The sequence below is a fragment of the Rhipicephalus sanguineus genome, chromosome 3 (assembly GCF_013339695.2).
Source record: "Rhipicephalus sanguineus isolate Rsan-2018 chromosome 3, BIME_Rsan_1.4, whole genome shotgun sequence".
Lineage (NCBI taxonomy): Eukaryota > Metazoa > Arthropoda > Arachnida > Ixodida > Ixodidae > Rhipicephalus > Rhipicephalus sanguineus.
The window spans coordinates 52,270,420-52,342,508 of NC_051178.1; the positions used below are offsets into that span (position 1 = coordinate 52,270,420).

General features: G+C 45.8%; 1 protein-coding gene across 1 annotated transcript; it reads right to left on the reverse strand.

Annotated features, from left to right (window-relative positions):
• Nucleotides 1-2,422: 2,422 nt before the first annotated feature.
• Nucleotides 2,423-57,681, reverse strand: LOC119385465 (glucose dehydrogenase [FAD, quinone]). The gene is made up of 8 exons (XM_037652893.1): nucleotides 57,451-57,681; nucleotides 39,203-39,389; nucleotides 37,466-37,597; nucleotides 35,573-35,727; nucleotides 23,242-23,419; nucleotides 17,484-17,491; nucleotides 13,655-13,932; nucleotides 2,423-2,561 (listed from the first exon to the last, which is right to left on the reverse strand). Exons 1-8 carry the CDS (start codon nucleotides 57,679-57,681, stop codon nucleotides 2,423-2,425), a joined length of 1,308 nt encoding a protein of 435 aa, XP_037508821.1.
• Between the last annotated feature and the right edge of the window lie 14,408 nt (nucleotides 57,682-72,089).

Sequence of the window (72,089 nt, forward strand, 5' to 3'; positions counted from 1 at the left end):
GGTTTGTTGCGATGCAATTTGATCCGGCAGCGCGAAAACGTCAAGCGATGATCATCTGTAAGAATATCAGGCTTGCATTTAGACGGGATCCACCCACGCCAACCGCTACCGCTGCTGCCCGAGTTATCTTCGACCACACTTTCTCATATTGCTAGGGACAGCACTTTCGAGATACAAGGAGTGTACTTGCCTGTTGAGCACGCACACACAATCGGGGGGGGGGGGGGGGTTTAAGTGACACAAACGCCTTAGAGTGAGGTCATCGTTGAGGCACAGTTTTCACGGTGGGTGAACACGACGCCGAAAATTCAATACTTATCTTCCGTTTCGTCTTGCAGTTAGAGAGACGGCCGCGTCTCCACAATCGCCGCCTCAGCCGTCATTGTATGGCAAGGCTAAGCTCAGTCCGACAGCGTCCGCAACGAGCCTCTGCCACCAGTACGCGTTCATTGTACCATATGCGCTCCTCTCAGTCTTTTCTTCTCCATGGCATCCCTTTGGCGGCGAGCCCCACACGGTACAGGACGGGTTGAATGCCTTCTTCCAAGGGCTCGTCACCTCATGCGGACTGCAGCTCAGTGCCCCCTCTTTATCGCTCTTGATGTATTTCCTGGCTTCCTCGAAGCAACGCCAGCGGTTGAACAGGAACAGGACGGTGCCTCATGAGGTTGAACACCATTACCGCTATGTACAGGGCGGTAGATTGCACGACTGCGGTAAGATATCAAGAAAAGTACAGACAAGGGTAAGATGTGTTCTACGAAAAGCATCAAAGTGCCCTTCGTTCGCTAAAACTGTCTCCTCAGTGGGCCATAAAAGTTCTTGATAAATTGGTAGTAATGCCCAATGCCCACATAACCTGCAGTCCTTAACACTGGGGACTTCATTCTGTTTGACTTTCGCTCCATTTTTGAACCTTGCAGTAACAGGTTTCAGTGTTACCAAGTACAACTCTATGCGCACCTGAATATTGCCTACAGTGTTTGTTTGCTGCAGTTATTATGTTCACGAAGTACTTAGTAGCGTTTATGAGGAGTCTCCGCACCACGTATTTGGTCACAGAGCCCGAGATGGCAAAGCGTGATCTTCTTGATCGTACATTAAAGGCGCCAACGACGCGTGAAGTTTCTATATGCCGTTTCGAACAGTCCCTGCGCGATATGCTTCGTCATTAAATCCGAGACGAAGATATCCAATATTTTATCTGCAGGCACCAGGAGTCCACGTGCGATTGTTTTGATTCACCAGGTTAAGGCACTAATACGGGACAATGCGCGCCATTGCTGGACCCAAATCAGGACTGTCATCGTGTGATGTACTTGGTTAAACTATTCTAGAAGTCTGTGTTTAGTGCGCCTGGTTGTGAAGACAGAGCTGCTGACGCGGGAAATGTATAACTGCTTCTTCGATGAGTCAGGAAACGATGTGTTTGACAGTCAGAGACAGCAATTGAATGATCGATCACGCTTCTACGATGTTTGTGACGGACACAGATGCATTCCTAGGCAAGACAAACGAAGTTAAATTGGAGCAGTAGGAGGCACAGCTCGCCAGCGCAGACCCGGAGGACCAGTTCGCACTTTTGGGCCATGCCCGGCGAGCCACCGTAGCCAGCGATGGCCTGCATTGCGGCCGCACCGATAATGTTAAACGCCTTCATGGAAGTTATGCTAAGCGAATGAAACAGAACCTGTAACACGAAAGAATGGACAGATACTAAGTAAAGGCGACTGTAATTCGTCTTCTATTGCAAGAAATCGCAGGCATGAGCGATTAGGCAATATCGGCATGGGTCAGCGCCTATACGCACTCGTCAGGTGCGTTAGTACTTTTAGTAATTACTTTAGAGTCGTTATGGGAAAGGAATACCTGTGAGACTTGTGATCTGCGAGACATCGGACATCGTCGAGCGCGTCCCCAAGAAACTACAGGCCATGGCCAGTGATGATATAAGGCAGCCCATATCACGAGATGACATGCTCTTTTCACCTGCGTGTATTAGGTGCAACAATAGAGCAAGGCTGTGAAAATTGTGGTGAAAATAGCCCAGACAGTATATATGCATGTTTTATCTTTCCTGTGGCACTCAAAGCCAAGTGAAAGAGGATGCCACTGCACCAGCAACCGGCCTTTATTTATATACATTTACATGACGCGTGAGTGGTTGGTATATACGTTTACGCTATTAGGAGGTCATGTTCGAAATTGTTGACCCGCAAGTATGCACCGGTAACAACTTTGCAGTCGTGTAATCGTGGTACGCCATTCGAACACTAGGAACATCAAGGAAGGCAACGAAAGGCGTAAAGTGGTACATAAATGAATGATGTGTATTTCCGTAATCCTGCAAATGTCCGGGCGCTTGCAAAATGAGCACTGTGCGCAATTTTTGATAGCAATTTTTATTTATTTTTGTTTAAGCTCACTGCGAGTTGTCTTCCATAATCATGGCAGCAGCTCGGTGACCCATCATCATTAGTGGTGAATTAAGGTTTCCTGCTGTAAGGTAAGGCATCGATGAAGCATCCACAACCCGTAGCTTTTTCACGCCGCCAAGTACCCTGAAAGATATATCGAAATGCCGAACGTTAGATGCAATACTCCGGTGCGTTTAACATTAAAAGTTACGAGTCCTTGGGACATGCACTTACAATACATTAGCATTTTTCATGTGAAAACTTCAGAATCCTTACCAGGAACATGTCCTTACACTACATCAGCATTTTACACGAGAAGAAGTGAACATCAAAGGCATATCTGTGTTATGGGTGTGTGAAAAATTACTGTTCTTCAAAAGCTTTATTTAAAAGCATCCGCTATTTCTTGCGCTTCGCCATCTTGAATCTGTACCAACATGCCCAACTGAGGGTCATAATAAAAAATTAGCTGCTTAAAAAATTACAGCACTCCAGATGTTCCCAGAGAAAAAAACTGCCAGGCCTGCGCGGAAAGCGCAGCACAGTCACAGCGAAAGCTGGAAGAGCGGAATTTCTAAGCCCGTTTTAAACTCTCTTGTGGCTACTTATACAAGTTCACTAGCAACGTACCCACTATGCCACAAATCATAATTTTTGTGAAGTTGGGAAGCACACACCATGACATTATTCGTCACTCTGTGGAGAAGCGAGGTATCATCTGTAAGGCATTAAGTGCACTTTCTTGATGCGACGGTTCATGACGATGATGAATTGTAGCTGAGCCCTTTGTAATGGGTTGGAAGCTTTAAACAGCGCACTAGTTACGTAATTTGCATTGTGTGACGCCCGGTTGTTATTTAACTCTCCCACCACGCTTTATAACATAAGTTAACGTGAGAAAGAGAAAGAGAGAGAGAGAGGAAACTAAGTTTATTGAGAACCTAAGGAAATCGATCATGGGAGCCTTTGGGCTTCCTTGGCAACCAATATAAGTGCACTTGCGAGAAACCCAATACGCTATAAATCGCCATAATTTTTGTGAAGTAGGGAAGCAGCCCCTATGCAATTTTTCGTCCTTCTGCGGAGACCCGTGGTACCCGCTAAACACCTGCAATGCATAATATGCACTTTGTTGATGCTGTGCCTGATGACGAATAAGAATTATTGGAGGGGCATTTGTAATAGGTTGGAAGCATTCAACAACCCCATCGTTCCGCAAATCGCATTGTGTGACGCGAGGTTACAGAATGTGCGTTGTGCGATGCCTGGTTCTTATATTACTCTTGTGCCACACTACATTATATATGTTGATGTGGTTCCTTCCTGGTATGAAGGTCGTTTTGCCAAGCGGTTTCAAGCACTGGCATGGCTATCAATAAATAAAAATAAAAGCACCGGCATGGCTCTGAGGTAGAACACTGGGCTTCCACACAGAGGGCCCAGGTTCGAGCCTCGTTTCATCCTGGAATTTTTTTCTTATTTAGGTTTTTTCTTATTTTGAGCGATAGTGGTTACGGCCACCGGCGGCCACGGCGGCGGACAACTACGGCGCCAAAAACGGCCCTTGTGATCTCATAACAGCTTTCGCTGTAAAACTCTTCTGAGTGACATCCGCAAGTTTCATTGCTTACTGACGTCGCCTGACGAGTGTCAGCGCTGGGGCGATCATTTTATTAGTCACAGAGGGAATTTAAGTGGTGAAATGACTGCGTGAGCAAAGTTGGTAAAATCTGCAAGCATGTGAATGTGTCAAAGCAGGGCAGGCTACCAATGCTCGACTGCGCACATCACGCCTACATAAATATAGCTTTGCTGCAGTGGTATATAGAGAGAGATAATAAAATGAGAGAAAGGCTGGGACGTCAATCAGAATTGTAGCATCCTGTTTGCTACCTTACACTAAGAGGAAGAAAAAGGGAATAAAAGGTGGAAAGGGAAGCGGAGAGGGCTCCACCCTTCAGTTTCCTTTCTTTCATATTATGTTTTTTTCGCGCGCCTGCAGTGGTATAAGACCTCCTACAAATAAAGATCTGGCGATGACGCGCCGCTCAAGTTTGGTCCCCGCCATCTGTACTTGCGTAAAGCTACCAGCAGCGTGACCACACAAAACCAGCTCAGACACAGCATCTTTCTTTCGACACAATAGTGCACATGGGCAGTGAAGCAGACTTACCACCCAGTGCCCGAGGTGGTGGCGGCCACTCTTTTGCCTATTTTTCAGCGCAGGGAAACGAGGATGAAAAAGATGACGTCAAGACACAGCGATACTAACAACTGAGATTTATTGCACACGGTAGCAGCATAAATGGGTGTGAAGTCAACATCGCACTGCGTATCGCTTTACGGCAACAGCGCCGCCGTCACCGCGACAAGAGCACTCTCTCTTTTTTAGACGACGAAGCAGACCGGCAGCTCGCACAACATTTGCTTTTGTTGATTTCGCATGCCTGAACAATTCCTCCGGTAATGTTATCTGAATTTCTTGCGACCACTTTAGTTCTAATAAAAGTCGGCTTAAATCCACAGCGCATGCGGTGTGCGGCAAGATGACCATTCGTTGCCAGTTTACTCACATTGTTAGAACTTTCTCGCATGCGGTCATTCAGGCATCTGCCTGGTTGTCCAATGCACTCTTTTTGACATGACAATGTGATACAGTAGACAACTTCTGCGTATGACACAAACTGTTTGCGATGTTTTTTACTGCAGTTATTGCGCTTCTGTGCCGGATCGTTTACACGTGCTCAAAGCCCAGAAAGCTTTAATGGGGCGGAAGAAACGACGTCCACTCTAACTCTTTAGCAAATCTTATTTAGATTGTGCCACATGTATGCAGACATGGCACAACAACTATTTTGTTTCTGCATGTCTGCGAAGCGGCATTAGGACTTGGAGTAGTCCATTTTAACACCAAAGTGTCTTATGCCGGGGTCCACCAGGACTTCAGTGACGTATTTCCGTCACGGAAATGACGTCGAAGAAATGCACGCGATCAGATGGCAAAAAAAAGTTCCGTCAACGGGCACCAAACCCACGACCACTCGGTCCGCAATAACAGATGCCGGGCGCGCTATCCACTGCGCCATGCTCACAGACTGTGGAGGCTTTACAAACTTGCCTTTTATATCTACCACTCTCCCGGTCGGCGGCGTGGTGGTGTCCTCTGAGAGCGGCAAAGTAGAATAATTCGTCATTAATGTGGCTTCCGCGATTAGTACCTACAACGCGTTACACGTTCGTCCCATTCGGCGCGTTTTCAACAGAAGCGCAATTTTGTCAATGCCTTAACACACCGCTAGGTGGAGACCTTAACGCAAGCGTCGTAAAAGCGTCGGCCTCGCTCATAGCATCACGCTAATCAAACCAAAAATAGCCCTGCGACGCGCGCCTGCCTCGCCTGGCTGTAACACGGCGTTCCCCACCTGCGCGCTCGCCCGAGAAAAATTGCAACCAGGCGACCGCGCTGCACGACGCGCTTTGCGTTTCCCTCTAGTGCAGCCGTGGTGTTCAATCAAATTTTAACATGCCGCAGGATGGCGACCAAGTTCTGCGTCCAATGTGCGACGCTCTTCTGGCTATCACAACTCGTTCTCTGATTACGCTTTCACCGTTGACTACTATAGCTACCACAAGGGTTTGTTTAATCATGGAACAAGGACGTTAGTCGTTGGCATGGAGATGTACCACCAAGCATCAAAGTGGGTGAATCCATGTTGAACGGCGCTATAGCTGACCGACATCAATATACATTGTGCAGACTCTCTTATATCAATATACAGAAAGCATTCAGTTACTTCTGTAAGGGCACGTTTTACTTTCGTGTTATTCCGATTCCTATGACGGAGGGACCAACCATGTTTTTTTAACAAGCTGCCAGCCCGCGGAGTGAGCAGCTGCATGGGGTCGCTAGCTGTGCAGAGGCGCGAAACTTCACTGGGAAGGCTTATCTGCTGAGCTGCTGGCATGTTTTTTAGAAAATAATTTCTAAAACATACATTGATGATGTTCTGTTTGACTATTCATTTTTTCACTCGGGGACAGCGCAACACACGAGGACAAAAGAGAAGGAAAAGGAAAACACGGCGCTGTTTGACTAATTTGGAATGCGCTGAGGAGTGCGGAAGAAGGGGCTCTTTTTGTCGGGGCTCGTAGCACCAGCTAAAAACATGAAGGGTGAGGTCTAAGAACATAATGCGTCCATTGACTGGCCCTTCACATGTTATGGTTATTGGTTTGAGACAGTCGCGAAAAACTGAGCACATAGTCAATGTAGCAACCACCAAGCAATCACTGCCACAGTGTAAAAACGCCGCATAGTTATCTCGTATTTGAGTACCTTAGCAACCATCGTTGCTTCCAAGCGAGTGCGCGGAAGCCTGTCATAATGTGGGAGAAAGAGGTCCCTTAAAAGAAGCTGTGCAAGTGCCTTCTCTCTGTAAAAACATTGAGTCAACCCCAGCGACGAACGTGGACGACAAATAAAACTTTAAAAGTTCTAAAAACTGGTTAGCGGTTAGATTGACTTCATTCTGGAAGCTCACTGTGCTGTGGTTGTCAATAACGTTTCCTTGCGCTGAAACGTTAGCCATGCAGAACCTAGTAGCCCACGAGTCGCTTGTATCGCTCTCTGTCTAGCTTAAAACAGAGAGTACTTGAAATAAACTTCTAGAAAATTATTTTACATTGTTTCAAACAACTATTTTTCCACCAAATACACACCATGAAGACGAACGGTGCAGTGAAGTGTTTGACAATGGCTTCTTTAGAAGGTAATTGGGGGCGGTTGAGCGAGCATCTTTCGGTTCATCCGATAGAAAGGTGCGATCCTGGCAGCATTTCGATAAATACGAAGCGCTGGAGGCCGTGCACTAAGATTTAGGCGCACGCTAATGAACTCCACGTGATCGAAATGCACGGAGCCTTTTAACTTGGCTCATAATCATATTGTAGTTTCGGCACGTAAAACAAGCGAAATTATTAGCTGTCATTATTAGCTTCTTCAATATTGATCTAGTAACGAGCTGCACAAACTAGAAAAGGGTAAGAGAGAGGGCGGAGCGCCGCTACAAGCTACCAACCTCCCTGGCCATTTAGGTTGCCAGGGTAGACGCTGTTGCTTCATATAATAGTGTTACTAACAGCGCAAAAAAAGGACGAAGGACCAGGAAGAAACACAGACAAGCGCTGACTTACAACTGAAGTTTATTTCCGAAACGAGACAGAATATAAGGAAACGGCACGTGGACAAAAAAGATTGCAAAGCACTTATTTGCAAGAAAACAAAACAGGAACAGGAAATAAACAGGAAATAAACTTCAGTTGTAAGTCAGCGCTTGTCTGTGTTTCTTCCTGGTCCTTCGTCCTTTTTTTGCGCTGTTAGTAACATTATGGATCACCAACTTGCCCAACGAATCGCTCTCTTAATTCATATAATAGCTCGATAAAACAGGACTCATGGCCACTGCGGGACGCAAGCCCAAATGTTGCTCTGGCCCAGGAATTGATGGTAGGTTTTTTGGATAAAGAAGAAAGGTGACTTGTGTGTAAGTGACACATCAGTGGTTTTGCGCATGTCTGAGTTCCAATTTTGCTCGTCGTTGCTTGATTAGACATGCTTTTCTATTGACCTCGTGTACTAGCTGATGACTAGCTGTTGATGCGTGTACTAGCTGATGCCTCGTGTACTAGCTGATGACTAGTGACTAGCTGATGCAGTGCGCTGTGCGCATGTGTGGTGCGGCATATATATTTTCTGCGTTTCTTCTGAGAGTAAATCAGTTCCGAGTGATGCTCTTTCCCTGTGCTTCTTCGTCCTTCCCTCGGCGTTTTAGGCGCCTAGTTTTTTTTTCCCTCACTGAAGGGGCCAGTTGTCACCTTAACATTTCCTGTTGAACAATTTTTCTTAAGAATATGCGTTTGTCACCAAGGGACCTTCGAAAATACGGCAAGATGGAGTTATATATGCCGGACAATTACAGCCGCTCAATTCGTTTGTTCCACGTTTTGCAAACTGCACCTAAAGCAACAACTATAAAGTCCAGCAAAGGGTTTGATGAGACAGCGTTCGTATGTCTATTTCTCTGGTAATCTCTACAGATTCAGTGTTGCGATTTGTCGCAGTACTGTAACAAGCGCGATATGGCTGAAAAACGTTTGAGCGACGACCAGCTTAAAATACTCCATTTCGAGCGATGTCTTCTTCATCGCAGACGCAGAGGCAGCTCTGTTTTGAACTAAAAAGTAACAAAATGCTAAGGATTTTTCGAAATTTACATGAAGTGTTCCTTCACCGTACAAGCGCGTTACGAATGCCCAAAATGGCTTGTAAATGAATCATGGAATCAGAGCTTCAAAGAACAGTATGGCATTCTGGCTCGCTTTGGTTTATTGGCTGCCCTTTAGTATTTGGGCTTTTAAAGGATATTTCTTGTTTGATTATTTTTTACCTAATAGCTTTACTGTTTTACGTTTTATCTTTATTCGTATTATCTTTATTTATTATTTCGTTTGTTAATGTTTTACGCAGTTCTTGTGTCTTGTTTTGGTTTCCTTTTTTCAGGAAACCGAACATTGCGCGCCAACCTAGTTAAAGAATGTCTGTGGCAGCGGCTACTATTCTTCACAAAAAAATGTTTTCGGAAAATTTTCCGATCAACGAGCGGCCATACCTAACGTCGACGGAATTAGCAAGGCACTTTCGCACGTATTTTCAAAATACGATTTGCGGATTGCTCACGTCCCGGCCAAAAGATAGACTGCCAAGTGAATCGTTCGCAGGAGTCGTGTATAAGATACCGTGCGCTGATTGCCGTCAAGGGGATAGGCGAAACAGGAAAGTTTCCCCAACGCCTCAAGAAACACCGACGTGACGTGGCTAATAACAGTCACACGACAAACACCACTGCTTAGCATGCGCATGAACATAATCATGTCATTGCTTAGGATAATGCCACTATATTCGCCAAGGAAAATAACGTCTCATCCCGCCGGCTTCTAGAATAACTAATTATTCAGTCGACGCCAGCTACAAATAAAAAAGTCAGTTTCGCCGCAACGGCGAAGCAGTGAATGCGATACCAACAAATTAGAATGTCACACGAACAACGGCAAGCACCTGGATACTTGCAGCGCGCCGCTCGAGCGCAAAGGACTGACGAAAAGAACACACACAGGATGACCGCGAACTAACAATGGTCGCAGCTCGACACTCGCAGCGCGCTGCTCAAACGCAAGGAAGGACACTCTAAAAGAACGCAAAGGTGCCCACATAACGAGCGCGAACAGTTACGGTTGTTATTTTGTGTTTGAGCAGCGCGCTACAACCCAACGCTCTTAGACTTCTTATTGTTTAAAACTGCGACAGGTGGAGTGACCCTTCGCGTCTACTGCCTGGTGCAGTGGCGTTCGACGCATTGTTTACTCGGTGTTCCACATCGTCAGTGGCTACAGAAATGGGCCACTTTTTAGTGCGCGTCTCAAGGGCAGCTTTCAAAAGTTAACGGAAGGAAAAGGTAGGAGCGTTGCTTTAAAGGGACACTAAAGAGAAACAATAAATTGGTTTAGATTGATAAAGTGTGCTCGGAGAACTCTTGTGCACATTATTTCACCACCATAGGTTTACTATTAGAGCAGAAAACCAAGTTCAACGTTTAATTTTTTATTTCCCGCCGAACTTTGTAATTCGTGACGTAAAAGGTTGCAAAGAGCATTTAACGTATTTTGGCCCCCCTGGCTCCACGAAATTTCCACAAACTCGTTATGTCAAGTCTCTGCCCCCCTCAGACGACAATGTTCTTCGATTTAACCGGTTAGGAACTACGTAGGCCCAAGCAGGCGCCGTCAAAATTATGTTACGTCACTGCAAATGGTGCGGGATTTCCAAGGTGGCGTCGCCACCTGTATTTTCTTTTGCGCGTTTTCTCGCCTATTAAGCGTCTTCTCGCAGCAAGCGTGGTGTTTTTGGTATCGTGGAAGACTACTTTACTAATGCGAGAAAAATCGTTTTGCTCTTTAGTGTCCCTTTAAAGCACGCCCTTCGGGCAATCTTGTGGGTGATACTACACCGCTCTGCGCGCCGTTAGCGTTAAATGGTTTATATAAATAGTTCGCCATTGCTATTCTCAAAAAGCGGTAGCGCGTGGCCGAGTTGTTTAAAGGAGCGCGCTGCGGAGCGAAGGGTCGAAGGCTCGAATCCCAGTGCTACGCTTCGAAAATTTTTTTCCTATATTTCTTTTTCATTGTGGCTTTTATTTATAGATACATACATACACATATCCTAGCCATGACAGCAACGGCGACGACAAAAACCAGCCGAGAGTGTACATATATTTGCTATCGCACTAATAGGACAACAGGGATTATGCCTGCCGTTTACGTACGCTCGTTGCGTCACCTACTGGCTACATAACTGGCATCGAGTTCCGGTCCAGGTAAGTGAACACGGAACCCAAATACGGTTCCGAAACGTCAGATAATTCCATCAGACTTGGTCAGTGACCGTATTTCATCTAAAGCATGAAGAAGCGTAACTACTGCGTCCTTCAGGGAATTCTCCAATGGTCGGGACACTCATGCAAAAATGGAGATTGGCCGGTCGGCGTAATTAGAGATATTTGTACATGAAAATTGTGGATAAGTGGGCTTGCTGGTACACGCACTTAGTACAGGCAGGTGCAAGGCAGGGGCCGATGCACACTCCTTCACTTTGGAGGCTCATGCCTTCCATCGGTACTAAGCGACCGTTGCTCGGCCGCCACGATCGTGTCATCGAAAAAAAATCACAGCTTTTCCCGCTAAAAGGGACCATGAGGCAATGCGAAGCAGCGTTTCGGCGTGTCGAGCCCACGTTTCAGAGGGGAAGTGGAGAGAGGAGGTGGAGAGGGGAGCGGTGAGGGGAAGTGGAGAGGGGAATCGAGAGAGGGAGGGGAAAGGGGAAGTGGAGATGGGGAATGGATAGAGGGAGGTGAGAGAGGAAGTGGAGAGGGGAGTGGCGAGGGGGAGGGGAGGTGTGTGGAGATGGTTTGCGCATGCGCATTAAGGGTGGTCACGCCGTACACTACCGGTTTGAACTCCGCCATAAGATGCTTCGCATCTAAAAACTTCCAAAGGGCCATGCCAAGAACCTGCTCAGGTACGTAGACAATTACCTAGTGTTTATTGACGCAGTTAAAAAAGAGTGATACAGCGGTACAGATCGTCTACGGTATCTTTGAGAAATCGGTGCATGGCCCCACGCTCCCCAGTGAGCTACCGAAGGATGGAACATTGAGGTTTGTCGACCGATTGAGGTTGCTCCTCTTGTTCAAAAATGAACATATATGCTGGGGATATGCACCTCGCTCTACGAAAAGCTTCTTGTCATTCTCACCAGCCCACTCAAGGCTTGTGAAGAGGGAATGCCAAATCTGCCCTCCGCAATGCACTGCAAAGATCATGTACACACGAGACTGAAGTGGCTTTTGAAGGACAAGTACAACGGCTGGTGCGAGCGGGTTTCCCGAGATCTCTCCTGGTTGAGCTAGCAGAGGACATGCCAGTCGAGATTTGAAAAGGAAAAAAGACCCGTATAAGCACTAAGATCGACAAATGGAAGCTAGCTGTCATTCCGTATGTGCATAGAGTGTCTCACCGATCGCCATCACGGTGCGGGGTTCACCCCTTATAGTCTGCGGTGCGCAGTTCCCTTGTGGAGCTGCCTTAGCACCAGGGGATGACATACCGGGGGGCGTAAACGAAGGGTAGGCCCCCCGCGTCAGGCATGGCGTTATCCAGACCATGGATGAATCTGATGCGATTTTTCGGGCCCAGCTGAGCCTATGCCGCCAGGAGTGCTCTCCCCATAAACCGTTCCGAGGAGCGGCGCAGCAAGACTGACATGATATAGCCACAGGGCACGTCAGTGTCGCCACTCGCGGTAGCGTAGAGCAGACAGGCCCTTTAACACCACCGCTGTGCAGACTTAGGCCAAATAGGCCTGTGGGGCACATCCCCCGCACCGCATGCAGGAGTGGGGTAGGCAACCCGCGCTATCTAGCCGGGAGCCAAGGTAAACATAGGTTTCCATATTCTTCCCCCTCACTGCGGCCACGGACCCTCCGACTCCAGGTCCCGCAGCCTGAGTCCCCCCTCTTAGCCGTACGGGCGTCCAAGCCCGCACGTTGCCCGTGACGCACCACGTGGAGGTGGAGGAGACTCAATGAATCAAAGGCCGCGGCTCCAATTAAGCTGGATTACATGGGCACGCAACCACCCACGCCGTTCCGACGCCGATGAATCAAGAATGGAGCTGGATAATTCCCGAACCAGCAGCGAGATCCTCATCCCGCATCGCGGCCTCCTAATTGGCTGGATTATAGGGGCTCGCAAGTTCCCCCGGCCTTAGCGGCACGAAACTTGAACTCTCTCACAAGGAATGCAATCCCATACTGAGGCCTCCAAGAAGTTGGATTACAGGTGCTTACCAAAGTCACCCAGCCAGATCAGCATAGTTCCTATCGCGACTCGCTGCTCAACGAGTGCGATAATGTTGGTACCCTTCCTTGGATGCTTGCCGGTTGTAATCGGTTCATGTCCGGCATCCACTCGTGTGGACTATGATCAAAGAGCCTCTCCGCCCCCAGGCAATAGGTTACAAGGGCCCGCCACAGGCCCCCGGCGTGGCATTGTCTTGGTTGGTGTACAAGGACACAGAGCCACTGTGCGACCCTCAATCCCCAATCAAGCCCCCTGGCAATGGGTTACAGAGGTCCGCCGTAGACCTCCGGCGAGAAACACCGAGACAATGTACATAGCCACACAGCGCCAAAAGAAGGCGGCAGGCAGAGCGGGGCTTTTAGTTGTATTCTAGGCCCCAGGAAAGCTCACAGTTATCAAGCGGGGCCCTTGCGTTAATTCACCGTCCATCCAGTTACTTGACAAGGAGATCACATATCAGCAATATTAACATCTTCAAAAGCCTATAAGCCCTATTCATCACTTTTATAATGTTTATAAAGTGTATTCCCTTTATCTGACTATATATTTCGCGGTAGTGCAATAAAACCTTGAGGAAGTGAGCGCCTGTGTTTTGTGGTCTATTCTCGGCGTCCTGTCTGTGTGCTGTTTCAAAAACTAGAATATTTCTACCATTTTTCTTATATTCGCTTACTCTTTCATTCGCATAATTTTATCCACGTTGCACGGTCTTCGTGCGCACACTGTCTTATAAATATGCGCATAAATACACTTGTTATATGCACCTGAGTCTTGGATCCAGCACAGCCTGAGAGTGCGTCCCCATCGGGGCAGTGCAACAAGGGTGCCAACCGCTGAGTGATGTGTGCTGCACAAAGCAACGCAGGTATGGTTCGCTCCACAAGGGTCCTGCCGACTCGCACGCAGGCAGGGCGACATCCCAAATGGTGACGTTGCCATTCTTCATGGCCTGCGTAGTCAGCGTCTGCGCGGCAATCTTGGAGCCTGAAAGTATGAGCGTACACAATAATTGTATGCCGAAATATTTGCAACATGACGGCTCCTAGCTTAGGCACGTCGCTGTTATTTAGTTGTTTATGTTGATACGTAAACGCTTACAAAAAAGTACGTTTTTGCAGTATCACCAATGCTGAGATGTACACCGTCCCAGTGGCGTAGCCAGTGGGGGGGGGGGGGCACACCGGGCCCGTGCCCCTCCCTCCCCCCCCGAAATTTTTTTTATCTCATAGGATACTCCGCACTAGCGGCACTAGACCACACTTCCCTGCCCGGCCTCCACTTCAGATCAAGCATGTGCCCCCCCAACCCCCCCCGAATGAAATTTATGCCTACGCCCCTGCACCGTCCAGCAGTCAGGAATATTTCATATTCAAGTATTTGTTGTACGTAACCTGCTTCTTGGCTCCTATATTTGATTTCATCGTGGACAGTGTTCGACAGACGTGTGTCCTTTCCATACCCTACTCGCGGTGGGTACGACCTAGGGCAAGGAACAGTGAGGCGACCGCACTTGTTTCTCCTTCATTCCTTCACACTTTCTTATAGCATTCTGTGAACACCTAGTTTACGAGAGCGGAAATCTGGGCGAGTTTGTAAGAATTCATCATGGAGCAGTTAGCGCAAAAAATACTTGGACACAAGCCAGGAACGTGTTCTAACCAGTTTACGTTCTAACGTACTTTTCTCGAATCCCGCCATTCTTTCAACATTAATTGCAATCTACATTTGCCGCGCAAGAACGACATCTTGGTATGCGAAAGCATTGTTATGTCTGCCTGAAGTGTAAGTTTTGTGTGGTGTATTGCGTCCGTCTGCAGGCCACTGTAAAAGATTCTGCCGTCTTTTGAAAGCAGATTTGTGGCACGAAGTCCGTTTCTTCAAGGACTTGTTGCCTGCAAACATCATGACCAGGATACGAGGAAACAAAAACAACGCTCGTCTCGTGTTTATGCTCCTGGCTTGTGTCCTCGTATTTTTTGCACTACGTGATCTATGATGAACCAGCGAAAGCTGGAAGAGCGGCGTTTCTAGATCCCGTTGTGAGCTCTCTTGGGGCTACAATACAAGTAGACTAGAAAGGTACCCATACGCCATAAATCACAATTTTTGTGAAGTTGGGAAGCACCTATTAAGCCATTATTCGTCATTCTGCGGAGAAGCGAGGCACCAGCTACACGTCTTAAGGCATTATGTGCACTTTGTTGACGCGACGACTCATGACGATGAAGAATTATGGCTCAGCCCTTTGTAATGGGTTGGAAGCTTTAAACGGCCCACCAGTTATGTAATTTGCATTGGGTGACGCCCGCTCACTATTTCCCTCTCCCGTCATGCTGTATAACATACGTTGACGTGGGAGAGAGACGGGCGGGGGGGCGAAGAACTTTACCGAGACCCCGAGGAAATGGATCATGCGCTCATGGGCTTCCTTGGCAACCAGTCCAAGTGCACTTGCGAGGAACCCACTACGCTATAAAGCATTGTAATTTTACTGAGACCCCGAGGAAATGGATGTGCGCTTATATGCTTCCTTGGCAAGCAACACGAGTGCACTTGCGAGGAACCCACTACGCTCTAAATCATTCTAATTTTTGAGAAGTAGGGCAGCAGGCACTGTGCCATTTTTCGTCATTTTACGCAGATCCGTGGTGCCTGATAAACGCATGTAAGCCATTATGCGCACTTTGTTGATGCTGTGCCTGATGACGACGAAGAAGTATGGCAGATATCTTTGTAATGGGTTGGAAGCATTTCACAACCTACTCGTTGCGCAATTCGCATTGTGTGACGCCTGGTTACAGAATTCGCGTTGTGCGACTCTCGGTGCTTATTTTACTCTTCTACCACGCTATATTGCATATGCTAATGTTTTTCCTTCCCGACATGAAGCCTGTATAGGACCTTTTTGCAAAGCAGTTTCAAGCACCATGAATTAAAGAAAAAAAAAAAAACCGGCAATAAAGAAAAAAAAAACCGGCATGGCTCAGAGGTCGAATACTGGGCTCCCACGCAGAGGGCCCCGGTTCGAACCTCGTTCCATCCTGTAATTTTTTTCTTATTTCGTTTTTTTTTCTTATTTCGATCGATACTGGTTACGGACACCGGCGGCGGCGGCGGACAACTACGGCGCCAAAAACGGCCGGTGAAATGACCTCATAACAGCTTTCGCTGTAAAATACAGGAGATCCAGGGTGTTCTGTTGGAAGGTAAGCAGAGCGCAGGGCATTGGCATCGGCCTTTTTGACCCAATGCTGGGTATCGCACTATTCTACGTGTCTTCCTTTGTAGCGGCCTTGTGTGACGGAGCATGGTGTCCACGATGCAGACTCGCTTAAGAGGTCTCTATAAACAAGCAAATAATTCGGGTTGAACTGATGGACCAGTAGCACAGAAGGCTATTTGGTTAATTAAGCGACTCGAGGTAGAAAGCTTACTTGAAATCAGAGGTGTGAAGTATAAGCCACTCATTCGACACGAGTCTAGTTTCGGCTTCTTCTTTTAAAATTATTATTATTATTATTATTAATATTATTATTATTATTATTATTATTATTATTATTATTATTATTAGTAGTAGTAGTAGTAGTAGTAGTAGTAGCAGTGACCAGGCCTCTCACTATAGCCCTTGACTTTTTGTAGCATGCTGGAAGCGCGCGCCAGAATTTGTCAAAGAACAAAAGCTGATTTCCCTGTTTAAATATGCGGTTAACCCGCCTGTATAAACGCGGTCATACCCATACCAAAATACAAAATACAAGTTCTGGGAAATACCGTCAATAAAACTTAGGCAGAAAACGACTCGAGATCGCGTATGACAAGCATTTCAATGCACGTTTTATCTACTTGAGTAGCTTTGATATACAAGCCCGTGAATATAATGACAATACATCCTTCTCATAAATGGTCCAACTATTATCATTTTATTTAGTATATGCTGCAGTCCGTAAACCAAGCAGAAGGGGCGAAAAACAGGAAGCATAGCGAAAAAGTGAGCAAGTTATACAGCAAGTTAGAATACACATAACTACTGAAAAACGAGTCATAGTAACTGGGATGCATAAAGGTACATTGCTAGAAAAGAAGTGCACAAATTTCTAGAAACAGTGTCAAGCACAAAAAAGTTAAGGTACACAGCTGAAGCAATAACTTGACATAAGCTAGCATGGCAATATCAACAGAGCTGTTTACACAAAAAGATGCATGTATTTTTCAAAGTCGGGAATGCCACGTTCAGGAAAATAATTGGGGGACGCTTAAGCTTCGCCTTTAAGAGTTGAACGCGATAACAATATCCTGCCCCTAGTGCGCACTTCGAACACTACGAGTGCTTAATAGAATGCGCGCACTAAGGTATGTGCCTTATCTAATGGGTAGCATGATTTAAACCAGGGGCAATTATGCGCGAGAAACATTTTCGAAGTTGCGATGCACCCACTACGTGGTCTTAAGAGAATACGCGCAGTAATGTGTGTGCCTTCTGTAATGGGTGGCTTTCTTTAAACCACCAAGTCGTTATGATATTGACGTGGTGTGACGCCCGATGGCAATATACGCTTGTACCACGCAATATTACTGCGATATTACATCTCGTACTGTGACACCTGTATACAGTACGCGTATTTATGGGAAGCATGAAAGTTACTTTCAATGCAGCGCCAAGCAGAGGCGTGGCTGTGTGGTAGAACACCTGTTTGCCACGCAGACGGCCTGGGCTCGATTCTCACTCGGAACCAACATTTTGATTTTATTGGCAGCTTTTTGATTTTTCGGTCACGGACAAGATGATGATTTTTCGCTCACAACCAACGGTGCCGACACCGACGGCGAAATTTCTGCGATACGAGCTCTTTAACGCTATCGCGTTAAAGCATTTGAAGGCAGTGTATTCCATTCGTTAATGGTTCTCGGAAAGGAGTGTTTGAAAAAGTTAGAACGTGCAAATTATGGTAGCAGATCATGCTTATGAGTATGTCTGGTATGCCTGAAAGAAGAGCGAGAGACGTATTTAATGAGATCGATATTAAACTGCCGATTACGAAGCAGGAAAAGAAACTTCAGTCTGGCGATAGCTCCACGCTGTTTCAAGAGTGAAATGTTGTTCGTAGCCATAAGTGATGGAGGTGAATCAAGATTGGGATAGGCATTATAGATGAATCTTACCGCACTGCACTGTACCTTTTCAAGTTTATGAACATCGTTTTTAAAATACGGGTCCCAGGCTACACATACGGACTCTAGACGGGGTTGAATAAACGTATTATATGCAAGAAGTTTGATCTGTGATGGGGCGCGGTTTTTAGCTTGTGTCTATGAAACCCTAGTTTTCCAGAGGTAGGGGAACAAGCGTCGTGAATATGGTTACTCGTGACATTCGATTGGTAATATTGATTCCGAAGTATTCAAATTTGCTCACTTCCATCAAGAGATTATTATTTAAGGTGTAGCGTAGGCTTATTTTATTTGAGACACGCATAAAGCCTGATTTACTAATGTTTAACTCATAGACCAGGTATGGCACCAATCGGAGAGAGAATTTATGTTCTTCTGAAGGTACCCTTGGTCCTTTTCACTTTTTATTATTTTATTATTAAGACGAAAGCCTTAGTTGCCTCATGAAACGCGAAAAGTGACCCTCGACGTCGATGGCGTCAACACGACTGATCCAAAAATCATCATGTGATGTCGTCACCATAATACGTCATCGTGACGTCACCGGTTCGAACATTTTGTGCCGGGTCCCGGGTTTAGTATCATGTTACATCATGTGATACCGTGATCACGCGATATCGTCGCTTGCTGAAAAGTGGGGCGATCATGGAGCCACGGCAAAACAATGTGAGGTGAAGAAAGCTTCCATTTCTTCAGATCGCAGAGGCAGTTAACCATCACGTTGGATACGGAAATCTTTCGGGTGGGATCGATACATTAGCTCTGCGGACGCAGTCTACCAGTCATTCCCAATGACAGGCTGCGTCCACATATATGTAGCGGGCGCTCAACTAAAACTACAACGACGCGGAACGCGGAGAAATGCACACAAGAAACGCGCGCAAACGCCTACAGCAGAAGGGGCGGTGCGTCTAGAAAAAGTTGCACTGGCGCCACCTGGAGTTTTCTTCGCCAAGAGGAACGCCTGAACCGTTCGCGCCACTAGGAAGTTGGTTCTAGTTCACTCTAGTGTTTATTATGTCCTTGTTGATGCCATCTTTGCGCGGGATCCACCATATGCGGTGTCCACGTATATGTTGAGAACTTCAGCTACCACAAGGGTTAAATCATGATCATGGGCGTTAGTCATCGGTACGGAAATGGGCCACTAGGCCTCAACGTGAGTTAGATGCGGCCACATCAAGCGGTGCTATATCTGCCAAACAACAGTAAATAGTGTACAAGCTCTCATATACCAATGCACTATAAACAATAAACTACTTCTGTGACGACACATTTCCTTTTCGTGTTATACCAGTTTTTATGACGGAGAGATCAGCCATCATTTTTAGGGGCGTAGCTCCTCTTAGTCTAACCTTGTCACGTCTCCGTTGTCCGGCGTAAACGGATCACCCGTATGATGCAATAGATGGCGCTGTCTCATAGAAGTACATAAAAATTGCAGTTCAGGGACGATATTCTAGATGGCGCTGTACACAACCTCTGTCGTCATCACCATTTCTCGTCTCATTTCCTAGATGGCGTTGGTCCAATAGAATTGTGTGCAATATGGCGCTTGTGTGAATCGACACTAGATGGCGCTGGAAGTGCCGCTGCTCTCCGATTGCCTGCTGCGCGGGGAGCGAGCGCCTCTCTCATTCTCCTGGATCGTCGCCTTACGTGTCGGATCGTTGGCGGAGCATGGACGATGCGCCGCGACGGGCGCTCGCTAAGTGCGCGCCGAGGACGCCGCTGCAAAACGGGCTCACCGAGAAGCGAATCCCGAGACCATGATTGCTTCAGGAGCTGCGCCCAAGCTCCCCATTATTCACCCGTGGATATGCTGTAATTTTTTTCCGATAAAGAGACATTAGACAGACACCAATGACAAGCAACCACAACAGCTCTGCGGACGCAGCCTGTCACCCATTTCCAATGGCAGTCTGCGTCCGCAGAGCTTCTGCGGACGCGTAACTGAAACTGCCCATTCCAGCGAGGCGACGTTTGAAGCAGGCAAGTGTTCATGCGTAGCAGGCATCTTCCAAGTGTCTAAGCACTTGTGCAGAGTGAAATATTTTGAGTTATGCTTGCTGACACTCTGGAAATCGGAAATTATGGTTTTTCTAAAAGCTCTTGCCTGAATGAAAGTGTAACCCGCTATTCGTGATGAGCGCATTATATTAAAAATAATGCGCATAAAGATTATTGGTCTGCTCCCAGGGAAAAAGAAGTAGCCGCGATAGAATTACTCTGTACAAATCAGCACAGTGTCAGTCACTTTTTTGCATGCGCAAGTATGCAATGCACTATAATGCACGTCGTATTCCGTGGCGAATCGTTCTTAAGCGTAGAAACGATGCGTTGCTGCGTTTCGACGCAGAAAATAAAGTTTAGGCATTGATTTTTTTTTAAGGGGAAAGCCGTGTTTGTCTTATTGCGCGACGCCTTGAGCTAAACACTGCCGACCATATTGCCACGCGTGCTTCTATTCGTCATATTTATGTAACTAGTCAGTTGCACGCGTAGCCGCCGCATTGCGCAAGCCACGCTCTATTGTCTGCGAACCTTCAACATTATCTTAGAATCTTCCTATAGGCTTGAACGCGCAAACGCGTACAGTTGAGATTATTCTCGAACTAACGCGGCCACCAGCGATAAGGCTCGAATGTTGGATGCTCCGTGTATAAATGCCGACGCGCCTCACCGTAGAGAAGATTATCGACGGCCGACGCTCTGTTGGCCGCTGTCAGTGAGCAGTGTGTATTGCTGTAGTTTGACTTTCCGTTTCCGGGCGACAAGTTCGGCCACAGAAAGAGTTTCATCTTGGACACGCGGAATGCTGCCTCCGGCGACGTCACTACCTCGTGACAATATGAATTGATGCTAAAACTCACGCGGCTTAGGCCACTAATGATGTCTTGATATGAAGTGGCCATGTTACATCGTCATGAGTAAATGATTAAAAGAAAATTAGCTATCCTAACGCTATCGGGAAAATGGGGTCATGTGAAGATTGGCGTGTCTGTGCCTGACCTGCTATTTCATTTTCTTTCTTTCCATTACATTACGCAATGCTATCACTGTCCTAACGTTTGTCTTCCTGCATGCCGGGAATCGGACCTTCAGCCATGTGCCTATCAACGCAGCACTTGTCTTGCTACAAGCACTTACGATGGCCATGCATGAAACAAAATACAACATTAAAATGAAACAATGCAGTGTGTCAACGTTTCATGACAAGTGACCTCTACCAAAGATCAGATTTCCATGCCGGAAACGAATGATCGCCGAGAACGCCGCGATCGAGAGGGCATGAGTTATTGCAAAACGGCGCATACGTATAGGCATGTGGCCGGCGCAGCTTCCAGTGCCCATTGCTCTACACTCGCATTTTTGTACAATCGCGGACGCCGGGCATCTCGCGAATTAGGGCGCCGCCAACGCCACCAACACCACTGAAATCTTGAACTCATAGAAGCTCCCTTTAAAATAAGTGGCACAAAGCTTGACAAAGCGAAGCACGGACCCGTCGCCGCTCGTACTCCCCGTCGGCCGATACGTCTAGCTTGGAGATGCGCGGCTTCCACCTCGGGAGTACACAACCAGGCTATAGCGCGGAGCTCTATATATGGCAGCCACAATAGACCGGAGGTTGCGCGCGATGTCTCAGTTTGTGGGCGTAGCTTAGCTACTGCGCATGCGCTAGTTGGCCAGTGGTGCGGTATCTGGTCGCTAGACGATGCGATGCTTGCTTTCTCTTTCCTTCTTTTTTGTCTCTCTACTTCTTTCTCTCTCTTTCCTTGATGTTGTTTCTGTCTCTCTTTTGCTTTCTGCATTTCTTTCTCTCTGTGTCTTTCCCACCCTTTCTGTACGGCGCTTTACTTTCTCCCTTCCTCCTTTCCCTCTTCCTCACCGTCATATCTTGCATCCTCACGCCGCTTATATTTCCCACCCCCTTGCTACACTACACTATACGAAGCCATGCTATAATCTGCTAGCATGCCTGCATAGCCGAGTGGTTAGGACGCTCGCCTTCCGATCGAGGTACGCGGGTTCGAATTCCGCCTAGTGAAGAATTTTTTCCACATGAATTTTTCTCTTTCCAGCTCTTTATATCTTTCTTTCCGTCTGTTTGTCTCTTCCTTCCTCTCACTCACTCCGTTGCTATGGTTTGAAAAAGGCCTCCACGATTCGAAAGCGGGTTCTTAGCCACTGGGCTTCACACTCAGGCTTGAAAATATTAGTATATGTGAACTATGTAACTGCGTTGTAGCCGACTAGCACAGCAAACGTAGAAAGCCAAACACTTTTTTTGACGCCTCCGTTAAATCTCGTGGTAGTGGAATAAAGGCCCTCTGCAGAACCAGATTTAAAGACAACGTGGAGGACTGTATACACTTTAGAAAAATTTAAATTTTGCTAAATTTTTTGCCAAAAACTTGGTTTGGTGGTCGCGGGATGCGCGTGCGAAAGCACTGTTCGAGACGATGACGAGTGTTAGAAAGATACAAGGCACCAGGCCGATGCCGCCACAAAGAGCATTCGAGGGAAAGATACATCGTACAATTTCTCCGCGGTTACGCATCTATTAGACAACTCCCAAAGGACATTGTAAGGGGAGTTTATTTAGTGCATCAACAAGTGTAAACCAGGATTCAACCTTAGTGTACAACCTTAGTACAGAGAGTGTAACATGCTGGAGATTTTCTTTCTTTTTTGGGCTTGCGCAGACGCATCGCATCCGTTTGAGAAGTATATAACATGTCAATATAACGCGCCGCAGCGGAACGTGTCAAGGTTGAAACTGCATCTATAGCTCCCAGGCATGTCCACCATGTGGCGAGCCCTTAGTTGGGAACGTGAATAGTGATAGCTCACCGAACAACCACGGGAGGAGCTATGGATAACAGCCCAGTAGCCCAGCAGCATATAATGATAGTACACCTCCCTATGAAGGCCTTCTCTTAAAATTTACGAAATATACATGGTAATAACAAATTTTGTCTCCGTGTACATTACGCCGTACTTTGAAATAGTGAATATTCGTTGCCTTCAACATTGGGTGCCGCACGATCATTTCAAGCAGCAGGTCACACAGATCTTCCCCACGTATCAACAATGCTTTATCTTTTCTACAAAGGTTTTATGCGCATTCCTTTCATAGTACATAAAAAAAACTAAGTAGATCCTTTCGAATACTTACCCTCAATCATTGTGTCAAGGTCTGAGGAATCCGCAAAAAAATTAGGCTCAATAATAGGATACTCTTCAGGATCTGCGCTTTTCAGCCGAATGTAGCCTGATGACTTTGGACGCAGAAGTACTGGCACAATCATTAATACGTTGTCCCCTTGCTTCTTCTTGTAGTAATTGTCATAGATCTGAAAATTTTCAACAAAAAAGTCATAGACAAGCAGCGAATTTGATAATTTAGTTAGAATTGTTTACATGAAGTATAGTCATTGGGTTGCTGCGCATTCAAACCGCGCAGATATTGTCTATGAGACGGATGCCACTTTTCGAACATAACCACATAAAAAGCATGCATTGCGTTTCGCAACGAAGTCGTAGCACACGCTATTTCAAATATAGGGGAGTGGTGGACAGCAGTTTTTTTGTTCTTGACATACCATTGCCTCATTATAATGCATTTATAAATCGAAAAGTACTGATATATCATCAAAAGCTCAATTATGCAGCATTAAACACCTCCAAAAGTCAGTTAACTGGGTTTTTTTAAAGAACGTACTAAACGCATGCGCTTTTTTGTGGCTTATAATAAATGCCCAAGAAATGAAGAAAAAAACATGGCTGATCCCTCTGTCTTAGGAATCGGTATAACACGAAAGTGGAACGTGTCTTCACAGACGTAGTTGAGCGTTTGTCGTGCATTGTTTCGCCGCAAGGGCGAAGGAATAAATACTAGAGCAACCAATTGTAAGATCACGCGAAGAACGGCAAGCAGCTCGAGACTTGCAACGCGCTGCTCAAGCATTGAGTACGGTCACCGGCAAATGGTGTATAAAAATAGCTCACTTTTTGTACGGCGTAGAATGTGTCGCCAGTGGCCTCACGCCGTGCGCTCTAGAGCGAGGGGTCGAAAGTTCGATTCCCGGTGACGGAACTTTTTCTTCTAGTGTTTTTCTTTGCCATCTGTTAGCGTTTATATTTTACAGCGTCATAATCGTGACGGTGATACGTCAGCAGAGCCTTGCTGGACCCCGGGCTAAAACACTTTCGTGCTAAAAATTGAGGAGTCATTTCACTCTGGGATAGTGGCTGATCGGCGAAGTTGTCTAGTACACGACACACAGGTAACGCAGAAGTTCCAACCATAGCTGATCACAAGACATGTGACTAAGCCAGAAATATCTGTCCAGAAGGTCCCGTTTGAATTTAGCACATGCTCCTCCAAGGTTTTCGAATTGAGTGCATTTCTGCCGTGGCATGCGTTTTGTCCTTTCGTGGCAGATACGTTGATGTTGGATGTCATGTGTTCCCTCCTTGATGTTTAGTGGACCAATGTTCAGTAGTGTGTTTTGCCCAATATTTGTTGCGCATGTGTTTCAGCTCGCTAACAGACGGAATGTCCCGGCCGTATACAGCATCGCCGTGATATGCATAAACACACGCCGTCGCGACTCTGCCAGTAGCAAACAAAGCAGCTCTGTAGAATAAGCTGATTAAGAACAATATGCGTGCCACGCCGCCAAAGACCATGCACCGATTACATGTCGGTACCAATTGCGCACATGAAATTCGTTAGTGATTCTTTCCACTCGATTCCGCACCAGATGAATGACCCATAGAAAGTACCAGCGAAGTATAGGTTTAGCGTGTAAGGCAGTTCCAGTTACACAGGAGTTCTAGCGAGGCTTTCATAGGAGCCGGTGCGTTGGAAGAATGGTGGTCTGTCTCGTAAACGCTCTAAGACGAGCGGTACGATGCGCTAGAAAGACAGACGCCACTCCGATGTCACTACGTAATAGAAGCCCCGTGTTTATTCAACAGCCGCTTTTTATCACTTTACACCACTGACGTCATAAGGCTGCACACTAGTGCTTGGCCCGAACAGAGATAACGATAACACTACATCTTTCCTTTTTTTTAAAGGAAGTGTTGGAACACAAAGCAAACAAAAATAAACCAGTATCAATAGCAACAGCACAGAACAACCGTATGCAGGTCTCAACTGTAGCCGTATCGCTGTGGTGGTCGAATTTCTCGACCATAGCGTGTGACATAACGACCAGGTCTCCCGCTATCCAAAGAAGCCGCCGGTGTTGAATTGAGCGCAGAATGCTCTGCTGAGGACCTGTGTTCCTCGGATTGGCCTGCAGCGTTCAGAGTCGCGGGAAAGTCATAAGACGGGTCATGCGCGCAGGTTCGCTCGCTGTATCTAACCAACGCCCTTCTGTTTCTGTCTAACTCGATCCCGTCGTCTGTCCGCACCCGATACGACCGAGGCCGTTGGGCTGGACTGAGCACCGTTGCTGGAATTTCGCTGTCTTTTATCCATACTCGATCTCCAGGGACAAGTTGTGGTAACCGAGTTACAGCATGACGACGGTCGTAGTCGAGCCTTTGCTTATTCCGAAACGTCTTGTCCTTGTCTCGGAGGCTTCTAAGACTGCTCACCTTTGATGGTACAAGTTTTTTCCGGTGTACAGGGAGCGTGGAGCGTAACCGCATGCCCATCAGTAGCTGGGCTTGAATTGTACCCAAGGGACCTGGGGAATCCCTGTACGCTAGGAGGGCCAGGTAAGGGTCAAGCGATTTTTCCAACAACCGTTTTACCGTCTGCACAGTACGTTCGGCTGCTCAATTTGACTGCGGATACCTGGGACTGGATGTGACGTGACGGAAGCCATAACTTGCTGCGAAGAGCGCGAATTCTACAGACGCGAACTGAGGACCGTTGTCTGTTACGACCAGTTCTCGAATCCCGTGCCTAGCAAATATGCTCTTGATTTGTACGATAACCGCCGCTGAGGTCATGGAAGATATTAGGGCGAGCTCCGGATATCGCGAAAAATAGTCTACGACCACAAGGTACGTTCTTCCATGCAAATGGAAATGATCAGCTCCAACCTTCAACCAAGGCAAGTTAGGAGACTCGGACGGCATCATGGGCTCGGCTTTTTGAACGCGCAGCCTCGCACACTCTCGACAACTGTTTAGCAGAGTTCCTAGCTCGGCGCTGAGACCGGGCCACCACACAGATTCTCGGGCCCTTGCACGACATTTCACAATGCCCTGGTGACCCTCATGCAATGAACAAAGTACTTCACTCCTAACTTTCTGAGGCACGACGAGGCGAGACCCATGTAGGAGCACACCGTCATATATTGTAAGGTTTGCTCTCTCCGACCAATAAGGGCTCAGCCAACTGCTCACTTTATCACGACGCGGCCAGCCATCCCTGCAATACAACTGAAGTTGTCGGCTGGTTTCGTCTTGTTCTTGCGCCAACCTTATTTTGTTCCAGTGTGCCGAAAACTTCAGTTCGCTGACACAGCCTTGTGCATAGCTCGATACTTCGCTGCAATCTAGCTCGCCCTTCTCTACATCTGTTTCCGCGCAAGGTGCCCGAGAAAGGGCGCCGGCGGTGCCAATCTGCTTTCCTGGGACATATGCGATTGAATATCGAAATCGCATGAGCCTCAGCCGGAATCTTTGTATTCTAGGGGGAAGCACATCAATGGGCGACTGGCCGAGTAGCTATAGAAGTGGTTTGGCCCGAACAGAGATAACGATAACACTACAGTCTGTGGGGCCTGTATAAATCTTGCAGCCATTTGTGTAAGAAGAGGATGCAGCGAAGGCGAAGCAAATAGAAACTTCGCACAACCTTCTGACTGTTTAGTTCGAACATATTTTTTCTCGTTTAAAACAAAAATTAATTTTTTCATACTTTCTATATATACTAGCAACAATCATACTATACAACGATGTAGAGCCCATATTTTTACTTGGACCGCTACACTGCGAGAATGAAGCTGCAATTTGGTCAAAATGCTATTTTTCCCAACCTTGGCACATTGTTGTGACCACGATGCTGCTTTATTTGTTCTTGAAGTACTTTTTACTGTAAGATCTTATAAATCTCACAATGTGAATATCCTCCTCGCGAAAACATTTTTTTTCTAAAGAAAACGTTAAACATACAGCATTTTGTCGTGGTGATTCGCCATGGCCAAAATTAATGAAAATTGAAACGAGACGAATAAACTATCACAGTCATGGACGCCCAGCGCCTTCAGATTAAGAAAAACAATTGTTTCGCAGTAATGGCTCAAAAGACTAACATTGTAACCCGCGACGGTGGTCTAGTGGTTAAGGTGCTCGAGTGCTGACCGGCAGGTCGCGGGACCGACTCCCGGCCGCGGCAGCCGCATTATCGATGGAGGCGAAAATGCTAGAGGCCCGTGTACTTAGATTTCAGTGTACGTTAAACTCCATATGGTCAAAATTGCCGGAGCCCTCTACTACGGTGTCTCTCATAATCATATCGTGGTGTGGGACGTTAAAACACAATTATTATATACTAATTTTGTAGAACTTATTTTGTGCGACACAGTTTTACTTTCGTGCGAAATGTTTGAAGCGCCCTCGAAGCGGCAGCAAATTTTTTTCTGAAAAATAGTGCCTCAGTATCTACTAGCTACTTGTCACATCATATATATATATATATATATATATATATATATATATATATATATATATATATATATATATATATATATATATATATATATATATATACAAATTTTTTCAATATGAGTGAAGACGGTCGTACAACCACTGGGTCCATTTGATTGCAATGACCCCAACATATATCTTCACGTGACTGTGACAGCCAAAAACCCAAAGTTGAAGCCTGTAAAGATGAAACTTCTCAAAATCCAAGCAACACACGCTTTACACAGTCGCTCGCCCTCGGTAGTCTGGTCCTCGTCAGAATGCTTCGCCTGTTATACACCAATGATCGAAAATACCTGCGTGATCGCTGGAGCAAGTGCTGCAGTCGACTAATCGTGACGCACGTGCAATCCTATTGTAACCGTCTAAAACAGTCCCGCAGTTTCATAAACATTGCGGCGCGCCCAGCGGTGCTGAATTTGTGGGTGAAGGGCAATAAAAGAAAAATAAAGAAAGAAAGAAGTGAGCTTGGCAATAACGCTTCTACTGCCTCCTGTAATATATGCAATGGAACTTCTATTTACAAGCATAGCACAGTAGTTAAAATGCGACATTAGTGCAATTAGTACGCAATTTCTCTTACAATACAACATCAAGTCAAGCGACGCAATACCTCAAGCACTACATGCCTTCTGCAACGCACAAAACTAGTAATTAATCTTGTAACCGAGTTCACTCAACTGGAAGTCATTTGAAAAGTTCACATTTTCAAACTGCCCCGCTCGTTAATATAGCGATTAGAGGACTTAAAAGAGTTAATTGGGGAGTGAAGTGAAAATTGGAACTCACCTGCGATATTCCTACTAGACCGGCTATGTATCCTGCTTCAGGAGTTGTGGGATTGAGCGTCACGAGGAGGAATTGCATGTCCGGGTGCGTTGGATCAGCGCTTGGCGTACTTAAAAAGGCGACACATTCGATGCCGTACGGATGAATAAGTGGCCCTGAAAGAAGAAGGCGATATCGCTTCACCGGTTTCGTAAACTTCAAATATAACTTTGCTACCAGATCGCCAAGAAGCTTTGCAGTCTACGTGTATCAACTGAGGAACTGGCAAAATGAACATTGAAAATTTGACGAGAACGCGCATTTCGCGTGGTTTAAACAGCAGAAAATCATAAGAATCGTTCCACTTAGATATTTTAATCAAGACATTGCAGAAGCGGACAAATGTAGGCAAAGGCCGTGTAACGACCACCTAGCCGCGCGGTACAGATCGTAAATAAAGCTAATACATCCGCAGCTGCGGTGATAGTTGTCTAACATCAGATCCAGTGGTAGTGCTTTTGTAGCGTTAATCGCGGTGATGGTGTTTGTCCAACACAGGGGTCTCAAACATGCGGCCCGTGGACCTTTCTCTAGCGGCCCGCGCCTTCACAAGCAACAAGGATTTGTGACTTTGCTAAATGGTACTCGCATTACTTTCTCGCCTATCACGATTAATAGAGCTTTGTTCGGGTAAGCTACAGAGACGCGACTAGTGTCAAGCATTTTTTTTTCTTGAGGCTTCCCATGCGATTACTTTGAGTTAAGACATCACCGTGGAACGAAAAAATATTTCAGATTCGGCGCCCAGATTTTTGTCATTGCGGACATCAGTATTGATATGTTCTTCGAAAGCAGACATCAAATCAGCTTCTGAAATGACCCATATATTGGACATGAGAAAGGCGTTTTTTGAAATATCGTTGAAACTCTCTCTACGCTTCCCCCTCCTCCCTCTCCCGTTCCCACCACCTTCATCGTCCCGGCCCTTGTGGGATTAAATTTCGCGGCTGCGGCCCGCTGTTTGAGGTGAGTTCGATACCACTGGCCTAAAAGCTTCGCAGCACACACACTTTCACACTTTCACAGGGTGCAATTTTTTGTGCTCTAGACCGACAGCTGTGGGCATATGAAAGTTTCCACAATCACACTGTATGTATGTATGTATGTATGTATGTATGTATGTGTGTGTGTGTGTGTGTATGTATGTATGTATGTATGTATGTATGTATGTATGTATGTATGTATGTATGTATGTATGTATGTATGTATGTATGTAAGGCTTGCTTAAATAATTAAAGTGATACGGAACAGAAAGCCCAACCTGTAAACTTAGCGCCTACCACAACTTTTGTGAAATGCGTCGTCAACGTGGCGTGATGTGGCGCATTCCACACGTTACGCTTCATAGCCTAAATCTAAGTAACATAGCTCGTGTGTCCCGTGACCATCTCGTGTTTAGTACAGTGCAGATATACCAAGAATAACTGTTTATGATTGCTAAATAAGACGGAAAAATATGGACTGATAGTTTTCGCTCGCAAAAAAAAAACCGCTAGTGGATACCAAGACATATACGATAATCCCTATTTAACTTCTGAGAAGGACGGCTTGCTGGACGAGTTGGTAGTTTTTCTTAAAGTGAGCCAAACGAAACAACAAAGACACAGCATAAACTATAAACTCAGGAATATGTCTTGAAATCATTGATTGTTGGGCTAGTTGGTCGTGCGCAACGGGCTGACACATATTATAGATCAAGGAATAAAACGACAAATACATGAAAGAAGACAAAGATGATCTCTTGTCTTTGTCTTCTTTATTGTGTTTGTTGTGTTATTCCTGTCGCTAATGCGTCGAAGCCTGTTAGAAATTAAGGGTTCTGGTGAAACAACAAAGAGACACACATTATTTCCCATGCTGCTGAGCGAAATCCTTTGATGTACACCACAAAATCGTTCGCGAACTGATAGGAAGCCTGTTAAAAAAGTATCCGACCTTATTATTTTTTTTGCGAGCACCTGATGGATTTGAAACAAGCGCGCTTGCATCAGCCAACCTTGAACCTTCGTGCGCATGCGTGAATTTTTTCCCGCCTGCCAATAGCATCAGTCGCTGGGACGCAGCGTTTGAGTGAGGTCGTGCGCAGTGCTCTCGTCGATTTTTCACTGCAAGGAAAATGACGGAGCGACTGGAGCAGCGCTACTGCATCAAATTTTGTCAGAAACTGGGCGACAGCCAAGTGGAAACCGTTGGGAAGATCAAGACGGCTTTCGGTGACGACGCTGTGAGCCGCACACAGACTAAAGAGTGGTACAACCGGTTTAAAGACGGCCGCACATACGGTGGAGAGCGAGCCACGCTCCAGTCGGCCATCAACATGCCGAAATGACCAGGTCATCGCCGCAGTGAACGCTGTGGTGATGCGGGACCGTCGTGTGACTATACGGGAAATCGCGGAAGAGGTGGGCATCATCACTTTCTCTGCACATTCCATTATGATCGAAGATTTGGCCACGAAGAGAGTTGCGGCGAAATTCGTGCCGAAACTGCTCACGGTGGAGCAAAAGCAACTTCGTGTTGAAGTCTCACAGGACATGCTGAATTTCACAAGCAGTGACCCTAACTTCATGAACACCATTATCACTGGTGACGAGTCTTGGGTGTACGGGTACGACCCGGAAACCAAATCCCAGTCGTTACAGTGGAAGCATTCCACGTCACCAAGACCACAAAGGCCCGCCAAGTGCGCAGCAACGTCAGAGTGATGCTGAGTGCTTTCTTTGACTCCCGCGGTGTGGCAAACCACGAGTACGCACCACAGGGTCAAAGAGTCAACAAAGAGTACTACAGGGATGCCCTCCGTCGCCTACGTGATGCTGTGCGGCGCAAGAGACCTGAGTTGTGGTCAACAGGAAACTGGCGCATCCATCACGACAATGCTCCTGCACATTCCTCACACTTAGTTCAGACTTTTTTTGGTGAAAAGTCAGACTCCTGTAGTTCAACAGGCTCCTTACCTCCTGATATGGCCCCCTGCGACTTCTGGCTGTTTCCCAAACTCAAGAGGACATTGAAAGGAGAGCGATTTCAGACAAGGGAGGACATTATGGCTGCAACGACAGCTGAGCTAAACTCCATTCCGAAAAGGGCCTTCTCAGAATGCTTCCAACAATGGCAGCACCGCTGGGAGAAGTGTGTGGAGTCTCAAGGGGACTACTTTGAGGGGGATTAGGTTTCCAACGCTCCAATTATGCCACTTTTTTTTTTCTTCCACCAAAGGTCGGATACATCTATAACAGACCTCGTAGGTTTGCCGTTGCTCTCCTGGGCACGTTCTCTTTTACAGCTGTTATGAGATCATTTCACCGGCCGTTTTTGGCGCCGTAGTTGTGCGCCACCACCGCCGCCGGTGTCCGTAACCACTATCGCTCGAAATAAGAAAAAAAAAAAACGAAATAAGAAAAAAATTCCAGGATGGAACGAGGTTCGAACCTGGGCCCTCTGCGTAGGAGCCCAGTACTCAACCTCTGAGCCATGCCGGTGCTTGAAACTGCTTTGCGAAAAGGTCCTATACAGTCTTCATGTCGGGGAGGAACCACATTAACATATGTAATGTAGCGTGGTAGAAGAGTAAAATAACAACCAAGTGTCACACAATGCGAATTCTGTAACCAGGCGTCACACAATGGGAATTGTGCAACGAGTGAGTTGTTGAATGCTCCCAACCCATTACAAAGGGGTCTGCCATAATTCTTCTTCGTCATTAGCCACAGCGTCAACAAAGTGCACATAATGCCTTACTGGTGTTTAGCAGATACCATGGTTCTGCGAAGAATGACGAAAAATTGCGTAGTGGCTGCTTTCTTCGTTCACAAAAATTATGATTTATAGTGTAGTGGGTTCCGCGCAAGTGCACTTCTATTGGTTGCCAAGGAAGCCCATAAGGCTCCCATAATGCATTTCCTCAGCGTCTCCATAAACTTATTTCCCTTTCTCTATCTCTTTCTCACGTTAGCGTATCTTATAAAGTGTGGTGGGAGAATGAAATAACGACCTGGCGCCACACAATGCGAATTACGTAATTCGTGGGTGATTTAAAGCTTCCAACCGATTACAAAAGGCTCAGTCATAATTCTTCATCGTCATCAGTCGTTGCATCAAGAAACTGCACATAATGCCTTAAAGATGGTACCTCGATTCTCCGCAGAATGACGAGTAATGTCGTGGTGGGTGCTTCCAACTTCACAAAAATTATCGTTTGTGGCGTAGTGGGTACGTTGCTAGTGTAGTTGTATTAGTAGCCACGAGAGAGTTTATAACGGGCTCTAGAAATGCCGCTCTTCGAGCTTTCGCTGTGACTGTGCTGTGCTTTCCGCGCAGGCCTGGCGTTTTTTTTTTTTTTGCTTTTTCTGTACTTTCGCGCGAGGTGCTTCGCGCTGCGTATACCGATAAGTTAAGTTGTCCGGTAAGCATCGTTAATTAGATAAAACCAATAGGAGGCTCACTGTAGCATCAAGGTTTAGATTTTTGCATTTTCAGAGGCTCGCAATGACTTAAAATTACGAGACTGGCAGTACACATTAGAATTCTGTTACAAAAAATTACTAGCAAAGTGCATTATTTTATTTATTTTGTTTAGTCTTGATTGCGCGACTGCCACTGTTTTCCTCTTAAAAACAATTTAAGAGGTAGGAACCAACCACATCATTTAGTATATCTGACCATTACTAATAACTGTTGGAGCCTATTTACCAACACGCGCTGTGCAGGTAGCCGCGTTCTTGTATCTACATTCCGAGTAGAATTATATCATGATAATTCTACTCAGATTGTTCCATATAACGTTCGTGTACTGTGATTACCTACTTTAATTCCTTGTATGCAACCCAGATTGCGCCATTTTTAGTCAATACAAAAGTTCCAGAACTCGGGATTAAGGATGATGACTATTCTGTGATATCAATTCTTTTGCCTTTATGATAATTCTCGGTCGTCTTTCGAAAGTAACCGCGAGCACAGCATTTCCTGGTCACACAATGAAACGCGTACATATATTTAACCAGAGCACCACTTCATGTGGATCGAAGCAGAGTTCATGACTGGCTTGTTTTAATGGAGAAGCATGCGTGAACAAGTAGAAAATTGTAATATAACTCGCATTTATTTTCATTGTACAACGTGCAAGTTGTATCACGAAAAGCGGTCACAAACTTTTCGATTGCTTGAAAAGACAGTTGAACATTTTCTCCCACGTGTAAAATGCCGCGTGGTGTAATCCTACGTTTACAAACACCACCTGTTGACATGCTTTTTTTAGGCCTCTAGGAAAAAATAATTATTTCTTGAAAGTTCTCCACTACTTCTTGGGAGCACTGGGTGCCGGCTAACTTCGTTTCTTTTGTTATCTACATTTTTTTCTAAGTATTTGGCTAGTATTTAGAGCTACAAGCAAACCTGCAGTATCAGATAAATACTACGGGCTATATTTCCGAATTTTCGGGAAAATATGCATCACTGCAATTAGCATCAATGTAATATTGATATCTTCTGGTGTCAGGCAAAAGCTTGAACCACTCGTTATAACACATACCGATAATTCCAGCTTAAGAAAAAAAAAACATTATGAAACGACATCTTTGCGTATTTTACCCTTTTCTCCTCAAGGGTTATGCGGATATCATGCATGCATGTGCATCGTATAAAGATTTAGCAAAACAATATTACGAAACATGCAGCTGGATTGGATGCTGGTCTGGGCTTACCTGTTCTAAAGAGCGAGTACTTTGGCACTGTAGATGGCAAGTAGTAGTTAATTTCTATATTCTCAGCCGAGGATGCAGCGATTCCGTTCACAGTCACGTGATCGTATAGATTTTCGCCAACAGGAAGGTCAACAATAACGTTTATCTGAAACATGTGAGGAGTATTCTTGTGCAGCAGTAATCATTTCACAAATTTCAAAGTTTAGAAAAGCGCTTCTTATTTGCAACGAACATTTTTCTTAGACATGAAGTGTTATGGTACCGTTGCTAAGGAGATTATTGACCCGATGCATTGAATCAAAATAAGTGCGCTCCGCGTTTGCGAAGCTAAAAAGGAACACAATTTCAATGTGCGCAACAAAACGGGATGCTTAAACATTGCAAAGAGAAACCCAGTTTTGAAAACAGCAAATTGTAAACATGAACGTGAAATTGTCGAAGCGTTTTTTATAAGGGAAGAAGAAGAAGGCAGTTGCGTCACCAAGCCATCTGTTTTCCTCACTGATGCTGAAATTCAATTTCGCAAATATTTCATACGACGATAATGCAATTCTTTTATCGTGTTTTTGTTGGTCACTTTCGAATCTTCATCGATTCACTCACATGAACTCTTATCGCGTTAACAGTGCGAACGCCTCATAACTGGCTTGCTCATTTTATCCTGCTGGTTGTTAATCTTTGTTAAGCTTTGGCTGTATCTGTTTTCACCTGTTTGCATTTTACATGAGCGCGGAAGGTGCGCCTGGTGTTAAGTACACATGCTAACTTTTGATAACAACGTAAGCTGCTTTTGTGCTGCTTTTTGACTTGACAGTTTCGATCGGAAAGGCGGTGCAGTGTTGTGCGCTGTAAAATCGAGTGGTTGTTGCAACAAAGTTTGAGTTGTAAGTACAGGCCTCGTCCAGTGTACTGTGTTTCCTTTGTCCTGGTCTTTTTGTGCTGTTTCCCCAGCAGCTTAGACAAGTACCGTGGTTATTTAGCTGGACGGCCTGCTGGGCGCTGGGAAAGCGCAATATTTTTGCATCGCGGGACGCATGGCAGCCTGTGCAGTGTCATTATATTGAAGTAACCGCTTCACGTGAACACCACTTCATTTATATTTTAACAGAAGATTTGCCTCGACGAATTTTGAAATTGCGTATTCAGTTATATTCTACTGGTACCAAATTACGAATGCGCAAACTATGAATATGTTTCTGGGTATTACGTATAGATCAGATTATTTAGTTCCTGTAGGTGGCATAGCGGATTAACTGCAGCATAGTGAGAATAAAATAGATGAAAAGCAAAGGGTCCTCTTACCGCCAGTGACTCGAGATGGTCGCGAGGGCCAATGCCAGATAGCATCAGCAGCTGTGCAGAAGCAATGGCTCCAGCGCACAGTATGACTTCTTTCCTTGCCCGAACGGTATGTGTTCCGAGGTACCGTTTGTACTCCACGCCCACAGCATTCATCCCTTGGAAAATCACCTGCAAAAGTCGCTCACGTATGAGGCTTGCTTTACTTTGTTAATTAAGGGCGAATTTAAAGTAAAATATACTTTTACAGCATCTGTACGGTGGTCAAGACAATTCAGCAGTAAACAGAATAGATATTATTCTGCGTGCGGAACAGATGAACCTTATACACCTCCTCACCTTCGTCACATGCGCGTAAAGTGCGACGTCAAAGTTCTTCCTTCTGCGAACGTCATTGGTGATGAATGATTTACTTGAGCTCCAGCGCTCTCCATTCTTGATGTTATTTTGTACGCGGGAAAAGCCTGAAAGAAACACAAATTGGTACGCAACCATTTGCACACCTTCCCTCGTACATTGACAACATGGAATATATATATGCCAATATTTGTACGAAGGACAATTAAAAAAAGTTCGTCATATTTGTGTTTACAACTTTTATAAGATCTGAATTTGCAAGCAGAAATGCGGTTGCAAATGATAAGTGCACTTCCGTTTATGGCAGAGTCCCAGCCAAAAAGAAAGGCTAGCGGAAAAATAAAAATTCACAACGCCTATAATAGGGCGACTAAAGGGCAGCTACACTGGAGCATATTAATGGGTATTACGGCTATTAGAGGAATTGCATAACCCATTTGAAGCAATTTAACTTTAGCGCGTGCTCTGCGGGCGTAATAGCGAAAACACTGAAATATCTGATACAGCCAGCGTCATTGTTTGCATATACGGGAAATTGCTCAAAGGGCTCGTTTCTCTAGTAAACGCAACCATTAGAACGCAACAGATATGAACCCGTGAAAGCGTAGGTGACATTTTTTGTTTGTTTTTAGTTGTAGTGCATTGCTTATGACAACAATTAAATGAATTCAAGTACAAGACGAAGCACCCTTTCCGCTGGTGGGATCCGAATCCACAACCTTCGAATTATGCGCACGATTCTCCACCAATTGAGCTACGATGGAGGGCGCTCCCTCGTAAACATTCTTGAGTATTTATGTGCGTCTAATCCCTGGGCGTGTTAGCCAGCGCCACACGTACCCAAGGACGCAAATGTACAGCACTCTCCTTGCCAGAGGGCGTCACGTGGCATGTGAACTTTTCACGAGTTTGAAGCGGACCAAGAAACGTGCGCATGTTACCTAAGGCATCAAGTCTGTCGATACGAAGTCCTCACTGTGAATCTAGGAAAGAAGAATTCTTGGAAGGGCTCGTTTCTTTGTTAGATAACAAAAATATAATGAAGCGAAGAAAAGCATGGGGGGGGGGGAGGGGGGTATTACTTGTTGTTTCTTCAGCCAAGGTTCAATGCTTATGAACTAACTTGAAAAAAATAATGAAGTGGATCCCTTTGAGTAGCTGTGATCCGAGCCAACGCCTTTGGACTTGCGCGTCCCACTCTCTAGTAATTAGGCTACGACGGGCGGCGCTCCCTCGTCCGCTTTGTTTGGTATTTGTAAATGAGCATTCCGAAGCATGCTTCTTATAATTTCTAAGAAGAACAAATATTTATTTGCGCAAGCCACCGTTGCCTTTAAAACAAGGCAACGCCGTGTGGTCGGGTCCCTATTCCAAGGCACCGCTGGCCCTCGCCATCCTTTTGGCCCTCCGGACCAGCCTGAGCTGGTCACCGAGGACAGGGCTGGACAGCAATGCCTCCCACCTCAATCTGGTATTATCCACCGTTTGCTCTTCGGTGTGAGCCGTGCATTCCCTTGTGATGTGGTAGAGCTATCTTACTTGTCTGGTTCGGCCCATTATAGTCGTCGTTGCTGTAACCAAGTTCCCGGCCAGCTTCTAAGAACAAGTCACTAGCCTTTGTGTGTGAGCTGGGGAAACTGACCGGTACTTCTCCACTGTCGCCATGGTAGCCTGTAAAAAAACAGGGCTCACCGTAAGTACATGTTTGCTTCTACACGATAAATACTTCAGTAATACACACTTGAAGGCTACTACGACGACGTTTCTGCCAGGTCTAGGCAATGACAATTTTATGTTCCTGAGACGCTCTTGTAGGTACCTTATGGAAATGGCCAGCAAATTGCTACAATTCCGGCAACCTGCCATTTCGGGCTTCATTGTTAGCGCAGGTTTATTGTGATAAGACAGTGAAGCAGTGCCATTTTACACCTTGCTATAGTGGGTAATGAGGTCCTGTTTTCTCATACTTCGTTGTGACAGACATGTTCAAAAATATTTACATTGAAGAACGATGCTTCGCGCAACGGCCGTGGAGTTCCGAACAAACTCCCGGGCTGACAAAAACGATGATGCTGTTTTCATTCTCTGCGGAAGGGATCGCACACATGAGTGGGCGTATGCGCATGGGAGAAAAACAACCGAGGCTGCTCGGACACGCACATCATCCAAGGGCATCAACGGGCATAGATATCATCAATGCTTAATTCAGTTACCATCAGCGACATAATTCTACATTCTACGTTTCAATGCCGGATGAGGCGAGGAATGACAGGCGCGAGACGCAGCAACTTATGTCTGTGATTGAGTCCTGTCGGCTCGCTAATTGGTAATGATAATATGCGTTGGCTTGCGGAAATACGGCCACAGAAAGTTTTTGAGCCGGCCGCTCTTGCAGTGTAAAAATTCACTTTGCGCGAATAATACATCCCGTAGCGCCGTACAGCACGGGAATGAAACGCAAAAAAAAAAAGAAAACTCGCACGATAACTTGGGGTGACGCATTGTAACTAGCGATGCCCTCTCTGCTCACGAACACCTGGTGAGGCAAGAAATCTCCCTTTTCCTACTTTCAGCTTCCTGGAAAAGCGCAAGTGGCGTGGCATTTAGGCATCGTTTTACAAGAACACGGGCCGGCTTTCCTTTGAAAAAGTATACGAACAAACGCGATATTCGCACAGAAATAGAAATGTTACCTGAATAGCTAGTGCGAATTATAGAAAATGTGTTTAGTATAAACTACGGCATTTAATTAGTGTAGCATAATAACAGAAGGAGATAATGAAATGGCATTTTGTGATATTGTGAAGGCGTGCTTGCTTACTATACATAATATATTTCAACGGATTCAATCTAATTAACCTACGTTCGCATGTGTGCTTCGACATAGAAATTGTTTTTCTGTGCAGTGTACGTAGTTTCTTGGAGGTAATGGTTTCTGCCGATGGCTCGTAAGTTTTAGTCAGAAAGCGTCAGCAACCCTGTAGGGCAGCAGAATTTCTACGACCAAATATTAAGTGCCACGATGCATGGCGAAGTATGGTAAAAAAAATTGCTAATTACTAATAGACCCTGAAGCTTCTTGCGAGACACTGAGCCGAAATGCAAGATTATTGGATGTGGTTTTTCCCAAGCAGCCAAACGATGAAGTGTCAACTCCGTCTTTTTACGTGTGCATATATCAGTAAAACCAGCAACACACCAATTTCGTTTGTGTTCACGCGATCGTGGAAACAACCACCAGTTGCATGCAGATTAGGTCAGATTGGAATCTCTTACCATTGTCGATGCCTAAGTAAGATGTTTCAATACTGATGAAATCTGGCAGCACGTCGTTGAAAGACCAGCCCTCGGCGCCATACCGGGATACCCAATTATCGTAGTCTTTGCGGTTTCCCCGAGCGTAAATAATATGGTTGATCGAGCTCGAGCCGCCGAACACTTTGCCACGCGGGAATCTGTTAATCTGCGAAGAAATATTATTTGCGGACGGTATTAAGGCAGCAGAATAGCGGTTTCAATTTTATTATTTGAAGCCTATCGTGTGAAGATCATACACGAGAGCATCGGTGTTTGATTGCTGTGATAAAAGTATAATCGTGTTGCCTCAATTTCTTACAACGCATTGCAATCGCAAGATCGTGGCAGCTGCGCGCTTACGCTCCCCTCCGGGTTGTGTTGCTTCTGCCCTCAAAATGCGGCCGATGATAGCAGGAAGAAAGCACTCTATATTTTGCTTGGATGCAAGCATAATATATACCGGCTTTTTATATCTATGAGCAACCTAAGTTGCAGCATAACCTCGCTAATCTGCTTGCACTTGCTTCACACCTCTTCCCATCTAACGAAGCTTAACTAACACATTCTCAATTATTTGTCGTTCCGTCCTAGCGGCTAGGCGGAAACACAAAAAAGAAAACAAAAACAGGAGAATATGAATCAGCCGCGATGGCCGTATACGCAGAAATCTGCAAAGTGCATGCACAATCATCTATGAAACATGCCTGCTTTCGCCACATTAGTTGGCTTATTATTCAGTTTTAGTGCTCTGTATTGATGTCCTTTTATGTATTTCTTTCATTTATTATGTTTGCATATATATATATATATATATATATATATATATATATATATATTCAATCCGAACTCGTATAATCAATCCATTCCTGTGCTTACTAAAATTGCTTTGTCCGATTATGATGGCACAGTTCTTACTTTAGGGCCTCGTTCTGAAAATTTTGTACCTTCATATATGCACTGCAGTTTGCGATTCTGTCAATAAACTTGAATCTTGAAAAAAGAGGCACATTTGGAAAAATTATGTGAAAGCATTTTTGAGTCTAGCAAAAAAGTGGTTAATGCTTCAAACAATGGTGCATAATTATGCCTTATATCAGAGGGAGACACAATTGATAAAAAACTTGTCCTTGGCTTCTCATGTGCCATATTTTTTTCCCTTAACCGTCCCCACGTGGAAGCGGCCCGCGGCGCTGCCGCCTTGTTCGGCTGCGGTGCTCCTCTGGACTCTCTATAAAGTTCATTATCTGTCTGTATTAAGCATGGCCGGCCTGTTTAAAAAAAATGATTGTCCAATATTTTATCAACAATTGTGTTGACCTAAAATAAATTATTTCTTCAGGTATATAGATTTTATGTTTGTTCAGCATGGAAGAGGAGGGATTGTATGCGCACAGTGAGATTTTTTGTCTGCTCAACGTACAATTTCTGTATAGCTGTAAAACTATGGCGACATCGATGGTAGTTCAACGGTGCCAATTCACAAGAATGGGGCAGTCGTTCACTATCAATCCTGGCAATGATTTTTAAACCAGGTTTTTAAACCAGATACTGCAGAGCACAACTGTAATGTGAATCTGTGCTGAGCTACAGGCAAGAAATTGGTAACCATATTAACCAAGATTCAGAACTTCGAACTCATCTGAAGTTAGCCTGTATTAGAGTTAAGGAAAAATTAGACGAAAGTGTTTCTTCATTCAAGTATTTACAGGGTCGACCACATCTAAGGTCAACACCTGATTAGTATTCAAGCCTTTAAAACTAGAACGTTTCGTCTATTCCAGGAGGGAAATGTACATTATATGACATCTAATCGTGCTGTCGATAAACACGATAAAAAACTCACGGGGTGCCTTCTGCAATCGCCTAAGACGACTCGAAGGCGAAAGCAATCTTCTTCGTTTTATTCTCAGTCTATGTAATGGTCCCCCACGCCCCCCTCCGAAAACTCTTCTTTTCTGATGTAGTGCATGTGCCCCTTGAACACTTGCAATACTGTCTCTTCACTTCGCATGGCGGTTCACTTGACACCTCTTCACACACTTTCCAAACACGCTTCACAGGTAGCTTCATCAATCAGATTTATAAGCCAGTTGTCCCTATCACTCTAAACACCACGCAACCAATCTCAGTGCATTACTGCACAATGCTACAATCACTACTTCGCATTTCAACTTCTCAACGACATCAACAGTTTTCTCGCTTTATTACCCCCTACCCATTGTATTTTTCTGACGCAACTTCTACTGGTAAAATCGTCATATTGCGGAAGGACATGTCCACCATGGGCACATTCCCTAACGGAGCTCTACCTGCTCTCCTTTTGCTACTAACACGCATCACATGACTTCAGGCATCTTTTAACTTTGGTTTCAATCCCCGGCCAAAAGAATTCTGTAATTCAAGCCAACGTGTTCTTCACTCATTGAGGCCCCACCATGAAACTGTCATCTCCCAAGGTAAGTATCGTTTTCCTGAAAGCTTTGGGTACCAGAAGCTGTTGTACTTCCCTTCCTGAATTGAACTGGCATTTTTTATACAGTAGTCTGTTGTGTATTAAGAACTCGATTATATTCCTGCTTCTTTGTCTCTCGAACCTTCTGAAAACAACGCTTGAACAACTCATCCTTTTTCTGCTCTTCGCAGAACTCCATAACGGTAAGTCTATATCCTGCATGGTCACCACCATCAAGTCCGTGGCCTCTGCTTCTCTCTTTGCTGCAACTCTCGTCATTACTTCGGCCACTTCTGTCTGCACTTCCCGTAAACCTTTGCGGCGTGATTCCCTTTGACCACTCTCCTTTTGTTCCGCTATTGTAAGAATGCGCGCATTCTGTTCCTCCATCGTTGTTCTGCCAGCTCATATCAGGCTCATCTACTTTCCTTGTTCCCGTCACAGTACCCGATATCAGGTCTTACATGGTTTCTCCCAGCACTTTACTCTCACACAAAGTGTGTAACATGGAGTTGCAACTTTAATACGATCCTCTGGAGGCCTCCTCACCGAACTATCTACCAAAATGACTGTTCCGTACCTTCGCATTAAATTTACTTTCTCAACTAAGCTCCGTTTCACCAAAACCTGCCCGTATCTATAAAAACTTTCACCCTTTGTCCATGCACCTCTCCGTCTAGCACAGGGAAAGAATCTCCTTGCGAGTGACGTTCAATTTCTCTCTTCTTTCTGGTGTGTTCTTTCTGCATCTCTTGCCCGCCTTTTATGCTATCGTCCTGGGAGTCCACAATAAAAGCTACTCTGTCTGTAGTCCCCACGGAGAAAGGAAACAACTCAGGAGAGTTGTCCAGCCCGCGCACTGGGAGAAAAGTGCGGTAGAAATGAGGCCTTAGCGGCCATATCCATTGGGCATAATAGCGGCTTTGGAATGGTTACGTTGCGTTCCTTGCTGTGCAGTGGCTGCGGCAAGCGGCGGCATATGCGTTTCCGTAGCTCTTGCACGAAATCACGGCGGGCAGTATCCATTCTTTTAACGCGGTAGCGTTAGAGAGCTCGTGTCGCAGAAATTCCGTTGTCGGTGTCGGCACCGTTGGTTGTGAGCGAAAAATCGACCGTGAGCGAAAAATCGAGAAAGCAGCAAATAAAATAAAGAATAACAATTTCGGTTTCATTGAGGATCGAACCCGGGCCGTTCGCGTGGCAGGTGTCCTACCACGAAGCCACGAGATCACTTGCAGCTACTTCGGAAAAAAACACTACATAAATGCTATGTAGTGGAAGGAGTCTCCTTAACGCATTTTGTTCGACAGGTGTCACGACGAAAACGAGCCCATTCGGCGATTTGTAGGCGCATTTGGGAGACCATCAAACTACGTCGAAAAAGGCCGGGATAGTGCAGCCATCGCCGCTAAAACACACACGAACTTTCAAACAGCTCTAAAAATGGACCACTATGTCCATCTAGCGGAAAACATATCAACAAGCAAACAGCAAACGCTAGATAATGTGCTGCCATCTGTGAGGCATTGTGAGACTCTTCATGGCCTCCAAGATGGCGAGCGCGCGGCGTGTATCTTAGAGGCCATGCGACTCTTGCTTTAGATCGAAAACTTGTGCCATTCGCGCGCGCGCGCGTGCGTGCGTGTGTGTGTGTGTGTGTGTGTGTGTGTGTGTGTGTGTGTGCGCGCACGCGCGTGTGTGTAACAAAACACATTAATAAGTATGCACTTAGTGGTTGAAGTGCGCACTAGGGGCCGGATTTCGCTATTGCGTTCAACTCTTAAAGGCGAAGCTTAAGGGTCCCCCAATTTTTTGCCGCCCTCTTAGCTCCGCAGTGTTGTCCCGGCGGTTATGGCACACAGCTACGTTTATAAATCATGTTGGTAGCCACTGGACCTGAACTGTGCGTGACGCGAGAGCGTATCCACGGGACCGTGCAGAGGATTAAGAACATGAAGGATTTCATGTGCTCAGAGAAATCGCGCTAAGGAACCATGACAGGACGGAGCCACTGTGCTACAGAATCTGCACGATGAACGTCTTGCAGATCAGGGGCGGTAGTGCAGTGTTCCTGCTTGTCACAGCGGACGAAACACTTCCACACCACAAGACGAAATGAGGCCATCATAGCTTCGCGTTCTATAAGTTTAAAGTAACAATTTGCTTGTACGTATTCAATGGACCGACAACTGCCCAGAACATGAAATGATATGCCTCCAGTGATGGAAAGATTGTCCGTCGCACTGACTCAAACCAACCGTTTTTAACACGAAAGTGTTTTATGCCGGGGTCCACCAAGACATCAGTGACGTATTTCCGTCACGGAAATGACGTTGAAAAAAAATATACACAACCAGATGGCAAAGAAAAAAAGGTACCGTCAACAGGCATCGAACCCACGACCGCTCGGTCGGCAACAACAGATGCCGGGCACGCTACCCACTGCGCCACGGTCACAGAGTCTGGAGGCTTTACGAACGCGCCTTTTATATCTACCACTCTCCCGGCCGGCTGGGTGGTGTTGACCTCTGGGAGTGGTAAGGTAAAGTAATTCGTCACTGCTGTGGCCTCCGCGAATAGCACCTGCAAGCGTTACGCGTCCGTCACATTCGGCGCGTTTTCAATAGAAGTTGAATTTTGTCAATGCCTTAACACACCGCGAGGTGGCGACCTTTGCCCAAGCGTCGTAAAAGCGTCGGCCTCGCTCAGCATCACGCTAATACAAACCAAAAATAGCTCTGCGACGCGCGCCTGCCTCGCCTGGCTATAACACCGCGTTCCATGCTCAAGCGCTCACCCGAGCAAAATCGCAGCCGGGCTACCGGGGCAGCACGACGCGCTTTGCGTTTCCCTGTAGTCCGCCCGTGGTGTTCAATCACATTTTAACATGCCGCGGGATGGCGACCAAGTTCTACGTGCAATATGCGACGCTCTTCTGGCTATCACACCTCGTTCTCTGATTACAGTTTCAGCGTCAACTACTACAGCTACCACAAGGGTTTGTTTAATCATGTAACATGGACGTTAGTCGTCGCGATGGAGATGAACCACCAATCATCAAAGTGGGTGCAGACACGTTAAACGGCACCATTAGCTGCCAGACGTCAATATACATTGAGCGAACTCTCTTATATAAATGTGCAGTAAGCATTCAGTTACTTCTGTAAGGGCACGCTTTACTTTCGTGTTATTCCGATTCCTATGACGGAGGGATCAACCGTGTTTTTTTTCGTCACAGGTGAATTTATATGTTTATTTCTTAATTGAAAGGCGCGAAAAATGACCTGTGGTGCCACTGGCGGCGATAACATTAACAATCCGATGAACCCGGCCACGTGACCGTTGATTGCTGTACGCGGTCGACAATATTTTTGTTAGTAATGAAATATTGTTCGTTTTTTTATATTAAAAGGAATTGCTCCATAAAAATGTACATATAGGCCTGCGTTGGTAGTGTGCATTAAAGCGGCGCTTCCTTCGCGTGACGTGATAATTCCATGCTCGTCAGCGCGTCTTGAGCAACTTTTCAGCGTGCTCATGCAACCATGCGCGCGGTTTCCAGGGCGTTAACATTTTGGAGCGACATAGTTTTGCTACCTACACTTCGTCTCATAAATGACGCGGGCTGCTAATCTGCGCGGCCGTGCATATGCGTAGTGACGTTTTCGATTACTTTGCTTGGCTCGTGCATGGGGAGGTTAACGACGCCGGGACAAGCCACCCATGGCACAGGCGCAGGCAACATTGGGCCCATACCCAATGTTGTCTTTGCGAGAGGAATGGCGAGAGGAGTGGCGCAACCTAGTGCAGCGCCTTTATGCAGACGCAGAGGCCGTGGTTCAGTGGGGCAACTTGATCACTCCCCGGATTCAGGTGTCTAGGGGACTCAGGCAGGGCTGTCCGATGTCACCACTGCTCTTTATGCTGTAGGTAGCCGGAATGGAGAGGAAGCTTTCAGAGTCTGGACTGGGATTCAATTTGAACTACATAGAGGAGAGTTTTCAGAGGGTACGAAGGCTGCCTGCCCTCTTCTACACAGATGACATAGTCCTGCTGTGGACAATGCTGCCGAGATGCAGGCTCTGCTTGACATCTGTGCGGGGGAGGGTACGGATCTTGGGCTGATCTTCAGTGCAAGGAAGTCTGCGGCCATGCGGTTCACACCAGAGGAGGCAGTGCGGGACCAGCCCTTCCTGCTGCAGGGCAAGGAAATTAAGTGCATAAAGAGTTACGAGGGCCTCCGGGTAACGGTGACCGCAACGACGAAATATATATACGGGTACGAGAAGGAGTTGCGTGCCAAGGCTTTAAAGCGCCGGGCCTTCCTGGGCTCACGAGCTCTGTGGGCCTTCAGTAGGTCACCAGGGAACTGTGGAAGGGTTTGCGGTCCCTGCGCTGACTTTCGGTAACGCTGTGGTGTGCCTCTCGACCGCGACCAGGCAGGCGCTCGAGGTTCGCCAAAGGGAAGCGGGTCGCCCAGCCTTGGGGTGCACGCCTTCACTCCTAATGAGGCAGTACAGGGCGATCTTGGGTGGTCGTCTGTCGAGGCGACGGAGGCAGTCGCCAAACTCTCTTACGAGAGGTGCCTCATCGACCTGCCAGATGGCCGTTGGGCCCTGGAGGTGTACAAGTACGTACACCTCCGGTCGGTACGGACGAAATGGGTCGCCCGAACCCGCTCGCTGTCGGAGCGATACATGGTGGAGGCTATCCGGCTGACTGCCCCCCTCCAGCGTGACACAAGGAAAAAGGTGCGGGAATCGGTTAGCGCGGTGGAGAGCGAGAGATGGAGGGAGTCGGGACGAGCGAAGAGGGCCTGGCCTTGTATCAGGAGGTAAAGATGTATATTGCTTAGGAGGCTTTTTATGACAACTCCAGGGGCAGCGGGCTACTGTGCTTGGCGCGAAGTGGTGTACTTAGGACACGCTCGCTGCGCGCCAGGTACACTGCCGAGCTTGACATGATGTGCCCCTTGTGCCAGGAAGCAGAAGAGACAGTCCGGCACAATGGGCTAGAGTGTACTGGCCTGCGACCTGCGATACATGATGCTCAGGGCTCTGGAACCTCGGGACAAAACACGATGGGCGCGACAAACGGCAAAAGCGCTTTTTCAAGGGCTCTCGGTTTTCGCGGGTCCGGCAAGCCGCCAATCTGGGAAGCGGTGGAGGCTACGAAGCGGCGGCTCGAGTGCTGGTGGAGGAAAGAGGTCGAGCAAACGCGTGCGCCGCGGCGGTAGCGGCGGGTATGATGCGCCGAGGGCGCATTGGTTGGTTGGTTGGTCGCTCGTCAGCTACTTGGCGCATTGGATTTGACCAACCTCTTTCTTTTCTTTTCTTTTTCTTTCCTTTCTCCTTCCGCATTTTTAAATTTTCTTCTCAACTTAACTTTTGCTTTGCCTTTTCTTCCTTGGCCAATCCGGCATAGCCCGTTGATCCACCGCTCCAAACGATACAGGCAACAGACATCATCATCATCATCATCATCATCATCATCATCACCAACGAGGTACAAATATAGGGAATGTGTTTAATGCAACATCATCTCATTGTAACAACTTGTCATTCTCAAAAATAATAGAAATGCTATAAATAAACATGCTTAAGCATAGTTACAGCAACTCCTGCGAAAGCAGAACAACGATAAATTTCACAAATCGGGAGAAGGGCTGGCGGTATCGCCATCGTTTCTCAGCGTTGCTGGAGGAAAGGTGCGCCCGTGTTTAAAGCCTTTCATTTCATATCGAAAAATACTGCTTGTAAAGTAACTACGTGCTTTGGGGATTAACCATTGCAGCTACAAACGCTACGAACGGTGAGCCTTCTGTCGCGCCGTAAAAAATGGGTCGAGAAAGACCAGTTGTCCGTCCCTTTAAAGCAATTCTCCTTCTTTAGTCACGATGGTCGCTCCTTGCAGTGTACTCTCAGCATACAGCATACGTGTTCTAGTAGGGTTGGCATATCAGCACGGTGCACGAGGTCACTAGTTCCCAATGCGGACGCCGGTGGGCTTTTACGTGAAGCACGGGCGCGGTCACCGGGTACCGCGTGAGAGAGACGTAATCGAACTATGCCATCGTATTTTCTGTGCAGTGCGCGAACAAAAGTCGTATAGACATTGATACCATATGCGTCAAAATCTCTAGTTCGCGGCGTTCTCTTGTGCTTGCCTCCTTGTCGGCGCGCTGTTTCTCGCCACATTTCCCCGGTGCTTCGTCACCAGAAGCTTGGTCGATAGGTAAAAATGATTCCCCATACCACGACCAAAATAAATGGTTGTGCTTGTAGATCAAGTACGAATTGCAAAGCAATTTTTAGTGCCGTGAAAATGCGCTGCTTTTTGAATCGCCCATTTAGCTCGCAGCCTGGCTAAAAGCCAGAACAGATGAAAACAAAGCAGCAGCATAAAACTACAGAGTTAAAAAAATAAGCGATACAAATTGCACGCCCTTGGTCGTCGGAACAGTAATTTGGCCGGTCGGCTGATAAGGCATCTTCATTTTTCAGATAAGCAAATAAAAGCAAGATCTGACGTTATAATTTACAGTGTTCACATAAACTTCTGTCAGCGCAAGAGCAGAATACTCGGACTAAGTGATTTCGCCATCAATATCGCGTTGGCCCGCCGTGTTCCTTCCGTTGGTGTCGAATCGCCACGGCACGCGCGCCGCGCCGCCCACACGGTTTTCGAGCCGGAGAGTGAAACATGCCTTCTACTGCGCTGTTCACACGTAAACAAGCGAGGAGGATCTTCCCAGCCAATATGGCCGACTTCCGGCTTCCCCATGGCTTCGCAGATAGTGACGTCAGGGCCCCTCCTCCGTTTTTCCTTCCTCCATGGTGGTCCCTGACTTACTCATTCGCGCGGTGTCCCCTTCTATTGCACAGCTCACACACTAGTGGATGCGAACGGCCATCCCCAGCTGGACACTTTATAGCCCGGTGCACAATGCGGTTACAGAGGAAACGACTGAGTGCTCGCTGCGCTGTATTCGGTAGCCCCTGAGGCCTAACCTTTGTCCCATTTGGTTGTGTTTTGGCGACATCTTCAACAGTCTTCCCTAGGTTTCTAAGCCCATGCGCATCCAAATATTGGTCAGCATGCTGCGCAACATCCTTGAGTGAAGTTAGCTTTCGTTCTTTAAACATACACACTGCTTATTGCTACAGCGATTTAGAATTTGCTCAATGACCATGTAATCACCCATACCTTCGTATGCTTTCTCCACATTCACAATCTCTACCCTTATATGAAAATAATTTTACAAGCGGCACACAAACTTGGCTGGCACCCACGAAACCGCTCTCGGAAACCTGCCGCCGTCTACCTAAATATTTGTAACATAGTCTCCTTAACTTTATCATAGTCCACTGAGTCATCGGCCGGCACCCGACCAAAACACTTAACGCTTCCGCAACCAGAGACAGACTGAGTACTGTAGCCCAACCGTGACCCCGGGCACTTCGTTCATATATATGGAAATAGGCGTCTAGGCCATCACGTCTTTCTTCAAACGGTGCAATCAATTTTCTTGGACATATGCGGGTGGGTTTTGGTGACTGCGAGCAGGGGAAACTGATGTCACATTCTGTTTATGTTGCGCCGCACCATTTAGTTGCGCTGGTCTCAACCTTACTTCGAACGGCTCTTTTGCACGCTCAAACTTGCGCTCGTGTTTTTCTCGTTCATACTTGCGTTCTCTTTCCTTCAGTGCTATTTGCTTATCTTGTTGTCGTTGTGCGTTGTCAAAAAAGTTCAAAGTTCTCTCCTCTGTCATTGCTAAATATTTTGCTTCCACCGCTAAGCACTCCCATCCCATCTCCACACTCTGAGTGCCAGTGACTAGAAAAGGAAAAATCCTGGCAAGCTCTCCAATGGTCACATTGCAAGTTATTTGCACCTTATCAACTTATTTTTTTTTCAGCTGATGTGCTGATTCACCCGTGCTCGCCTCCGAAAGTTTTGTGCTCCTAACGTGATTTTTCACTGCTTCCAAAATCGGAGGAACTGGAAGCTTTCTGCACCTCACCTAGTTTTGCGCTGTCGCCGTGATCGGCCCACGTTTGACCAAGCGACGATGTGATGTGATGACGTCATCATATGATGTCACATGGTGACGTCATAGTGATGACATGATGACATCAGAAATTTGGGCATCTGTGACATCACGTGATGATGGCTTTTTCCACCACTAGTGTTGATGCCGCCGATGAAGGACGCCGTCGCCGATAGTCAATTTTCGTGTTTGCAGAGATATCCAAGGCTTTTGCCTCAATAATTTTCCGAATAATGTATCAAACATCAGGGTCTATGAGGATTTGAATACTAATTAGGTGTTCACCTTAGATGTGCACGGCCTAGACTACAAATCTAAAGGTTTGTCAATTTGTCTTGGTCCTTAACGTTCTAAATGGACTGAGTCTACGAGATGCACCGTACCGGAGGGCGCCTGACAATTTCGACCACTCATCGACATCCCAAAGTGCACGTGCCTCTAGCGTTTCACCTTCATCGAAAGTGGTCGCCGCGATCGAGATTCAACCCACTTTGTTCCTGCCAGCAGCCAAGCACCGTAACCACTAAGCCACAAAGACGGCCACAAATCGAAAGGCAATGGTGAATGAAAGTGCACACAAATAAATTGTAGGATGCTTGAGCTTCGCCTTTAGGAGTAGAATGCGATAGCGTAATTTGGCCCCGTTCGCATCGTCTTCGCAGTCACTAGCATCGACTGTGCCTCAAGGAAAGGAACTTGTGTGTGCGCAGCAATGGCATTTCAAGCTATGTTGGAATGTCTACTGCAAGTACAGTTGCGAATTGCCCACTACGTCATAATTCTTTCTTTTGCGAATTGCCGAAATACCCAGTACGCCTCCGTAAGGCAACGCGGGAGCCTTGCTTGCTTGCTTGTTCCTTTACTTTGGCTCATACCCACAGCGGGGCATTGGCCAAGAACCCCGTGGTTAAAGTAACTTGGAACATTAATAAAAAGAGGAAAAGGGAAAAGCGGCTTCTTTCAAATAAACTAAAGATATTGTCGTTATACGAGAATATGAAATACAGAGATACACAAGATTTTGTATGGGGGGAATGAAAAACAATAAATTGAGAAAAAATTAATTAGCAAGGTAATCTCATTGTGCCACTCAGAAATTCGCAGAGGGCCCCACAGACGTTCCTGTTACTAAATTCCAATGAAGCAGCCCAAAAGGAGAGGATATTCAGAGTACTTACTGGTATTCCTAATTTTAAATGCGAAGCATTTCTTAGCGAACTTCTGCGACTTTGAGCGTATCTATCTATCTATCTATCTAGCCGCCTACGACTTTGTGCTCTCCTGGCCATTCCGTTAATCGGATGTATACCAAAATCGGTGTGTCATAAAATAGCCTTATCACGAACATAGATGACAGGTCATACAATGAAAATCATGACACGCATGTCATGAACAGCATTGATTTACATTCCACGGCCTCTGGGCTCCCTGGCCGTTCTGTTAATCGGATGTGTACCAAAATTGGTGTGTCATAACATGGCCTTATCACGAACACAAATGACAGGTCACATCATGAAAATCATGACACGCATGTCATGAACAGCATGATTTACATTCCACGGCCTTTGGGCTCTTGCGGCCGTTTCGTTAATTTCATATATACCAAAATTGGTACGGCGTGACAAGAGTTCATGACGAACATAATGACAGGTCCTAACATGCAAATCATGACGCGCATGTTATGTGCAGCATGATTTACATGACATGGTCTCGGGGCGCTCGCGGCCGTTTAAATGAAGGGATACACATGAAAACTGGTATGACGAGACATTTCTGTATGAAGAACATAACTGACACGTGGTAACATGAAAATCATGATATGCATGTCATGTATGACATGATTTACATGCCACGCTCGTGGCGCATTCGCGGCCGTTTCGCTAGATTGATATACACCCAAATTTTTACTGTGCGATGTGGCTTTATGAAGAACATGAATAACAGGTGGTAGCATGAAAACCATGACATCCATGACATGTATGTCATGATTTACATGCCACGCTCATGGTGCATTCGCGTCCGTTTCGCTTGCGTGATATACACCAAAATTGGTGTTACGCGACACGACAGTATGACGAACGTAAGTGAGACGTGGTGGCATGAAAATCATGACATGCAGGTCATGTACGACCCGATTTACATGCCACGCTCATGATGCGCTAGCGGCAGTTTCAGTAGATTGATATACACCAAAATTGGTATTGCGCGATGTGACTGTATGAAGAACATGAATGACAGTTAAGATGAAAACCATGACATGCATGTCATGTATGTCATGACTTAATTGCCACGCTCATGATGCATTCGCGGCCGCTTCGCTAGCTCGATGTACACCAAAATTGGTATTGCGCGAAGCGACTGTATGACGAAGGTAAATGAGACGTGGTAACATGAAAATCATGACGTGCATGACATGCACGACATGATTTACATGTCATGCTCATGACGCACTCGTGCCGTTTCGCTTGCTTGACATACACCAAAATTGGTATTGCGCGACGCAACTGCATGACGAACGTAAATGAGAGGTGGTAACATGGAAATCATGACATGCAGGTTATGTATGTCATGATTTACATGCCGCGCTCATTGTGCATTCCCAGCCGTTTCGCTAGCTTGGTATACACCAAAATTGGTATTGCGCGACGCCACTGTATGACGAACGTAAATGAAAGGTGGTAACTGATAATGATGACATGCATGAAATGTACAACATGATTTACATGCCATGCTCATGGCGCACTCATGGCCGTTTCGCTAGATTGATATGCACCAAAACTGGTATTGCGCGATGTGACTGTATGAAGAACATGAATAACAGGTGATAACATGAAAACTATGACATGCATGCCATGTATGTCATGACTTACATGTCACGCTCATGGTGCATTCGCGGCCGTTTCGATAGCTTGATATACACCAAAACTGGTATTGCGCGATGAGACTGTATGACGAACATAAATGAGAGGTCTTAACATGCGAATCATGTTATGCATGTCATGTACGGTATGATTTACATGCCACTGTCATGGTGCGCTTCCGGCCGTTTTGTTAACGTGATAAATACCAAAATTGGTATGGCATGACACGCGTGCGTGATGAACATAAACGACAGGTCATGCATTTATATACCAGAATATGCGTTTCATTGGCATGGTGTACACTAGATTGTGCATGCATGCGTGCATGGCAAACATGCGATATATGGTGGACTAGATGCCATGGCAAGAACGATTTCATTTGGCTCAAAGACAAACAAGGCGATGTATGCAGCTCTGCTGGCTGCTTCGCATTACATCGATTCCCACAGTGCGTGGGATCTGCCGAATTTTTTTTTGAATAAAATTTCAAAGCACTTTTTCCTTTGATTTTATAAACAGTGACATCTAAGTAGATAATGGTCGATATTTTTTTGGGTTCGTTACAGCTGGGACACAAAGGGCATGGCACCAGCCCACACCTGTTTAAGTAAAAATTAAGCGGGGGATTACGGCATTTTAATTTAGTTATTGATACTTCCAATTTACGTGTGGGACATCATTTATTATCTAATGAAAAATGCAAGTGCGAATATTCTGAATTCAGTATTGATCATCTGTTCTGAATCTTGCAAAAGAGAAATTTTTCTGAACCTCGCCGCTGTAACATAAGCTGTGAGAGGCTTAACTGACAAAATTGGACCATCAAGAGATACTCTCGCGAGTCAGTCAGCTATCTCGTTTACAAATATACCACGATGATCTTGAACCCATAGCAACGTCACTGGGCGAATGTTTATGGATATTAATGATCTGAATGTGCTCACTCCGATATTGAAGTGAGATGAACACACAGATAAGGAATCACTCACTATAACAGCAATCGAATGATCTGTTGGAAGTTTTCGAAGTGCTAAAATAACTTTCGTCAACTCCGCTTCAAATATAGGAGTATAATCTGGAAGGCGTAAGGAATATGACCAGGATAATGATTGAGAGAAGAAACCCACACCTGCTCTCTTATCATTCATGGATGCATCCGTTGCAATTAGTTTATTAATTCCTAATTGTAAGAGGTGATCTTGTAATACACAAAGTAAATGCTTAGAAAGCAAAAGTTCGGCATTTGCTGGGAATGTGTCGTTGAATTGTATTTTTACATTAGACATTAGTTGATCTGATGGAAGGATTTCAGATATATTAACATTTAAGAGATCCTGTAATGTTTGAACAAACAAAACCTAAGGTCTATAGAGACGGGACCAGTGCTCATTGAAAAAGCACTCGATTCAGCAAAAAATACAAATTCCAACCGTCTTAGAGTGGCCTCATATAATTTGAAATATGTTTTAACTGTCAAAATACGGAATCTGCCAGCAAGAGTTAGTATACGAGCTTCTACATACAAAAAGCTGTTAGCTGTAAGTATTGGCACGCCAAGACAATTCCGAAGAGATTCTCGCTCTAAGATATTCAAAGGATTAATCTCGTATGCTGGCCCACCAGGAAATTGCACGCAACCAAATTCAAGAATCGGGCGAACGTGCATACGGTAAATCATGATCAGAGTATTTCTACGTAGCCCAGAACGGAGCGGGCCAAGTTTCGATATTATTCCAACAGCGCGAGTAGCCTTAGCTTTAACATACTCAATGTGACTACGCCAGCTCAGTTTTTCATCATATATTACCCTCAGCGGAGCTGCACACGTTTTTTGCTGTTGTCGATGATTATATTTAATGGCGTCTGAGCGCTTTGTAATGGGTAGGTTTTAAACTGCCCGCTCGTTGTGCAATTCACATGTTTTGATGCGGGGTGCAATTCTGCACTTCTGCGACGCATTATTACATGAATTAAGGTGACTCCTCCCACTACATGTCATTTGTATAGTCTTTTTTTGCGAAACAGTTTCAAGCGCTGGTGTGCCTCGGTGGTACAGCGCCTGCGTGCCACACAGAAGGCCAGCGTTCAATCCCAACTCGAGGCGAAGATTTTCATCCTTTATTTGTTTGCATCTATTTCGAATTTTCGCTCACAGACAACGCTATTTTTTCGCTCACGACCAACGACACCGACGCGGCACCGGAATTTCTTCCAAATGAGCACTTTAACGCTGTCGCGTTAAAACAAGTTGCGCTAGCGGAACTGCAACTGAATCGCTGTGTCTTTGCGGCAAGCGGCATATCAAGAGTTAGTGCAAAAACACACGAAGGAGAAATTAAGAGACACGCGGAAGTTTCTTGCTAAACACCATACATGCGCTGCACACAATGATTTATTTCTTATGCGCAACCCCCAAGAAATTGTTGAATTTCTTGGTATCTCTAACCGAAGTTCTCGCAATGTTTTCAAGATTGATATATGTCACCATTAGCCAGGTATTACAAGATTCCACATGAAAAACTGATGAAGAGCGTAAGCAATTTATTCTTGGGGGGAGCCTCGGTGAAAATATTCAGGTATGATTCTTAATAGGTTTCGTGAGATCAATTCCTTTCACTTAAAATCTACCGTTGTGGAAAGAGAAGGTAGCCTATTCCTTTAACATGACATGACAAGAACTTTATTCGAGTCCTGAGGAACTCGAATCTGGGGAGCCGCTGGACTCGAGATCAAGTTGGTGGCTCCGCCCACGGTGGGACTGGAAGTCGAAGTTCCGTCGCGATGTCGTGGGCCCCCTGGATGGCCTGAAGTTGGGTGTGGAGATCGCTTTAAGCTGCTATTTTCTTTATCGGTACAGAATTTTTTTCTTTGCTAAGCAACTATTTGCTAGAAAGAGTTAGCAATCATATTCGAGGTAGTGTTAAGGGTGTGGCCTTGAAAATAGATATGAATGTGGATGAATTTTGCGTTCTTGTTCAGGGCTGTTATTTTTGTCAAAATGTACTGGATATCAATAAAGTTTTCAGAAATTGTGGTTAAGGATTGGAAGATACTCACGAGCTTCCAAAGGGAATGAGCTGCTCTTTTTAGAAATGCCATTAGAAGTAAAACACCACCACGTTTGTGGGATGTGTAGCTGTCTCTCGGAGAAGCCGCTGGATAAAGTCTACTCGAGACACTAGAGTTATAAAAAAGCATCATCGTTTATGCGTGTTTGCAATCTGTGCTCTTTCACTAATGCTCTTGTGAGATGGGCATCCGTTTTTCAGATCAAGGGACCTGAGTGAAACACACCGGCTTTTTTGATAGCGTCATCAGGCAAACCATTCAGAAACTCGTGAAGCGGGTGAAGGTGGGTCAGATAGCCTATCTATTTATCGAGTACCGCAATATAAGAAACTCCTGGCAGTTGTTCCGTATTTGCACAGGTTATCCAAAGGTTTTAAAAAATTGTTCTCTGTCCTCTCGCCATTATGGTGTTTTTTTTGTTTTTTGGTGCCCATTAGTAGAAGTAGCACTTGTGCCTTCGAAAACAGGAAGCTTAAACAACACGCGTCACGGACCGTGAAAATGTACTGCGAATGTAAAAGATGTGTTCCCTTTTGTGAAGTTTTCTACCTACAGCGTTTTTCGTGGGGTCGTGCGCAGATAGGCCTGAAGGCCGACTATTCTACCATTCAGCCAAGCTAACAGTCAGAACAGCATCGTGCACGGAGCCAGGACAATGATTCGACAAACAGTGCGAACTTTAAACCTGCCGAACTATTACAAAGTGCTGTGCTCCAGTAAATCACATTCCAGCGGCAGCAGCAGCAGCAGTGGCAGTTCTCTTCGGTGTCGTGATAACTCATGTGTGCAGCCGCTTCAGTGCACACATCGCAGTTGCGCATTTTCACACACCAGGCCAACTACGCGATGCATGGACTCCAAACCGATCGGAAACAGTCATGCCACAATTCGACATTATGAGGACCAGCAGCACAAACAGCGGCCTTCTATCATCCGTGGAGTGACGCGCGAGCCTCGTGGCAGGAAACGATGCAGGGTTCGTGCTCATTATTGCGTCAGGTGCCATGTCATGTAAATTTGGCAAGGATTGGGGGCATCAAACTAGCGGCCTCATACAAAGGGCTCAGCCACTGCTCATATCCACTTCCATGAATGGCAGGATTAACAGCCTGCGCCGTGTTTGCGTGGTATAAGTGGTGGTGGTGCTGGTGGACTCCATTTGACAACCGTAGGAATTGCGTAATCGGTGGCCACCTTAAAAGTGCCGAAATGACACCATGCGTAACGCCGCAGTCGAACATCAGCCACATGGCCATTGCTTTTTCTACGGTCCGGCCAACGTTGTCTTTTTAAAACTAAATACCCATTACAGCACATGCCACAATGTGTCAACATCACAAAGGTATTAATAACTTCTTCATTGTCGTGGTACAGCCTCAAGTGCAGTGGAGAGACTGCGGTCATCCTCATTTGCAACACTCGTACCATGACCTTATGTTGAATATTTGCTGAAACAATGTGTCCGTAGTGTCTGAGCGAATATTCTTCGCAGCGTACGTGTTTGCATCTTAATTGACTTACATTCTGCGTTCATAACTTTCAGTGTTTACGACGCCTTCTAGAAGGCCGCTAATCCTCTTTTTACGCTGTGAAGGTACTCCATGTCCCACGCAAGTCTGGAGTTTTCGCGCAACACTAACGCTACCGCATCTTCTGTGCATTGCCAAAATGAATACCCGCAATAAATAAAAATGGTTCGACAATGTGAACAACCCTACCACAGTGCTTCTCCATCCAGACAGCCATTTTGTTCTGCCTATTGTAACAAGTTAAGCAATAGGCGCGAATTCACCTGGTCGTCGACGGATAAGCTGGCGTTGTGTTGCCGTTCGCTTGTGTAGTCCCAGTCAATGTCAGTTCGCTGTAAAAGAGCCGAGAAAAGCGGAACCTGCACGGCCGCGTCCTCGAGGCCCCCGGCTTCCAGAAGTAACACGTTGTTGCTGCCATCAGCCGTGAGACGATTGGCCAGAGCGCATCCTGCGGAACCTGCACCAACTGCAGTGAGTAGCAAAATTTTTTCCATTGTCGCTTTAACAGATCATGTTAGCACGTGTCACATGCAAAATAATCTGCGGCATTTGATCGGTGAGAAGTAGCTATTCGCAATGCCCGGTGTGCGATTCAAGGTCGCGCGCAGAGGAGGGTCAACCCGTTTGCTAGCATGGGAACAGACAGGAGGTCCGGACGTACGGCCCCTGCCATTTTCACCAGATGAGGTCATGAGCTGCGCTGAAATGGATGTGAGACCAGAATCGTTTCCCAAACAATGGAAAGCGCTAAATGCTCGCCACCTACTTGTTTGGCACGGCGTGAAAGGTTATATTTCGGCTCACTTACCGTGCATCAACGATGCTCTGCGAAATCCTGTGCGTGCTAGAGAAAACTGCATCAACTAGAACTGACGTATTAGCTGAACGGTACGCCGAGGTCATACGTGTCGGGTCTGCCTGACCGATTTGCGGCACTAGTAGATCGCTAGCGAGTAGCGCCATCGCTGCTTCACCGGACCGCATGTTAACCCATGTATGTCTAGTGTCCTACATATAAGACGCTTCATTGATGCACTCTAACATCGCCATTTGTTTAGCTGACGACTAGCGTCGCCTACAGCACATCAAGCATGCCTCATTCTCACCGTGTACAAGCCTAGACATGGCTTGCTTTTCATGCTGCCACGTGCGGACCGCTTTCTCCGGGCAAACGAGTGATTTGCGCGAAAGACGTCATGGAGAGGAAGAAGCGCACGTGAAATGCCGACCGCTTTCTCCGGGCAAACGCGCGCTCTGTATGAAAGATGTCATGGAGAGGAAGAAGTGCAATGTCGGCGTGCACGTGAAATGTTTCAAGGCTTACCACATCCGCACATAGCACCCATAATGGCCATTGTCCTGTATGTATAGGACGGCTTGAAAAACAGTGTTGCGTTTACCTGGCAGTAAATAAAGAACTTGTGCTTTCTTTTGAGGGTAGAAGCACACTTTTTTGTGAAAAAAATTGTTTTGTCCATTTTTCTGAGCTTGGGCATATATGGGTTAAGCGTGTTGATGATTTCCAAACAACTTACGTCGTCGTTGTTACTTGAGCAGTGAGAAACGCTAAGCTACTTCTTCAATGAAACACAGCCATTCAACATCCTGTTCAGTAGCGCTTGTGTCACAGCCATGCTCAGACTCAAGCTGTGCGCAGTTCACTTCTCTCGGATATTGCAGGTTCGATCAGCAGGAACATAACATGAATATCGAAAAGAATGCACACGTATGCTTTTCGCAACGTTGAAGAATTCGGCGTTGCGAAAATTGGTGGAACAACGATGCTGTTCGGAAGGTACCAGTGCTGTGGAGGTGAAGTTAGCAGAGAGGGGTGGATCGTGGCCGCAACTGCACGTTTCATCGCTCTAACCATTTCGCTTCTGCTGTTCGAGCTCGAGCGTTTTGGCAACACGCAGCGCTCCATAATATCCATAATAAGTTGCGCTGCATGCAATGCACAAGAAAAACTGTGCTTTTATTTGGTCTCACTCAAGTTTATTATACATTAAATACATTGAAAGTGACTTACGAGCGTGAAAGAAATGTTGCAGTGGTTTAGCTTGGCGATGCCGGGATAACGTAGCGTTAGCAAAGGTTCAGCTGATTATTCTTAGTTTTCCTAATTATCTAAGACTAGCTCGATTATCATGCTTACTGCTGCTCCAATGACACACACATGGTATACATGTTATGTGGCACATGTATATATTTATTTTACCAGGCAACTACTTCGGGATCCGATGAATAAAGCTTCTACGCTCTTCTGCGCCGTTGAGAAGAATTTGCGCTCTCCTTCTCCATGGCTAAACCGCACTGGCAAACGTTAGTCAGAGGCGCTATCAAGCGGCTCCAGCGCAGTGTGAGACGGCGACTGCACAGCGAAGGCGAATAGCTGCGCGCGCGCCGGCGCCAGTACGTCTACCTCGGCTACGACGTCACTCCTCTGGAAAGCGCAGACCGGAGGCAGCGAGTCGCGCGCGGCAGCGGCGGAGTGCGCGGGAAGTGCCAGCTCCGATGCGCCAGCTGTGTGACATCACTGATCCTCGCACATGCGCAGCATGACTTTTGAGGAGTCACGCGAAACTTGCCCGGCTAGGCCAGTGTAGCTAACACTACAAAAAACATTAACGCACGAGAGGACGTGAGCTGTTACTCGCTCCTCATGAGCTAGCAGCTGATCGTTCATCGTCTCTGTCACTCTCGGTGCTTTCACAGCCATCTACGTCCAGTGAAAAATCGTCATCAAGATGGTTTCTTTCATCACTGCTGAAAGCATTCTGAACAATTTCCCCCCGCCGAAAGACTTCGACCACTCCGCGTCACCAGGTTTACAATTACAAAAAACGTCTGGGCTCAGAGAACATCTTGCTCTCAAAACTTTCAACAAAATCGCTTGCAGTATGCTGCCACCTATCAACAAACGTACAAAACGAATCGGCCAGCGCTGGCTATGAAAACAACAAACAGGCGAAGGGCGGTGTAGAAAGCGTTCGCTCAACAACAGCCGTGGAGCAGACGCGTCGTCGAATGACTGAAACGTCGGTCGCATGATTCATAACAACGCTTTCCGGACAAGGTATAAAGCGCCTTATTTTAAAGTATCGCCTTTTTGAAATTGCTCAGTTATCGCGAGCCCGCGCGACTTCGCGCGTAAAACGGTATGGGACTCATGCACTACAAAAACACTGACGAATTCTCTATGCAAGTTGAACAGGGTGAGTTTCAACTGAAAAAGTCAGACGATAACATTTAGCTAACCAACGTGGCTACAGAAAACCTCGCGAAGCTGGTATGCGTACACTGTGGGCTATATCATTGAAAACGCGAGTTACCACGTATTTCCATGAAAACGTCGCGTCTCGCAAGAACGAATCAGATTTCTCCTGTCGCGGAGGGCCCGGTTTGTTCACTGATGCAGGAAACATGCAAAGTCGCAGTGTTCCTTTCCTGCCAAAGCGTTAACAATCAGACTAGCACAGAACAACAAGGGAACGGCTGCCAGAGCTGCCAGTTTATCGTCTGCTGACCCTCCTCGTGGGGGTTCTCTTGACATCCGCTTGGTGGCGTGACAGTATATGGGCATTGCGAATACAAAACAGGACTGCGCGCATTTCCATCACCCGAGTGAAGTGCGAATTTGTCGCATACGACAATAGAAAATAAATATCTCTACACCTGATCATTTGGAACTTTAATACAAGCAAACTGCTTTTTTGCCTTAGCAAATACTCCCTTTATGAACTCACTCGTTGCGAAGATGTTCTGATAAACTTTAACAAAATTGCATTTTCTGCTGCGGTAAAAATTCTGGTTCTTACTTTTCTGGAATATGAAAAACGGGATCACAACAAGGAATTTTGAGACAACAAACACTGTCTGTCTTTTGGTGTACTCAGAAAATTCCAGCGACAATTGCTAGTTTCTCAGAAGCTTTTCATATGAAATGCACTTTTTTACCATATCGACTCTAACTCACTTTGGGGTGGCGGCAGAAAACATTCCACGAATAATTTTTATTGCCTGCAAAAGACCCTCTATTTTCTCCAGCAAAGTTGCCAGCTTGTGAACATACTTATATAAGTTAATCGTTAAGTATGAAATATTCAAATCAAAAGTACATTAGCAATAAGCTATGTTGTTTCACACCGCATACCGTGAGAAATCTTGGCTATATGGGCAGTGTGGTTAATTTACAACAATATATACTTCGTATTTAAGCCGACACTCAGAACATTCACATTTTCGATGGCCAAGTCTAAACTATGAATTTCAGATATTCAGTTTTTCGCTGCACAATACACGGATTGCAACAAAGATAACAACGTTATTGCTTCAATGTTGCGAGCTGATATGATAAACATTCTTATTCTCCCAACCACTTATATACCATTGTATGTATCACGTAAATAATAATAATAACAACAACAATAATCAATCAATCAATCAATCATTTATTTAACGTGCCCAGGAACAACCGTGAGGTCTTTGTGCAGGCGCACGCAAAAAAACAATAAAAATAAACAACACAATACAGAGAGTCTTCAGAAATAAAAAGAGCAAAAACACGTAGACAAACAGAAATGAACACAAAAGGGGAGGAGTAAAATAAGACAACATGAGAAATATTGAAGGGGAATAGAAAATTAGATTGCATATATACAACTATGCAGAAAGACAGAGAAGGCAAGACTTTGTACATTGTGCCATACTATGTCAAAACAGTGCAAAGCTCGGATAAAAACTGTGATTGTGGACTATGAAAAACGTCAAGATCAAGAAAATAATATTATAAAGACTTTGTATTCTGTGAACGGTAGAGTGTTGGAAGAAGCAGGCGGGTACATGAAACGGTCTGTTCTCTCTGGTTAACTTACGCGGAATTCGAAAATTAACACAATTAACACAATTGAGAAGTACAGGGCAGGATATGATACCGTGGACTAGCTTGTAAAGAAATATGAGATCAGAACGATTTCGTCGGCACTGAAGTGATGGCAGTGATAACGATTCAGCAATACTTGAACGAGATCCAGAGTCATTTTAGCAAAGCGATGTTATATATGCTGAGGAATTTTTTCTGGACTCGTTCAATGGTGTTACCGCTGGATTGAGAAATACCATTCCATATCACGGACGCATACTCAAGTTGTGGAAGACATATTGCCGTGTACAATTTGTGTTGGGCCATGGGAGACCTGAATTCTCGAGATATTCTACAAACACATCCGAGAGAACGAAGGCCCCGCATAGCAGCACGGTTAACGTGAGAAGAAAAGTTTAACGCGATGTCAACAACAACAAGATCACTGATTTCATAAACCTTGCATAACGGCACAGAACTGACATAGTATTGAAATGACACGCTAGATGTTTTGCGAGTGATAGACATGAATTTTGGCTTTGAGGTATTCAGAGACAGGTTATTGCCGTTGCACCATTCGGAAAAAGAACACAAATCTGACTGCAGCAAGCGACAGTCGTTAACTGAATGAATTTCCTTAAATATCTTGATTTCATCGGCATACAAGAGGAAATAATAATTACGAATGGCAAAAGAAACATCATTAACGTAAATTAAAAATAGGAGTGGGCCTAATACCGACCCTTGAGGGAACCCACTAGTCACTCTATACAAAGAAGAGGTTTGGCCATTTACGGCAACATAACAAGATCTATTGAGCAGATAGCTGTGCAAGAGATTCACAATCGACAAGTCAATGTCAAAGCGTGCAAGTTTAACCATAATCAGTGTGTGGCTGACTACGTCAAAAGCCTTGCTCAGGTCACAGTAGATTACGTCAATCTGTCCTTTCTGAGAAATAGGTGAGATCTGCGTCATGAAGCTAGCAATATTTGTGGTAGTTGAGCGGCCAGCAAGAAAACCGTGTTGATTTGGAATCAATGAGTTTTTCACACTAAAAGACAATATTTTGTGAAGAGCCAGCTCGAAGATCTTTAATGTGACACATAGTAGAGAAATCGGGCGATAATTAGAAACATCTGTTTTAGAGCCCGACTTAAATACTGGGAAAACACGAGCAGTTTTCCACATGCTAGGAAATGTGGAAGTGTCCAGGCAGTTATTAAATATCGTAGTCAATACTGGGACAAATATACTACCATAAGCTTTTAGTATGGCGGAGGGGATGCCATCTGGGCCACATTATAAAGATGGTTTTAAGCGCTTGATGCATTCGCTGATAAGATTTTCATCCAGCGACAAAGCACTGGATGAGCTAACTGCCTTGGGCTGTTGCCTGATATCAGTGCTAGAGTCTTCGCCCTTATAAAGGGATGAGAAATGCGTGGCAAAACAGTCAGCGACGACATGCACTTCTACCCCATTTGAGACCAGTAGTCTGAAGGACTCTCCGCTTTTGTTAGACCGTTTACGTACATACTTCCAAAACTCAGCCGGCCTGTCAGAGGCGCTTTTTTCTAAGAATTCAATATACGAACTATGATCCCGTTATATAGGCGTTTAGAGAGAGTTCGAAAAAAGCTGAACTCTTCCTTCCACTCGCTGGATGGAGAACATTTAGAGTTCCTGTGTGCGTGATCTTTATGCTTCAGTGCACTGATGAGTTCAGATCAGAACCAGTGGGGATATTTACGTTGTTTAGATGTATACTGGGGAATAAAATTAAGCATGCTGCTCAGTACAAGCTCCGTAGACCGATCAACCTGGGGTGGTATGCAGGATGGCCCGATTTGGCGAAACTCGGGATCTTTCCGAGCTCTGGCGACACCCCCTTTTGAACAAGCTAATAGTACGATAAGGTGAAATCCATCTTTCAGCGTGTGTTCCGTTCCATTGGTTACGATGGAACGCGGCGTCACGTCAAGGGCGGTCGAGAAGGTTGGGTGGTGTCGTCAAACTAGAGGCACCTTCTTTCATTTCTTTGTCGTTCCACTGACTGCAGAAGTGCACCCACGCAGGAAAAGTGGCAGAAAGCTCTACTGACTATAATTTTTATGTGTGCGCGGGCCGTTTGAATTCATTTTCGAGCGTTTAAAGCCTGCAGCAAATATCCTTTAGAATAATCAGCACCGTAGCCTCTGAGATTAGTTCCGACCGAGCACCCTACAACATCGCAGCTAGAGCTAATCGCCGAGGCCACGTGTATAATCACCATGGTCGGCCTGTACATTCTAGCGCATTGCTCGGCCGGCGCGCGCCCTCGTCGTTCTCTTCTTCATCGTCTGCTCGCTCCCCGAGCACTTGCGGCCTGCTGATTATCTAATTGGCTGGACGGTATACCTAGCTAAGTCAGGACGTGCTATGACGAAGCTGATTAGGCCAAATCTTGCTAAGGTCGAGCTAACTAAGCCACGTCTTAATAAGACCATGCTAAAGAAGTCGTGTAAAGCTAAGAACAAGGTAATTGAGATCACGATAATTAACATGACGCTAATTAGGAGCGTGTAATTAAAACCAAGATAATCAAGACCTTACTCACCGAGACCGTGTTAATTAGGATCGTGCAAATTAGGACTATGCTAATTACCTCTGTGCTATTCGGGACCTTGCGGATTAAACGTGTGTGATTAATGTCGTGGTAATTAAGACATCATAAATTTATGCTAATTAACACGGCGATAATTAGGAACGTGTAATTAAAACAAAAATAATCAATACTTTATTCACCGAGGTAGTGTTAATTGGGATCATGCTAATTATTATTATGCTAATTACGTTTGTGCTTAATTAATGTAGTGGTAATTAAGACATTCAGAATATCCACTATCATGTTAGTTAAAACCTTCCTAAGCAATTACGCCAATATTGAGACCGAACTGACACGGTCATTACTCCGAAGCAGGCCAAGTATACTTAGTAGACGAGCCATCGTAATAAGCTGGAAGAAGCTAGGTGATCCAAGCTCCTCCGATGGCCCAAGTCCTGCACAAGCACTGCAAGCTGAACAAATTATTTTATATGCAAAGAAGCTGCTGAGTAGCATCCACCGCATGAAACGCTTGACAGGCACACTGGCACTATGACAGTCACGAGTTGAACTGGGGCCTTTTCAAAATCAACACGTTTGTGCCCGAGTTCGCCCGTCAATCAATTTGATTGACAGACACCTGCGGCGAAGAGCGGGTCCGCCCGCCGCGTTTCCTCTTGCCGAGGAGCAGTGCTCACGCGGCAACGCCTGCGAGCGGCACGATTCCTCTATGAGCTTCATCGCACAGATTATGCACACACGCACAAAGAACTAAAGGTTATGTTATCACGTGGCTACGGTGCCTCGCATTCAATTTCACCGCTCTCACGACGTACCGCTCAAAACTTACTCACAGCTATGAAGCAAGCGCCCCTGGTGGGATTTGCGGCGAGAAATGTTACTATTTACTTGTTTGCGGAGACACTGTTTTTACCGATTCGCTAATACAGAAAAATCTGCATACGTGTAATGTAAGTATAGCAGTATCCTGTTTATTTATTTATCTGTAACATTCCAGAGAAGCGAAACGAGCTGCACCAGAGTGCTGCGTGGTCACCCTTGTTGCCTTCGAGAGCGCAAATTTCCATGCACTAGGTGGAACGAAAGAATTTTCCGAAAGAGATCAAACGCCCACGAACACGCCCGCGGGAGGCGCGATGATTAGTTGGCAAAAAGATAGCGCGACAATCACGCTGACGTCGCTGCACTGTCAAAATGTTGACCGAGTGGCTGCGCTGACGCGTTCGCACGCGGTGTTCCTTTGAAAACCGCCCCAAATGCCGCGCATGCGTTTGTGACGCCATTCTCATTCTTGTAGCCGTTTTTATCAAAGCAGCTATCGCGTGCTCCGCACTGTCTTCCTGTCATGACCGCCGTAATGCGAGCTCGGAGCAAACTCGTGTGCCCGAGAAGCTCGGGCCATCCTGCATAGCAACCCTGGTCATCAACATTTGGTTAATAATAATAATAATAATAATAATAATAATAATAATAATAATAATAATAATAATTCGGCAGATCGCACTACCGTGGGAGTCGCAGTTATGCGAAGCATGCGGCGGGAAGGTGACTGCGGCGTAAGTTTTTTTGCTGAGCGAAACGTTACAAAATGACGCTAAAGATTTGCATAAATTTTCTACGCACACATATATTTTGAAGAGCCGCATATGTGGTATATAACCAGTTGTTTAGAGTTGGGTAACGCTGCCAACGGCAACGTAGGTATTACCAACACCAGAAGCGCAAAGCTGATACGTAGTGCTTATACTTGTCCCTTATGTTGGAGAACGCACGCGCGTTTCGCGAACGCGTGTGCATGTGTCGAAGAAGTTCTTGACAGTTCTTGAACAAGGTCATCATCAACGTGATCAGTGAGCACCAGCAGCTGGCCATGACTTGTTATCGGATCCGGTCGTGATCGCGGTGACGAGGGGTCCATGTATGGGGTCCATGTATAGTGAAGTATGAGGTATCGTACAGCTGTTGGAAATCTTCGTAGACAAGTTGTCTGTCGATAGAGCCGGCGACGTGTCGGAACCATGAGTCACCCTTCGCGTTGGTGAGGTATAAGCCGTCGAGGCTGGAGGCCTGGATAGTGCTACGTAGACCGACATCAGTGGATAACGTTTGCATTCGTAGACTACCTGGACGTATGTGGCCTACGTAGCCTAGTCTAGAAAGCATCTGTCAATCAATCAAGCAGCATCCTCGGTCAGCATGAGGCCATCGCCCAGACTCGTAGGAAATGAAGAGGGTACTGCGTCGTTCTGGCGGACTAAATGCAGATTACGGTGCGGTGATGGGAATATCATATGTAACTTTTGTTAATATATTCCTCCTGGGTCGAGCAATGCTTCAATATAGCTTGCTGAATCATAGGAATACAAATGTAATGTTTATTTGACTGCTATAAAAACGGAGCCAACACTGGAACCATAGACGTTAGTCATGATATGACGCCTGTATCGTAGTAGTACACATCGTATTATCACCTAATGTTTATTGCTTTCTTGTAAACTTAGATAGCAATCACCACAACCAAAATTGACGTTGCACCCATATTTCGCCTGCTTAGCCTGTTTTTCCAAACCAGTTTATTGACCTGGCGTGGCTCTCTGGTAGAATACCTGATTGCCACGCAGAATGCTTGGTTTCGATTCCTGCTGGGATCCTAATTTTCATTCTTTCCATTAGTCAGGCCAACGCTACCGATGACGCTTTTTCCTAACGTTCTCGCATTTAAGTTACAAATGTCTGTTCTCGCCGTTCCTGGGTAGACATATACTGTCAATCACCTGTGGCGCATACTCGTACACCGCGGCCCGTGGTAAACGGGTATGTGCCACACGTGCCTGGAGCAAAGGGTTTGACGACGTACGCGACATGATTTTCACGTCATTCATGTCATGACCCGACAGCCATATTCGTCAAATCCTCTTACCCTCCCGTGCCAATTTTTGTGTACACCAAGTTAAGGAGGCGATCATGAGAGCACCCAGACGTAGGCGGCTAGATAGATAGATAGATAGATACGTAGATACAAACGCTCAAAGTGCCAAAGGTTCGCTAAGAAATGCTTCGCGTTTAATAATAATAATAATAATAATAATATTAATAATAATAATAATAATAATTATATCTCGGGTTTAATATCACAAAACCACGATAAGACCATGAGAGACGCCGTAGTGGAGGACTCCGGAAATTTCGACCACCTAGGGTTTTTTAACGTGCACGTAAATCTAAGTACACGGGCCTCAAACATTTCCGCATCGATCTAAAACGCAGCCGCCGCGGTATCTGGTAAATAAGCTCAACTCCGTATAAGCTCAATTCCGTATAAGTGTGGTTAAATTCGATGCCCATTTTTTTCAGCGTTGCCGCCCTCTGTTATACCGTTACTGCAGCCCTCGCTGTAGCCAAAGTGTTCTGTTGAAGGTTAAAACTAACAAATGTACATGCGGTGAGCAAGGCACACGAAATTCTCCATCACTTCACACTGCAGACGTTTTTTCTTCGGATGAGTGATTGCGACACTTCATGTCGATTCAATTTGTAGTTTCTGACTAGAAATCTCTGAAAACGCCTTCGTTAAACTTCGGCGTCGTTCACACCGGAGATGTGGCCGGAAAGCAAAATCGCTAAAGCTGGCGGAAATTCTTACCCACGCTCGTTCAAGGGCTTTGCATTCGTTGCAGCAAAGCCGCCGTTGCCTTCGCCATTTCTACCTACTGTTCAAATAAAGTGAATGTTTAGCAGTGCGCCTCTTCTACGTACTTCTTATTTCGCACCAAATTCTACTTGTAAACGAAGTACACAGAAAAAACTCACATGGTTCCTTACGCATTCGCCTAAGACGACTCGAAGGTGGAATCCATCTAATTCATGATCTCAGTCTTTGTATTGATCTTTCTGGTCGCCGCCTCTTCCGAAAGCTTTCTGCGACTCACGTAGATTTTCGCTGCCACCAGGATTGGAGGCACTATTAAGAGTGTTCTATACGTCACCTGGTTTTGCATTGCTTCTGTCATCAGCCACATTTTGAACAACGAACTGTATTTTTCGCCTTTAAATTTTGGACTTTTCAGGATGTTATTTTCAGGAGATGCAGCTCCGGAAGGTACATGAGCGGAGATCCTTGTAACGGATTCTGTGGATTCGCCTGGATGTGCGAAAGCGAGATATTTAGGGGCAAGGTAACGCCGTGCTGCTCCGGTTTCTGCTAATTTCTGCCTCCTCGGCAGTGTTCATCCATATCAGCCTCTTGAGGGACGCGTCCTTGGTGAGTTATATCGATCAGCACCGGCTAGTTCCTGACTGCTCCGCAGAGAATCACCGCCCGCTCCCAGGCTGCCATTTCTAATTTGCAGACATGTTTACATGCTAGTTTATCTTCTTGTGAAGCCGAAAGGCGTCACACTATCGCCGTGGTGAAAACAATGAGTCTACGGACTGAATGTTTTCGACGTTGGGTTTTCCATCCATTTCGGCATCGGTGACGTTGGCCGCTTTGGTCTGCTGAATGAACCCCATCACTGCAAACTTTGCGATGCAGTTCTTGGGAAGGCTGGAATGACGCCAGTATCTCTCAGGCGATGCATAATTGCCCTACGCTACGCTTAGCTCCTCCCCGTCCAAATGGCAAAAAGAAGTGTTCGCCCTTTGTGCCCCTTCCCCGTTTTTGTTATTCTCTTACTATACAACAACACCGATGCTCATTTTTGACGCCGAGGTATACAAGCTCATAGCATCCGCTTTCTTTTTCTTTCTTTCTTTCTTTCCTTCTTTCTTTCTTTCTTTCTTTCTTTCTTTCTTTCTTTCTTTCTTTCTTTCTTTCTTTCTTTCTTTATTTATTTTTTCATTCTTTCGTTTTTTCTTTCTTTTAGCTTTCTTGCTTAATTTATTTCTTTCAATCTTTCTTTTGGTCTCCTTTGCGTTCAAGCTTGCTCTTTCACTGCTTCTCCTTCATCCAGATGCGGTAGCCGTGGCTTGCTTTCGAAAACGTAGGGCTCGACCTTATCAGCGCGACGCCCTAGACTATAGGCCGTCATGACGGGTGAGTTTCAATAAAAAGGTCATGAGCAGCCCGTCGGGGTTTCTGAAGAAAACACACCCTGTAGAAATCAGACACTTCTATGAACAGCTCAGGCAACTCTTGCAGTCGTGCCTGTAAGGAGAGTTTTACGATGTCATTATAAAATCTATGCATAACTCGTGAAGTATAAGGACTCGCATAGCGAACTTGTAACGTTATAATCACTCACAAATCAACAAATCTCTAGCTAAAAGTGCATTTGACTTATCCGTTTAACTATTTAAGTGGGAAACTGGGCCAGAACCGGCAATTTCTCTGGACGTAGGTCCTCAGCACTTTTTTTGGCTTTAGCATGATTGACGTTAAATGGGTCATGAACTGCCAATCGTGCTTGGTAAAAGACACGTCCTTAGGAAAGCAGACGCTGCTATGAACAGCTCAGCCAAATTACGAAGTCGTGCGCTGTAAGGGTTTGGAAGCGGAGTGAAAAGTTGCTATATTCTCATGCGCCCTGTCTTCATACACATACCTGTGCTCGCTCTCTTCAGTGCTGTCGGCACCTGCTGTTTCCCGTCGAACAACATATAAGAGGCCTACCAATGGTCGACATAAAACAAGACCTACGTTTGGATCAGTTGCGCTTCTTGCCACGGGGTGGCGCCACGTGCCGGCGCCGCGCTCCATAGACTACCAACGTTGCACTGTAGCCCAGGGTGTCGGAACGAAATGTTTCGTTTCGGTTTTAGTTTCGTTCCACCGCAAAAAGTTCCGTTCCGTTTCTGTTCCGGAACGAAAAAAAAATGTTCCGTAACGGTTCGTAACGGTTTTTATGGAAAAATTTGAAGTTAAGGTAATCATAACGAACATTGGATTTGTGATGTAATTACTTGCCCTGCTCTTAGGAAAGTGGGCCAAGGGTAAAATACGTTCTTCAGAGGCGCGGAAGTAACTCTACCACAAATTTCTACCAACTAGCACAAACCAGTAATAATTTCAAAGTCATAGTATTTATTTTCTCAAAAGACAAATACGTATTTTTAGTGGGCTCAATGTTTTGTGTCAAGGGAGTGAGCACGATCTCAGAAGCAGCACGTCATTGAGTGTACTCTCTGATGTGCGAGACCGCTGTTCTGATAAAGAGATCGCCAGGCCTGCGCGACACACGAAGCACAGCCACAACGAAAGCTGGAAGAGCGGACTTTGTAGAGCCCGCTGGAGAGTCTCTTGGGGCAATAATACAAGTTCACATGCAAGGTACCCAGTATGCCATCAATCATCCCAATTATTCTGAAGTACAGAAGTTCCCGCTATGCCATTTTTGGTCATTCTTCGGAGTCTCGTGGTACACGCTACACATCTCTAAGGCACTATGTGCACTTTGCGCTGTGACTGATGATGATAAGGGATAATGGCTGAGAACTTTGCAGTGGGTGGGAAGCAGTGTGGCGGAATGGGCGCCTCCATTCCATTTCAATTCCAATGCGCGGAATTAGAACTTGCCGTAATTCCATCCCTTTCGATTCCTCGGAATGAAAAAAAACTTAGCCCATTCGGACTCCTGGAACGGCCGGGCAGTTCAATTCCATCAATGTAATTCCTCCACCTAAGAAAGGCATCTTGATAGTTTTATTGAGTTAAGAATGAACGCCCCATAAAGCTGATGTCATTAGATGCATTAAGAACTGAAAGAGTACGCAAAACAGGTTACCAAGGTCGAGGGATAGTAGCTTGGTGACATATCTCGTGCAGTACAACCACCCTACTAATTCCCATAGGGGCAGTTCTCCCGCTACCTATAGTATTTGCATGGTCAGCATGTTTGAACGAATGGTGGTGTTTTAATATTGTTTATGCTTAAATGTGTTAATGTTAAAATGACGACGTAACCTATTTTTATGCAGACAAAAGTAGTATTCAAGACCAAGCAGTTTTGCCACGCGTCTGGGGCGGTCGTGAATATAGAGAAAAATTCGATTTGGTGAATGAGGAATAAGACCCTCTAGATCTGCTGGTATTAGTTGGAACAGTGCACCGCTCGGGCACCTTGTGCCTTTGTATCGAATACGGAACTCTGGGCCGCACTGCTCGTCAGCACTCACGCTTGTCAAGCGCTCCTCGCAAGCATAGAAGCACTAGCGTGGCACTGTGGTGGAAGACCCGACTGCCACGCAGAGGGCGCGGGTTGAAATGGCATCCGATCCTAGAAATTTGTTTCTCATTTATTTTTTTATATCACGCGATAGCGATCACGGCCACCGGCGTCGGTGGACAACTATGGCGCCAAAATCAGCCGTTATGATCTCGTAACAGCTTTCGCTGTAACAAACTTCAGCGCCGACAATGCCCTCTCTACCCCGGCCTGCTTAACAGGCGCGCAAAAATCCACTTTCGTTAATAAAAACATCTCTGGTTGCCACTG

What these genes read in the sequence shown, in the direction of transcription:
- LOC119385465 (XM_037652893.1), bottom strand. Translation starts at nt 57,681, where the DNA reads ATGGAAAAAATTTTGCTACTCACTGCAGTTGGTGCAGGTTCCGCAGGA. An exon ending in ACCATCTCGAGTCACTGGCG is followed by an intron (nt 23,420 to 35,572) that starts GTAAGAGGACCC and finishes GAAAATTTTCAG; the next exon opens with ATCTATGACAATTACTACAA. An exon ending in GTGCTGGATCCAAGACTCAG is followed by an intron (nt 2,562 to 13,654) that starts GTGCATATAACA and finishes TATATCTTTCAG; the next exon opens with GGTACTTGGCGGCGTGAAAA.